The sequence below is a fragment of the Pinus tabuliformis genome, chromosome 3_2, assembly GCF_031772625.1.
Source record: "Pinus tabuliformis cultivar Carrire ecotype Pingquan chromosome 3_2, CPIR1, whole genome shotgun sequence".
NCBI classification, from domain to species: domain Eukaryota; kingdom Viridiplantae; phylum Streptophyta; class Pinopsida; order Pinales; family Pinaceae; genus Pinus; species Pinus tabuliformis.
Genome location: NC_142302.1, coordinates 928,999,010 through 929,071,098, shown reverse-complemented (window position 1 = coordinate 929,071,098; position 72,089 = coordinate 928,999,010). Strand labels below are relative to the sequence as shown.

Sequence of the window (72,089 nt, the reverse complement as noted above, 5' to 3'; positions counted from 1 at the left end):
CATGAGTTTTCTCCATGAGAAAACACATGAAACTCATAGTACATTGTCCTTGACATTAATCTCAACTGGGTCTTTCATAGAATAGAGATGCTTGAGTTTGTGATGAGGGAATCTTTAGTTAACTGGAGTATCACTAGTTGAGTGCATTAATGCATCAACTGACTGTTAACTCACTATTAGTTACTCAAATAGTTTAGAACTAATTTAATTGGACTTAACTTAGTAAACTGAGTTAACTAATTATAACTCAAATATAACTCAATATTATCTCATTAATTTAAGGGATAACGCTTGCATGACTTCAAAAAGACTTCTAACTTCAATTTCTCCAACTAATTAATTTAAAATAAATTAATTAATCATTTCCAAGTAGTTGTTAAGACTAAATTCGATTTTAATTCACAATTTAATTCAAGGACAAATTAAATTGGAATATTCTTGTTGCCATATTTCAACATATATTTTAAATTATATATTTCTAATGGATAAATAAAAACATTTGACCTCATTATAATAAAAAATTTAACTATAAAGTATAGATAATCTTTGAAAATACTATTTAATTTATTTTTCATTAATAATAAATATTAAATTATTATTTTAAGAATATTTTTTAGTACTATAATAAAATAGTATTATAAATAATAAAAGTGATTTCAAAATTATATTGAAAAGGACCATCTCAACCATTAGGTTTATAATCAATTCACAGTCACAACCATGTAACACTAACAACAAATGCTAACATTGATGGAGGATTCCATGGAACTATTTAATGTTACATGACCTATAAACTTGACTTAAGATTACACTAGTTCAAACTCCCATTGCTTATGCCAGTGTAATAATAATTTTGTATACAATATTGTAAGCACAAATATAATTCTTAAGATGCATTTTCATCAGAAGGAGGGACAAAGATATGGATAGATATGGAGTGAGAGAGCATGTTTGTTTGCGGGGGGGGGGATAGAGAGACCAAGGAGAGATGGAGGGAAATTGTTATGAAACCAGCTCAAGAAAAGATAGAAAAGATAGATCCACGCCTTAGAATTCAGCCTCTTCGAGGGGGCAACCTCCTTTACATTACATAAATGAACAATTCTTGGATGAATCAAATGAAAATACCTCCTCTCTATATATAGGAGTCTAAGTGGTCCCAATACAATCAAAGCCTACATAACAATAATATTGTAGGGCACAATAATAACAATAGTGGGCTTCTATGTGGCACAATAGTAACAATATGGGCACTACATGGGTACATCAATATAATAAGTGGGTTGTACTAATAACAATAAGGGGTTACACTAGTAGTATAGGGGCCTAACATGCCCCTCTCCTTCAAAAAGCATTGTCCTCAACGCTTGAGTAGTTCTTGATGCTTATGTATAAGATTCTTGTCCTCCCATGTGGAATCTTCAGCGGGTAAGTTCTTCCACTTGATGAGATACTCTGAAATTGATCGATTTCGTAGCTGTCGGGTTCTTGTTTCTGTGACTGCTCCTGGTTCCAATATGATTTTTCTTTCCTCTTCAATTTCTGGCAATATTGTTTGAATTGGGATCTTTTGCAACTTTTGAATAAGTGGCCATACTTCTTCTTCCTTCTTCCATTCATCCCTTGCTTCGTTTATCCAATTTGGTTGGATAATATAAATAGTACAAAACAATGCTTCCACATCCTCATCCTTGAAGAGTCTTCCCATTCGGTAAGGTCTCCATTTTTTAAGTGCATGTAGTATTGCCAACATTTCCTTCTCATAAATAGCTTGCTTGAGATGTGGCAGTAAAAATACCCAATCACCTACATCAAAACATTTTTCACTACGATGTTGATCTACCTATTGTTTCGTTTGATTTTGCACTGAAGTGGCGTTATCCTTTAAAAGTTGGAGAACTTGTTGTTGATGCTCGATGTGATCCTTCACTGCTTGAACCTTTTTCTTCTTCATATGTCCTTCTATCTCTAGAGTTTTAGGAGTGGTAATTTCTTCCAATCCTTTACAAGATGTGGTCGGATTCATTTCTTGATGCTCGATGTGATCTTTAACTTCTTGCACCTTTTTCTTCTTGATATGTCCTTCTATCTTGAGAGTTTGAGGAGTGGTAATTCTTGCCAATGCTTTACAAGATATCGTCTGATTCATTTCTTCTTTCTCTGGGGTGGGGTCCTGACGTATATCTTCTTCTTTTGTTGTTTCTTGATCCTTTTCTTCCTCCTCTTCATATTCTATGTAAAATAATTTCTTCTCAACACACTTATGACCTTTAGTGCATTTTCTATCACAATTGTAACAAAGCCCTTTTTCTCTTTTTTCTTCCAATTGTTGTGGTGTAACCCTTGTAGGTTGTGGAAGGCTAGGAGAAACAACACTTCCATCTTTATAGTTGTGAGGGGTACACTTCCTCGTTTCCATAATTTTACTTTCCACTATGTCACAAAGCCCTTTTACTCTTTCCAATTGTTGTGGTCTTACTCTAAAGAAGGTGTTGCTCTTTGTATCCTCATAATGTGCTATCATTTCCTCCATGAAAATTGACCACGTAACAAGTTGTTTACGAGAACAAAGCCCTTTGTACCATAAAAATTGATCTGGTTCTAAATATGAAGATGAAATACATACCTTTTGTAACAGTTGTACACCATGTAGATCAAAATATTGCTCCATCTGAAGTATCCAATTTACCGGATCCTTGAAATCAAACTTCCTCATCTTGCTTTTTCTTGATTTTAGGAGCTCGACATTCAAACAACTGTAACTCTGTACTTTTTAATCACCTAGTTCTAAATTTGTGACTTACAGTAGCCCTCTGTGTCCTCTTTCCAATGCCACAAGTCTGACCCAAATTGGATTCTCCAAGGAAGAGTTATGCGAAATCTCCCACAGTGACTTGATTATAGACTAGTTCAGTAGAGCGAACTTGTACGACGTGCCACGAGTCACTGTTTCAACCTTTGGATCTGCAAAACATATAAAAGAAAACTACAGTCCGTCCTCTTTTTGTACCTTCTGACGAAATTTCAATCCGATGCTCAGAAAGAAAGTTATGACTATTTTCCCCAGGTCACCTGTTTTGAGTGTAATTCAGGAGTCTGCAAAAAGACCAACTTCCTCAGATCATATCTCCGAAAATATCGCGTAAAAAGCTCTAAAATTCAGACCCACGTTTCAGCGCGATTTCTTCTCAAATGGGTTTTGTTTGCGACTTCTGAAACGTCACAGAAAAAACGTTATAGCGAAAATGGCATGATGACCTGTTTGGAGCAGCGAAACCCTAGAATCCAAAGCTCTGATACCAAATGTTATGAAACCAGCTCAAGAAAAGATAGAAAAGATAGATCCACGCCTTAGAATTCAGCCTCTTCGAGGGGGCAACCTCCTTTACATTACATAAATGAACAATTCTTGGATGAATCAAATGAAAATACCTCCTCTCTATATATAGGAGTCTAAGTGGTCCCAATACAATCAAAGCCTACATAACAATAATATTGTAGGGCACAATAATAACATTAGTGGGCTTCTATGTGGCACAATAGTAACAATATGGGCACTACATGGGTACATCAATATAATAAGTGGGTTGTACTAATAACAATAAGGGGTTACACTAGTAGTATAGGGGCCTAACAAAAATATAGATATAGATGTGGGGGGCGGAGATGGAAGAATATTTCTTGCGCTAGATGCATTGATTTTATTGTAGACATTTATTTCTAATGATACTTGATTACTTGCAATAAATGCATTGATTTTAATGTATAGGGTGACTTCTAATCCTATTTGATTACTTGCCCTAGATGCATTGATTTCAATGTAGATGTTGATTTCTAATTATGTTTGATTTCTTGCACTAGATGCATTTTTTAGTGTAGATGGTGATTTCTAATCTTATTTGATTGCTTCCACTAGATGAATTGATTTTAGTATCGATGTTGGTTTCTAATCATATTCACTTACTTGCACTAGATGCATTGATTTGAGTGTAGATGTTGATTTCTAATCCTATTTTATTAATTGCATTAGATGCATTGATTTTATTGTAGATGATGTTTTGTAATCCCATTTGATTGCTTACACTAGATGCATTAATTTCAATGTAGATGTTGATTACTAAATATATTTGATTGCTTGCACTTGATGCATTGATTTCAAAGTAGATGATTTCTAGTCCTATTTGTTTGCTTGCACTAAATGCATTTATTTTAGTGTAGATGGTGATTTACAATCCTATTTTATTGCTTGTACTAGATGCATTTGTTTTAGTGTAGATGTTGGTTTCTAATCCTTTTTGCTTACTTGCACTAGATGCACTAATTTGAGTGTAGATGTTGATTTGTAATCCTATTTTATTACTTACATTAGATGCATTGAATTAAGTGTAGATGTTGTTTTCTAATTCAATTATTAATATTCGAGTGCGAGAGAGACAATGTATGATGTTTACTATAACAACTCAAACTAAATATGTAAATGGTCTACAATTTCAATTGTCCTTTTGATATAGTCGATATGGAAATATGACCAAACTAACAAGGGAGACAATAAGAATAGTAGAAGAAAACAGTTTTGGATTGACCATGATGAAGACTATTTGTAATTGAATTGATTCTTATTATTCAAATTTTCTATCATTCAACACTATTACATTTTCACTTTGCATTCATAATTTTCATTTCATAAATTTTCATCATTAAATTTATTAATAATATTTATCATCTCAACAAACTGACGTAACTAAGAAAAATTATAATTAAAATGACTAGATAAATCTCCGACATATTTATCATACTTAAAATTATTATATTAATATTAGATGTATTTACATATTATTGATAAAATTAATCATATGTTCGATAGATTTTCCTTGGCCACACACAATTGCAACCAGCCTAGATCCATGTTAACTCTGGATCTATCAAGTTCTGAGAGGGATAAAATCTCTCGAGGTGCAAACCATTCCTCAAGTTTTGCACTCAAAAAATAGTTCTGCACCTCGAGAGATTTGATCCCTCTCAGCGCTTGATAGATCTAGAGTTAATATCGATAAATTTTTTGGGGAAATTTAATCCATCATTGTTGAGTTATGAAGTGTCATGTAAATCATGGATTTCAAGGTTTAAACTCCTGGTGGATCAAACCAACAATAAAATACCAAAAATATATTTCAAACAATTTATATTTTTTCAATTTACATAATATAGATCATTTAAAATTATATATTTCTAATGGATAAATCAAAACATTTGAACCACATTATAATAAACAATTTAATTGTAAAATATAAATAATATTTGAAAATACTATTTAATTTAATCTTAATTAATAATAAATATTAAATTATTATATTCAGAATATTTTTTAGTATTATAATAAAACAATATTATAAATAATAAAAGTGATTTTAAAAATGATTATTTAAAAGGACCATCTCAACCATTATGTTTATAATCAATCAAAAATCACAATCATGTACGACAAACAACAAATGCTTACATTGACGAAGGATCCATGCAACTATTTAGTGTTACATGAGCGAGAAAATTGACTTAAGATTACACTAGTTCGAACTCACATTGCTTAGGCCAGTGTAATAATAATTTTGTATACATTATTGTAAATATAAATATAATTCCTAAGATGCATTTTAATTAAAAGGAAGAAAAGGTTAAAACCAAAGTCTTAATTTTTTAAGACATTTTTATAAAAGAACCAGCCTAGATCCATCTTAATTCTGGATCTCTCAAGTAGTGAAAGGGATCAAATATCTCGAGGTGCAAACCTCTTTTTTGAGTGAAAAACTTGAGGAAAGGTTTGCACCACGAGAGATTTGATCCCTCCCAGTGCTTGATAGATCTGAAGTTAAGATGCATCTAAGCTAGTTTCAGTCGTGTGCGGCTAAGGAAAATCTATCGACCATATGATTAATGTTATCAATAATATATAAACACATCTAATATTAATATAATCATTTTAAATACGCTAAATATGTCGAAGATTTATGTTGTCATTTTAATTATAAATTTTCTTAGCTACGTCAGTTACTTGAGATGATAAATATTGTTGATAACTTTAATTATGAACAATGATGAAATACAATTTTTGAATGCGAAGTCACAACGTAATAGTGTTGAATGATAGAAAATGTGAATAATAAGAATGTAGTCAATTATAGATAATATTCATTGTGACCAATCTCAAACTATTTTCTTCTCGTATTCATATTGTCACCCTTGTTAGTTTTGTCATATTTCCATATCGAATATATAAAGAGGGCAGTTGATATCATAATCCATTTAAGTATTTAGCTTGAGTTGTTGTATTAAACATCATACCTTGTCTCTCTTGCTCTCCAATATTAATAGGTTGATTTAGAAAAAACATCTACACTGAAATCAATGCATCTAATGCAGTAATCAAATATGATTAAAAATGAACATCTACAATCAAATCAATTCATGTAGTGCAAGTAAGGAAATAAGATTAGGAACCAACATTTACATTGAATTCCATGCATCTAGTGCAAGCAATTAAATAAGATTAGAAATCACCATCTACAATAAAATGAATGCATTTAGTACAAGCAATCAAATAGGACTAGAAATCATATACATTGAAACCAATGCATCTAGTGCAGTTAATACAATATAATTAGAAATCAACGCCCACATTGAAATTAATGCATCAAGTGAAAGCAATCAAATAGGATTAGATTACAACATCTACACTAAAATCAATGCATCTATTGAAAATAATAAAAAACAATTAGAAATAAACATTTTTACTCAAATCAATGCATCTAGTGCAAGTAAGCAAATAGGATTAGAAACCAACACTAAAATCAATTCTTCTAGTGCAAGAAATTCAATAGGATTAGAAATTACCATCTACACTAAAATCAATGCATCTAATTCAAGCAATCAAATATAATTAGGAATCAATGTCTACATTGAGATTAATGCACTTAGTGAAGGAAATCAAATAGGATTAGAAATCACCATCTACATTGAAATCAATGAATTTAGTTCAAGCAATCAAATAGGATTAGAAATCATCTACATTGAAATCAATACATCTAGTGTAATTAATCAAATATCATTACAAATCATCATCTACACTAAAATCAATGCATCTAGTGCAAGAAATAAAAAAGGATTAGAAATCTCCATCTACACTAAATTCAATGCATATAGTGCAAGAATTGTTCTTCCCTCTATCTCCCCTCCATATATTTCTATATCTCACTCCATTTATCCTTATTTGTCTCTCTATCTCATGCCCCCAAACACACATCCTCTCTCATTCCATATCTATGAATATCTCTGTCCCTCCCACCATGTCTCCATCTCTCCCTTCTTTCTCTTCACCATCTATCTATATATCCCTATCCCTTTGTTTGTCTATATCACCCCCAAAATATATGCTCTCCTTCTCCAATATATCTATCTATCATTCCCTCTCTGTCTCTTCCCATTCTCTCCCTCTCCCCTGCTTTTATCTCTCTTCCCTTGTGTTGTCCTCTCTCCCTCAATCTCCACCTTCCTTATCACTCCCTCTCTCTCTCTCTCCACCTTTATCTCTATATCTATTTCCTCTTACATCCCTCTAATATAGGTGGATATAGACACACTCATAGGTCAAACAGGGCTTATAATAGCTCAAAATTCAAAGTGGTCAGATTGATCTCGAACCAAGACTAGGTAGTAGTGCCTGTTGCCTTGATTTCAATGGTGTTAACGACACTTAAATAATAGTTTGTATGAAGAAGATAGATTTCATTAAATTTTTGTTCAAATTTGGACAGGTGGCTAGGTTTAATGATCCTACAAATTCATGGAGACTCGATACACAAAATCCGGCCATCCGAATGGTCAACCTTTTAGAACACTTAACTTTTATAATAACTCCTATTGTCGGCCAAAAACAAACAAAATGATATATTATATATAAAAAAATAAAAATAAAAATTTATGGGGTGGCAGGCCACCAACACACTGCCCCAATGGTTTGCATACCATATATGTGGTGGCGGGTGGTTAAACCCCACCACCATTGGAACTAGATATGGTAAAACCTAACCAACAATGACATATTGTGCTTAACAAACCATTTTCCAAAAAAATAATTAAATGATCATGTATTAATATGAAACCATTACAAAAAAATATCAAACTCGCTATATAATAAGGTTGGAGGTCGACAGGATTTGAACCCCCGACCTCCCCATCTCAAGCATAATGCCTAACCAATCTGCCAAGGGTGACAGCTTTGTAAAGAGCTCCACCCATCCTCCTTATAAGCTTTGGTTTTTCCATTCGATGGGGGAGAGAGAGAATAGATGTTGGGCAGCGGATCCCTTGCGTAACGATTTGGGGGTTTAAAGCCCACAATTATGGGTATTGATATTGTAAAAGTTCCGCGAAGTGCATAGAGTGTGAATTGTAATGAGTCAAGTCAAAAGGTTGTCCGCCTGAAAATAATATAAAGTTAATATAGAATATGTCAGAATGTATAAATAGCACGAGGCTCTAAGGGTAGAAGTAGCCGGGATGAAAATCAAAAGTGTATGGGTTTGGAAATGCAAGATTTCTCTGAGTCTATAAGTTCGTGTCGTGGTCAGTAATAATTAGTGTAGGCTCTACGGCTATGTGCGCAACCCCTGCAGCTGAGTGCAAAGGGTAGAATTTGATTGTACTGGAACAAAAGATTAATAATGATAAGCGTTCCTCAATTATTGTGCATCTGGTAGCAAATATGTATCTTTATTCTTATGTTATGGTTTTATGCATATATTTAAGATTTATGGTTGTGTGCGCTAGTTATAATTATTGAGTGCTTGATTAAGACTCCAAGAATAAGATCAGATCTATAATAACTACAATAATAATAAGGAATCTATGAAGTGCCTCATCAAAGAACTACACGAAGGCCAGCCAACTGTGCAACGTAGCGCGAGTGTGCAGGTCGGTTCGTGACCCCTCCAGACCTCATCAAGACATCCCTAGGGCGCGGAAACCTGGTTCCAACACCCTCCCATACTACCTCGGGTGAGACTTCAGTCCATGCTCCATGGATTCTTGCCGAAAAGGCTGGTAGTGTGGGATTTGTTTGGTTAAAACACTTTTGAACCTGGGTCAGGCCCCAATAAGCTAACAAATGGTTCCATTGCTGGGACCGTCATTTGCCTAAGGGATGTCTAATGTCGGAACACTGAAACCCTATGAAGAAAGAGATTGAAGATTGGTTGGATCAAAACCTTCATGAGTTTGTGGTACAGGAAAACAAAACCCCACAGATATCTGAGAAGAGGTGGCTAGATTGCTATGTATATATGGAAATTCACGAGATCTTCTATGCATCTTTCTCCTCAGAGTTGTATGATTGGATTACAAGGCTAATAGACAGCTACGGAAGGTGCAAGCTTGAGAAACCCATAGTGTGGATTCCAGAGTTGGTACGTAGGCTGGAGGCATCTGAAGATAAGATCACACAGGCTGTGGATCATTAGTTGGATCACATAATAGGAGGGTTTATCACTTAATTTGTGATATACATGACTGTCAGCTACAACAAAGCAGAAAGATGTTTTCTCAAGGGACCGCGAGTTAAGTACATAAAATCGTTGAATACCTGGATTAAGATGCTATTGTGTGAAAAATGGGTGATGCGAATCCATTAATGAGTGTAACAACGTGCAGCGGAAGGGCCTACAAAGGTATCAAAGGGTTAGGAAATAGTCCTTTAGTTTCACCTCAGCAAGTGGGCGAGGAAGAGTGCACTTGGGCATCTCCAAGGAGTGTGGTCAGTTTGATAAGGCAACACATTCCACAGCTATCATCTCAGCTAACACCACCACTCGCATCACCTCCTTCACCCCCATCTTCGCCCACACCACCTTCACCAAACTAGCGGTTTAGCATGGCGAGCACAATTAAGTTGCCTGTATTCAAAGGGGTAGGGAGTGAAGATCCCGATCATTTTTGGTTCGTAGTAAGAGTAGTGTGGGAAGCACACAGAGTTACAGATGATAATGTTAAGAAGGTCACATTGGTAAGTGCACTACAGGATTGCGTGATGACTTGGTATATCAAGCACTCGAATGATCATCCGAATGCTGAAATAGCAGAAATCCAAATTGCATTAAACAAAGAATTTAGCCAGCTGAAATCGGAGATGCAGTTGATCATCGGATTCAAGGAGATCGCAATGCTTCCAGGTGAAACCCCCTGGGATCTATATTAGAGACTAAAGAGTACTATCCGCAAGGCTAATATGATGTTAACAAATGTGCAACACTGCGCGTGGTTTATGGCGTCTTTCACACCACATCTGAGGATAACACTATCTTAGCAGAAGCTTTAAACCCAAGTAGAAGCATTAGAAATAGTGATGAGGTTTCACGAAACTCTGATATAGTATCCTGGGTTGGGAGTTCAATAGATCCACATGCAACTACAAAACCTATGCTTGGAGATGCGGAGTTTGAAACAGAATAGGGCGCCCCGGACAGAAGCGCACGAAGAAGTGTGATGCATAAAATGTAAAGGCTAGGGCCACGATAAGGATCATTGCCCGGTATTCCTGAACTATTTGGCAAGGGGGGACCAATGCCATTGAGACCAGAGGCATAGGTAGGGTAAGTTGCAGTGCCCGCACTCTAGTGCGTGATCTGTTAGGTGGGAGGAAAGCACACGATGGAAAACTGTCATCTATTGCAGAAGTTTACACAGACCCCCCAGCAGCTATTTTGCAATTGTTGTAGATCAGTAGGCCACGATGAGCAAAAATGTCGAAGTTATGAATTGTTAATGGACCGAACTCCTGCCTACAGGATGCACATGAAGATGCAAGGCCTTGATCCGGCCGCAGGGATGGTACGTGCTGGATTTCAAAGACGAGGTCGAGCACAAGGGGGAATATGGCCGGGAAGGGGCTACGGATAGCTAATATGTTATAACTGCGGAGGACCAGGGCACTACGCTCGCGACTATACCAACCCAACTAGGATATCGTTTTTGTACTATGAGTAGTTTGATCATGAAATGATAGATTGTCCCACGTTGATAGCACAAATACGTGAGAAAAGGGTAGCATAGCCTATGCCGACTCAGAATATCCAAATGATGAGGTCCGAATTGTGTGAGGAAGACCCCAACGTGAACATGATGCTCAAAATTGATGCAGCCATAGGGGAAGATAAGGGAAAGAAATCCGAGGATGATACATGGGTTCACAAGGCTCCCACAAAGGAACTTGAGTTTGACTTGGAGTGCGCAAAGGAAATGTTTATGGAAACTAGGAAGAGCTTCACGGAGGCCTCTACTTCAAGTAGTAAGGATCAACCAGAGTAGGGAATGGATCCTTTTAAGCTTACTACCTTTTTAGAGACATGCATGAAGCTACTACGTGACAATAAGGCAGTTAAAGGACTACAAGAGTTGATCGCTAGGTGCGTAGGATCATGTGAACCTCACGTAGTTCGAAAGATGGGGAACATGCTTTGTGCACTGGGAGGGAAATGCGGTTGACAACACAAATTGGTGAATATGAGATGGACCAGGTAATCCTAGATCTAGGATCGGATGTGAACCTGTTAACAAAGAAGACTTGGGAACACATGGGTAGGCCCACGTTACAATGGTCTCCTATTCAATTACGCATGGCCAATCAACAAAATATTTTTCCCATGGGAAGATTGCAAGGGGTAACAGTGGATATCGAAGGTGCGAGCACGTAGATAGACTTTGAGGTCATAGAGATCGTGGATGATAGTAACATTTACCCTACATTGTTAGGGATAGACTGGACCACGAAAATGAATGGATTCATCAACCTAATGAAGTAGAAAATGATTTTCGAGAAAAATTCCCCACGCGTAGTAGTTCCGCTCGATCCAGCCAAAGGCGCACGCTACACCGAACCCATGCACAACAATGGAGGAGATGAGGAGCTGGATTTTATCTACAAAATAGTCATGCAAAACTAGGATTGGCTAAATCTGACTGCAGATGGAAGGGTCTCGTGGGAACACATAGAATCCTTCCTTTCGGATTCAGACGAAGACAAAAACCGATGGCACAATCAGTTGAGTGATGTGACGATGATAAATTGCAATATGATGACCAAATCAGTGTGTAGCATAACCGACCAGGCTTGAGATCTACCAACATATGATGGATTGACAACAGTGGATGAATTCTTGAACAAGTTTGAGAGCATATTACCAGAGCATCAAATTTTTGGTGCATTAAAGTGGGTACTGCACGCAACACCTAAGCGTTGGTGGGGAACACATGAAGGAAATTTTGAAAACTAGTGTGACTGCAGAAGGATGATGCAGCTAAGGTTTGGGAAGCCGAAACTATGAATAACCGAGAAGTATGATGGACGTGATGACCCACGCATGCACCTCACAAAATGGACCAAAGCCTATGGCGAAGAACCCCAACCTAAATGGGTACACTTATTTTATCATACCCTGGATGTCATCCCAAGAAACTGGTATACTGTGACAGAATTCCGACATGGTATGTGCGAATGGGATATCTTGCGTGAGGGATTTTTTTTAATGTTCTTATTTGAAGACCAGTGGGCGGATACTGTTGACGATGCGTAGCAAGTTGTGAAAGCTGCCATTTCCAAAATACCGCAGGAACCATGAGAAATAGTTCAACCAGTATGGTCTCATCAGTTAAGCCAGGCCCTAGAATTTTACATCATACAAGCAAAGGATGAGGATAATGATCCCCAAAATATTTCTATTCCAGAGACTAAAGGGAGTTGCGAAATTCGAGGACTGCCAATCGAGGACTCTGACATGACTGCGCGATTGAAAACGAAGCAGGTAAACATTGGTAGATATGACGAGCCAAAGTAGGCAATGCTTGGGGACTATTGGGATGATGCCACGGTGGATAAGGTCATCGAATTACTTCGCAAATATCAAGATTTATTCCCAACCAAAATCACGGAGTTAAAAGGGATCCTCGACGACCTAGGAATGATGAAGATAACTCTAAAACCATACACGAAGCCAGTTAAGCAGCATTCTTACCGTTTGAATACGAAATATAAGGAAAAGGTCCATGAAGAATTGGACAAAATGCTGACAGTGGGAATTATTGAACCATTGGAAGAGTCTGACAGGCAAGTCCTATGATAGTGTAGGAGAAAAAACAGAAGGGTGAAATTCGAATCTACTTCGACCTCCAAATCTGAATGATGCCTGTGTTCATGATCCATTCCCCACTCCATTTACAAATGAATTCCTAAGAATGTTGGTAGACAGGAAGCATACCATTCACAGATGGGTTCTCAGGGTACCATCAGATCAAGATCACGCCGGAAGATAAAAGCAAGACAACCTTCACAACCAAATGGGGATGTTTTCAATACACTGTTATGCCCATTGGGTTGAAGAATGCACCAGTGATCTTTTTGTGCCTAGTGGTGGCCGCATTCAAGGAATTCATCCATAAGTTTTTGGAGGTTTATTTTGACGATTGGACTGTATTTGGGCTAGTCAAGAAACATATAGCGAATTACGGTTGACGTTGGATACTTGTCGACGGCACCAAATTTCACTCAATCTGAAAAAGTGCACCTTCCTCGTCCCCTTTGGAAATTTTCTCAGCCATGTGGTCTGCAGACAAGGCCTGATGGTGGATCCCTGCGAAGATTGTTGTCATACTCAATCTGGAAGCGTCGTGAAGTGTCAAACATCTGCGCACCACGTTGGGAGACACTGGTTACTATTGAATGTTCATTAAGAGCTATGCATAAATTATAGCACCAATTGAACAGTTGTTGAAAAAGGATGCTACATATTGTTCGAATGAGGAATGTAAGAGAAGTCTGGAGGTTCTCAGGGAAAAAATGGCATCCGCTCCCATTCTGGTCTTTCCAAAATGGGACATTGTATTTCATGTACATGTTGATCCATCGTGTATCATGATGGGCACTGTAATTACATAGGAAGGTGCGGAAGGCGTTGATCATTCGATTACGTTCACAAGCCAGTGGCTTTCAAAAGCTGAAAATAACTATTCTACTACTGAGTGCGAAGGATTGGTGATGGTATACGCACTTCAGAAATACTGCCAATATCTATTGGGTGGGCACTTTATGATGTATACTAATCATTCTATGTCGAAATACTTAGTGAATAAGCCTGTGTTGGGGGGGCGCATATGCCAATGGTTGCTCCTATTTCAAGAGTATGACTTCAAGGTCATCGTAAAACCATGACGCTTAAATGCAGGACCAGATCACATGTCACAAATTGAGACCGGTGAGGAGCCAAAAAATTTGGAGGAAGGACTACCTGATGCACAGCTCTATGCAGTGGGAGTTGCGGATGACCACATTGAAGATATCATCCATTTCTTAACCACAGGGACCATGCCACAGGGATATTTAGTCCAGTAGAAGAAAGAATTGGTGATACGAGCAACAGATTTTTCTGTCATCGCAGGGCACCTCTATAAAATGGGAAATGATGAGATATTACAAATATATGTACCTAAATTTGAACGGGGAGATCCTTGCAGAAGCACATGGGGAGTTGCAGGAGGACACTATGGGGGACGGGCGACCACACAGAAGATTCTTCGTGCCGGCCTATGCTGGCCACCCCTACATCAAGACTCAAAAGCATATTGTTGCACCTGCAATGTATGTCAATGGACTGGGAAACCATCTCAAAGGGATGAGATGCCAATCAATCCACAAATGACATTGCAACCATTTGAAAAATGGGCAATAGACTTTGTGACGCCGATCAAGCCTCAGGGGAAAATGGGTGCGCGCTACATCATCACCGCGACTGAGTACCTAACTCGATGGGTGGAAGCACAACTGGTTAGGGACTACAAGACTGCCACGACTGCGAAATTTTTATTTGACAACATCCTGACATGGTTTGGATGTCATAAAATTCTCATAAGTTCCATGGAATGCACTTCCTAAATGAAACTATTAGCGCACTCACCGAAGAATTCTAGGTGTATAATCAGTAGAGCACACCATATCATCCACAAGCCAATGGGACAATATAAGCCTTTAACAAAATTCTGGAGCATGCGCTGACTAAGTGTGTAACATGCAGCGAAACAACTGGGAGTTGCATATACCTGCTGTATTATGGGCCTACCGAACCACTTGCAAGAAATTGACGGGTTAGACACCATTTCGATTAGTCTATGGAACGGAAGTAGTTATGCCAATAAAATACATTGTACCCATTCTATGGATTGCAATGATGATAGGCATGGAAGATTGCGAAGCTCTGGAGGATAGGCTCACACAACTGGAAGAACTTGAAGAAGAATGGTTTCTGGCAGGATTCCATCAACAGGTACAGAAACAGCGTGAGAAAGCTTGGCACGATCACCATATCAAGATGCACAAGTTCAAAATAAATGATTTAGTATTGCTATATGATAGTAAGTTTGAAAATTTTCCTAGAAAATTTAGAATGCATTGGTTAGGACCCTATGTGGTAAAAGAGGTCACAGACGAAGGTGCAGTCCAACTTGTCAAACTAAATGGGGAGCCCTTTCGAGGTAAAGTAAATGGAAGTTTCCTGAAGCCCTACACGAGGGGGTCGGCTACCTGACTAATCGACCGAAGTAAAGTCTCACCACTCTAGACAGTTGGAAGAGAGTGCGGGACGATAAAATAGCCTGTTAGGGAGTTGTGTGACAACAAGGGTGTGTGCAGGATCGGTCGGTCACGAGTGTCGCGTTTGCGCAGAAGGGGCTGCACTGCTACTTGGATAAACACAGAAGTGACCATTGATGTCACTTTTCATGACAATATGTTTGAGTTACGACAAGAAGGAGCAGGCAGCGGGCAACTAAGATATGAAGAACGAGCCAGATTCGAAACGATTTACTCTAGATCCAGCATTAATGAGACAGAAAAGGAAGGAACAGTTGAATTAGAATTTCATTAGGCCTATAAATCACACTGGAGAATACACTGAACAAACTGTGGTATCTGGAGAATTAAGCTATTCTGCCTTCCAATAGGTATGGAACTGTTGAACTTCAATGATAGGGGAGTAAGCCCGGGCTTTTCAATATTGCCAAAAGAGATACAGGACATTCCGGATAGTGTAATGTCAATGGTCACAGACACCACGCCAAGCTCAGCACCGACGGTAGCGGATGTACCAAAAATTCTCAGACAAGTAGTAAGACCGGTCTGGATGCCACTGCCTAAACCACGGCCTGGCAGGAAGTCCATGAAAAATAAGTGAAAGATGGTGAATCTTGAGAAAAACAACGGAATTATGTTAACAGTTCATCTCTGATGCACCTTGAAGATTGGGACCTCGCAGACAACAATATCTCTCTTGAAAAAAATGCAACACAAGCTTCAGCAGAAAATCCGTATACTGGACCAAAGATCGGAAACTTGTTGCTCTGGCACAAAGAATTCCCACCTTTGACATCTCTACTAGAGCTAAAATCCTATGAGTGGTCGCTTTGTGTTAACCGAGCAGAGCAGAATGAGCATCATCGGTTGAGCAAATTAGTGGAGGCAATGGAGCACGAGCTTGAAGAAGTTTTGCAGGAGGCAAGGATGGAGCAACACAACGTAGTGTGTCACTCGCAGGGATGGTGGACCGCGACATCTTAGCATTGCATCTCGCCGCACCAACGAGTGACTCGGGATGAATCATGATGATTGTGTTGGGGGCTTGTTGGGTAGCGGATCCCTCGCATAATGGTTTTGGGTCTTAAAGCCCACAATTTTGGGTATTGATATTGTAAAAGTTCTGCGAAGTGCACGCAGAGCGTGAACTGTAATGAGTCAGGACAAAGGGTTGTCCACCTAAAAATAATGTAATGTTAATATAGAATATGTCAGCCTACCCATGGTCTGCGGACCATGGGAATGTATAAATAAAGCGAGGCTCTAAGGGTAGAAGTAGCTGGGATGAAAATCAAAAGTGTATGGGTTTGGAAAGGCAAGATTGCTCTAAGTCTGTAAGTCTATGTCATGGTCGGTAGTAGTTAGTGTAGGCTCGGCGGCTGTGTACACAGAGGCCTAATAGAGTCGTAGCTGTGTGCACAGACCCCTGTAGCTAAGTATGCAGGGCGGAATTGGATTGTACTGAAACAGAAGATTAATAAAGAAAAGCATTCCTGAATTATTGTGCATCTGGTCGCAAATATTTATGTTCATTCTTATGTTATGGTTTATGCATATCTTTAAGATTTATGGTTGCGCGCGCTAATTATAACTATTGAATGCTTAATTAAGACTCTAAGAATTAGATCAAATCTATAATAACCACAATAATAATAATAAAGAATCTAGGAAGTGCCTCGTCACAAAACTACGCGAGGGTCAGCCAGCTGTGCAGCATAGCGCAAGTGCATAGATCTATTCGTGACCCCTCCAGACCTCATTAACACATCCCTAGGGTGTAGAAACGTGGTTCCAACACCCTCCCATACTACTACCTCAAGTGAGACTATCGTCTGCGCTCTGCGGATTTTTTCCAAAAGGACCGGTAGTGCGAGATTTGTTTGGCTAAAACACTTCCGAACCTAGGTCAGGCCCCAATAAGCCAACAATAGACATTGAAGGCCAATCCAATAGTGGTATAAATATGATCTGGGTAAACCATGAGTGGGAAAGAGAATGGAACCATGATTTGCAGTGCCAAGGCGGAAATATGTTGGCACACCTTTCGAGACATAATTTTTGCAGAGAATCTTGAGATGTTGAAAAGATTCCCTTGAAGGTAAATTTCACATTGTCATAATGTTATCAATTTTAGAGTCATTTTTCTCATATTTTTGCAGGGAGCATGATGGTGAATTCAAATTTTCTATCTGAGAAACAAAATTGTAGATGCTCTGCAACAGAGAATCTCTCAAGAATCTTGAGGAATCTTTAGATTCCGTTGGAGGCTGAAATTTGCCAGAGTCAGAATGCAGCCAAATCTATACTCAAAAATCTCAGAATTCCTCAAGGATCACAATGGTGAGATCAAATTTTCCATTTTAAGAGAATATCTCTAGTTTTCACATGGAGCAGAATCTTTGGAGAATCATGGGGCATCTAAAAGATTCCCGAAGGCCAAATTTTAATGGTGTCATAATTGCACGAATGGATGGTCAATTTTACATTACGCGACGCCAAAAATTCAGTGGTGCGGTTAGTTTTTGTAGTCGAGCCTTTCATTTTTCAGCCAATTTCAGAAGTGAAGGTATATGAAGGAGTCATGTTATGTTTCCTTTCATTATTTCTGAGATGATGTATTAGTTTTCAGATCCCTATTTGATACTATGTGGAGGGATCATTATTTCCACATTATGTGAGATTTCATTAGCTTTTCATGCTACATATTGTTGTTGAGATCCCTATGTAACTATGTCGAGGGGATACTCATTGCCACATTATGTGGGACCTTGTTAGTTTTTCATGTTGAAGGAAGCCCATTTTGAGTGAGGGTTCTTGTAGGGAGAATGTCTCGTGGAGTGACCAGCCACTCTTGTTGAGGGTATATGATGTTTTTATGACAAAGATTCTTCCATTTACATCATCATATTTTCTGGCATTATATGAAGCGGCCTACACTATCTTGACACCGGCGCTGGAGACGTAGCCCACACTAGGTGAACTCTATTATCAAATGTATCATGTCCTTGATTTTCTAATTGTTTTCATTTTTCCTCCTGTTTAAGCATGAACATGTGGTGTTTTTGTGGTCTTTTAAATGCAATTCTAATAACATCACATAAGTCAAAGATCTTGGATAATTCTGGTAGTTGAAGAAGTCCCTGATGAAGTTTTGTATCAGGGTGGTCTTATCAATAATGTGAATTGCGAGTGTGAACAATTGAACATGCAAAAATTGAGGACGACAATGAAATGTATGAGGCCTTACTCTGGATGTCAAAAATGGTGGAAATAATGCATGAAGCTTATAAGGAATGGGATAAAGAGAGAGTAGAGAATGATGTTCCATCCACACCTTCCAATGAACAATCATCGCCTTCATCATATTCTCATCATTCAAATGAGGAGATCAACAAGAGACTTCAAGTAGATAACGCTAAATTGAAGATGCTTCTATGAGAAGAGAAAGAGTAAAAGAAATGATTGTGGAAGGATTGAAGTGAAATGACTAGAGTCTTCAAGCATATCATACTGAATTAAGGAGACTTCTACAATAAGAGAAAGAGGAGAAGCAGAGCCTATAAGTTCAGCTACAAGCCACTACAGAGGCCTTGGAGAAGTTGAAGAGAAACGAAGTCTTAGAGAATCGCTCATCACTTATTTCAAAATTGACAAATAAGGTAAACATTGTTAATTGTTCTTTAGTTTCATCTGCACATGATTTTATTTTTGTTGGAAATGTGGAGGTGCCGATTATAGGAACTAACATGAGACTCCTTACCAAGATGATGTAAAAAGGAGAAGGACTTAGTGTTAATGTCCAAGGCATGACTCAACCATTGGAGGTCATGAAAAGACATTGATTTTCTAGTTTGCGATACACCAAAGGAGAAAGCTCAAAGGTGTCAGAAGCTTCCAAGACATTGATGAAACCATCAAGGAAAGAGAATGATGAGAACACATCAACATCATCCCGTGGTAGTACACATTGTAGAGAAAGAGCTGAGGCAAGTTGTCATCACCATAATTCCACCAGAGATAGCCAGGAAAGGTATAACAAGTCTTAGTATTCTAAAGTTAATTTTCATTACAAGATTGTTAATGATGAACATAAATCATGGGATAGAAAAAACTTCATCTTTTATGGTTTACATGACCATGTGTTTGTTGACTGCTGGAAGAGAATGGTAGCAGGAAAGAGTATGTGGCATGAAAGGCCTTCTCCACAGTATGGAAGGAAGTAGATCTAGAGGAAGAAGATTTTCTGTAGTCATTGCAACACATGTGGTCACCAAAGAGCCACATGTTGGAGGCTCCATCCAGAGAAACCTCAAAAGGACAAAATGGCCATGCAGAAACCAGACAGTGAAAATGTTCATGAAGAAAATCTACCACATTCATTGTGGTTCACTTTGTTGAGTAAGAAATGGTTTTTCTAGATTAGGTAGCTTATCATGGCCTCACTTTGTAAATCATGTGTTGTATTTTAAACTGTAAAAACGATGATGTGTTTTCCATCATTTGTTGAAGAAACAATGATGTTTTGGCCTCGTATTTATAGTTGGGCCATTGTTTCCATTTTGATGTAAACTTGACCAGAAAGTATGTGTTATAAACACATGACAAGTATGGAATGATTGGGTAATAATTGTTCATGTAGTTAAGCATGTAATTTGAAAAATAGTGTACTACAAGTTTGTAGAGGATGCACGTGTCGTCTCGTTTCTTATGGATCCAAAAGTCAAAGGAGAAGGAGAAAAAAGGGTGACCTATCAGGACACTTGCGATGTAGAAAATGTACACAAAAGTTGTTGATTATGTTCATGATTTTAGAGGACCAAAAGATCGTCAGTGGGGAGGAATGATATAGGTGTCCCTAGACACACTTAGAGGTCAAAAAGGGCTTATAATAGCTCAAAATTAAAAGTGGTCAGATTTCTATCGAACTAGGATCAGGTTGTAGCATTCATTGCCTTAATTCCAACAGTGTGAATGAAACTAAAATTTGAATTCGTATGAAGAAGATAAATATGGTCAAAGTTGGACAAGTGGCAAGTTTAATGATCCTACAAATTCACGGAGAATCTATGCACGAAATCTGGCCATTGTAATGGTAGAATTTTCTGAACCATTAATTTGTCTAATAAACCTTATTGTCACTGGAAAACAAGCAAAATGATATATTATATAAAATCAAAAACAAAAAAAGTTGTGGGGTGGTGGGCCACAAACATTACCACCCCAATGGTCCTCATACCATATATATGGTGGCAAGTGGTCAAACCCCGCCACCACCAGAACGAGATACAGTGAAACGTAACCAACGACGACATATTGTATTTAACCGACCATTTTCCAAAAAAAACATTAAACGATCATGTATTAATATGAAACAAAAAGATATCAAACCCAAACTATATACTAAGGTTGGTGTTAGGCAGGATTTGAACCCTCGCCCTCCCTACATAAAACAAAATTCCTAATCTATCCACTAAGGGTAGGTGCTTTGTAAGGTTTTCCACCCAACCCCTTTATAAGCTTTGGTTTTGCCATTCGATGAGGGAGAGAGAGAAAAGATGGAGGCCAAGCCAAGGGTGGAGGAATTCTGATCTGTCGGAACCATGAGTGCGACAGAGAATGGAACCATGATTTTCCAAGGTCAGGTGGAACTATTTTGGCATGCTTTTCAAGACATATTTTTTGTAGATAACCTTGAGATGCTAAAAATATTCCTTAGGAGGTGAAATTTCACATTGTTAGAATGTTATCAAGTTTACAGTCATTTTTCTCAAATTTTCACAAGGAGCATGATGGTGAATTCATATTTTCTATCTAAGCAACACAATTGTAGGTTCCCCTTAGCAGGGAATCCCTGAAGAATCCTTAGGAATCTTTAGATTCCCTTGGAGGTTGAAATTCGCCATAGTAATAATGTAGCCAACCTTATACTCAAAAGTCTTAGAATTCCACAAGGAATTCAATGTTGAGATCAGATTTTACATTTCAAGGGAATATCTCTAGTCAATGCATGGAGATAAATCTTTAGAGAATGATGGGGAATTTAAAAGATTCTCGAAGGCCTAGATTTTACAGTGTCAAAATTTGACGAATGGATAGTCGATTTTACACTACTCGACATCAGAAATTTAGACGTGTAATCAGTGTTTGTAACTAAATTTTTCATTTGTTGGCCAACTTTAGAAGTGAAGGTACATGAAGGAGTCATGTTATGTTTCCTTTCATTATTGTTGACATGATGTATTATTCTTGAGATCCTTGTTTGATACTATGTCAAGGGATCATTATTGCCACATTATGTGAGATGTCATTAGCTTGTCATGCTATGTATTGTTGTTGATATCCCTCTATAACTATGTTTAGGGGAAACTCATTTCCACATTATATGACATCTTTTTAGTTTGTCATGTTGAAGGAAGCCCATTGTGAGTGAGAGTTCCTATAGGGAGAACATCTCGTGGAGAGATAAACCATTATTGTTGAAGGCATATGACATTGTTATGAAAAAGAAACTTCCATGTACATCATCACCTTTTCCAACATTATATGAAGAGGTCTCCACTATCTTGACACCGCACCTCGAGATGTAGCCCATGCTAGGTGAACTCCGTTATCAAATGTATCGTGTTCTTGATTTGGTTATTGTTGTCATGTTTCATCTTGTTTAAGCATGCACATGTAATTATTTTGTTCTCTTTTAAATGCAATTATAACAACATCATAGAAATAAAAGATCTTTAATAATTCTGGTAGATGAAGAAATCCTGGATCACCATCTCTCTCCCCCTCCATCTCCATCTCTCTTTACCTACCTCTCTTCACTCTCTCACATCCTCTCTCTCTTCCTTCCTCTCTCTCCTCTCTCTCTCTCTCTCTCTCTCTCTCTCTCCCTCCCTCCCTTTCCACCTTCCAACTCCGTTACTATATGCCTATCTCTCTCTCTTTGACCCCATTCTATCCATCTGTCCTTCTTTTACTCTTTATCTCACCCCCAAAAATGCACATTCTCTCTCCATATCTCCCTTTTCACTCCATCTCTCTCTCCACTTCTCACTCACTATGTATTTTTTCTAACATCCCTCTCTCCCCATCCAACTCCATCTCTCTATCCCTCCCTCTTTCCTCCTCTCTCTCAATTCCTCTCTCTCATCCTTCCTCTCTCTCTCTTTCTCTCCTACCTCCCTCTATCTTCCCCCATCTCTCTCTCTCTCTCTCTCTCTCTCTCTCTCCCTACAATCCTCCCTCTTGCCCCATTACTCTCTCCCTCTCTCTCAAGTCCTCTATCTCGTCTTTCCTCTCTCTCCCTTTCTCTCTTGCCTTCATCAATATGGCCCCTGCTCTCTCTCTCTCTCTCCAAATTTCTTTCTCCTTCTCTCTCGCCTTGTATCCATCTCTCCTTCTATTTCTCTTTATCTCAAGCCTAAACATAAAAATTCTCTCTCCATCTCTCCTTTATCACTCTTTCTCTCTCCACCTATCACTCCTTATGTATTTCTTCTACCCTCCTTCTCTCCTCCTCTCTCTGAAGTTCTGTCTCTCATCCTTCATCTCTCTTCCTTTCTCTACTACCTCCCTCTCTCTTCCCCCATATCCCTCTTCCCTCTAATCCTCTCACTATCTCCCTCCCTCTCTCCTTCTCCCTCCCTCCTTCTCTCTCTCCCACCTCCATCTATAAGTCTCCCTCTCCCTCTCTTACCCTTCTCTACCTCTCTCACTCCTCTTCCCCTCTCTTCATTCCTTTTCTTCCATCTCCTTCAATTTATCTCCATCTCTCCCTTGTGAGTCCCCCTATTTCTCCACCTCTATCACAATATGTCTTTGTTCTTATCTCCCATATATATCTAGAGTTACTATATATATATATATATATATATATATATATATATATATATATATATATATATATATATGTTTCCAGGAAACGTGGGTGCGGGGACGGGGACGGGGACGACATTTTTGGAAATAGGGTGCGTGGGTTCATCGGGTAATATAATAATATTAAATTTTAATAATTATATTTTACAAATTATAAATTTATAATTAATAATATATATGAAATTTGAATTTGTATATTTTTTCAACTTTAAACAAGAAAACTTTAATGATAATCATTTAAACATGCACCTCATTGAACATTCAACATTGGCATTGAAATTTCAAAATCTATCACCAAAAAACTGTTCTTTTGAATCCTTTCCGTGTAACCATGACACTGTGACAGCTATGTGAGAGAGCTCAAGGCTACTACTAAAACTGAAAATTCAAAATACATACTAGGATAAATGCTAGACTCAACTATTTTGGTGAAACTTGGGACAGATTTTGTCACACACAGACTTTAAAATAACTATGTAGCTTAGGTTCATTTGCAAGGATGCCTATCAATGAATCAGGCTGTGGTCGTACAGACCCTTCCTCCTACACAGCCAAGGAGTGTTAGCATTTCTTCCTCCTGCTCTAATTTCAAGATAACTTCTCTCCTTATTGAAATTGTTCATTCTGGCTGGAGTTTGAGCTTGTAACTTTGCTTTGATTGTTTAGTCTCTCCCATATAAAAACACAATTTTTTCATAGGAGATTCTTCTCAACCTGATAGTGGTCTAGAATTTTCTTGATGTCTAATCATCCACCTGCCCCATGCATGGTGTGCTCTATGGTAAAGCAATCCCAAAAATAGTGGCAGCCTTACCCTTCCACAAAACACACTTATCAGTCTTTGTTTCCCAATAAAATGCACAGCAGCCATCTGATGGCTTGAGGGATAGTTTGTCTTTGAGTGCGAAGCTCTGCCTGAATATTAATCATCTAAACATAAAACATCTTCGCAGTTTTTAGAGATTACTTGGTGTACAAGTCTGTAGAGACCATATATGATTTAGGCATATTTTCCTAGTTTTAATCTTAACATGATCTTATCAGAATGCTGTGAGAAATTGGAAGATTTTGATACTTAATTTAGCCATTCTCCAAAATAGCCCTTCGCCATTTAACAGCATCAACTGATTACAGCTTATGGCTGGTCTCAATCCTACTTTCTATTTGACCGAAAATGTCTAAACCTGTATGTGTGCATTTACAGTTTATAATTTGATGGTTATTTGCCTCGGGAATGAATGTTTCATTCCAAATTGATTTACAAGAATTCTTAAAAAACAAGACTTGTAAAAAACTTTAAAAACTGGGTGCGGGTACCCGTGCAACACAGGTTTTGATGGTAAGGACCGTGGAAGAATGTTTCATTCCAAATTGATTTACAAGAATTGATTTAGGGTTTTTTAGGTTTTGTTATAAGTTTTACCTTTGTCATAAGTTATTTTTTAAATTTCAATAAAAAAAATTATTTGAAAATTAAATTTTTAATATAGTTTTTTTAATGAAGAACCCAAAGAACCCAACCTGAGAACCCAAGAACCCGAAGAACCCAAGAACCCATTAAAGGAAAAGAACCCAATTTTTTTTCTTGAAGAACCCGGTTCTTCATGGAAGAACCGGGTTCTTCAGGGTTCGTCTGGGAAGAACCCGTACCCGAATCCGGTACTTGGATGCGGGAACCCGGTACGGGTTCGAGAACCCCAACCCCGGGTGCGGGTACCCGTGCAACACAGATATATATATATATATATATATATATATATATATATATATATATATATATAGATATAGATATAGATATAGATATAGATATAGATATAGATATAGATATAGATATAGATATAGATATAGATATAGATATAGATATAGATATAGATATAGATATAACAAATTTAATATTGTATTAATGCAAAGTTATTAAATTTAATAATAATAATATTAGGGTTAATAATGTTTTTTTGCATGGTATTAATAATAATTTGGTCCATGGTATTTGGCCCATAGGCTTGTTATATAGCAAGCAACGAAAGGAATCAAATCTCTTAAGGTGCAAAACTCTTTTTTGAGTGAAAAACTTGAGAAAGGGTTTTCACCTCGAGAGATTTTATCCCTCTTGGAGCTTCATAGATTCAGAGTTAACATGGATCCAGGCTGGTTTCAATTGTGTGAGGCCAAAGAAGATATAACAAATAGATGATTGATTTTATCAATAATATGTAAAATCATCTAATATTAATATAATATTTTAAATATGCTAAATATGTCTCAGATTAATATGGTCATTTTAATTTTAACTTTTCTTAGTTACTTTAGTTTGCTGAGATGATAAATATTGTGAATAACTTTAATGATGAAAAATGATGAAATTAAAATTTTGAATGAAAGTGACAATGTAATAGTGTTGAATAATAGAAAACGTGAATAATAAGAATATAGTAAATTAAAAATAGGTGATTAATCTCAAACTATTTTCTTCTACTATTTTTATTGTCACCCTTGTTACTTTTGTCGTCTTTTGATATCAATTATATGAAAAGGACATGTTAAATCATAAACCATTTAAATGTTTAGCTCAAGATATTATAGTAAACATCATACCTTGTCTCTTTTTCTCTCAAATATTAATAGGTTATATTACTATAACACAAAAATTAATGTACATTGTCAATAATATTTTATGCTTACACTGAAATCAATGCACAATATTAATCAAATCAGTTTAAAATTAATATACCGTCATACATCCAATTACATCAAATCATAAATCAACATATACATTGAAATCAATGCATCTAATGCAAAAATAAATAAGATTAGAAAACAACATTTACACTGAAGTCAATGCATGTAATACAAGCAATCAAATATGATTAGAAATCAACATTTACACTCAAATTAATGCATCTTGTGCAAGTCGGAAAATGGGTTTATAAACCAACATCTTCATTGAAATAAATGCATCTAGTGCAAGTAACGAAATAGGATTATAAATCAACATCTAGACTAAAATAAATGCATATAGTGAAAGCAATGAAATAGGTTTAAAAATCACCATCTACATTAAAGTCAATGAATTTAGAGGAAGAAATAAAATAGGAATAGAAATCGTCTAAATTGAAACCAATGTATCTAGTGCAAGCAATCAAATATTATTAGAAATCAACATCTACATTGAAATGAATGCATCGAGTGTAAGCTATCAAATAGGATTAGAAATCACCATCTACACTGAAATCAATGCATTTAGTCAAAGCAATCAAATAGGATTAGAAATCATCTACATTGAAATCAATGCATATAGTGCAAGCAATCAAATATCATTAGAAATTAACATCTACACTAAAATCAATACATCTAGTGCAAGCAATGAAATAGGATTAGAAATCACCATATAAACTAAAACCAATGCATGTAGTGAAATAAATATTCTTCCCTCTCTTCCCCCTTCGTATACATATATATATATCTTCCTCCATCTCTCCTTCTTTGTCTCTCTATATTAACCCCCCCAACACACGTGGTCTCTCACTCGATATCTATCAATCACTTTGTCCCTCCCTCTCTCTCTCCATCTCTCTCTGCTTCCCTCTCTTCACTTTCCATATATATCTCTATATCCCTTTGTCTCCCTATATCACCCCCAAAACAGACATGCTCTTTCTCCAATCTATCTATCTCTCCCTCCCTCCTCCTCTCCCTCCCTCCCTCTCTCTCTCTTCCCCTTCTCTCCCTCTCCCCCGCTTCTACCTCTCTTCCCTCGTGTTGTCCTCTCTCACTTTCTATGAATTTTTCTTATCACTCCCTCTCCCTCTCTCTCTCCACCTTTATATTTGTATTTATTTATTCTTACCTCCCTCTCTCCCCCTCCAAATCCATCTCTCTCTTTCCCTCCCTCTCTCCACTCTCTCACATCCTCTCTCTCTTCACCCTTCAACTCTGTTACTATATCCTTCCTTCTCTCCCCCATTCGCTCCACCTCTTCTTCTTTGTCTCTTTCTCTCACCTCCAAACATACACACTATTTCTCCACCTCTACCTTGTCACTCCCTCTCTCTCTTCACTTTTCGTATTTATTCTTCCCTCCCTCTCTCCTCTTCTCTCTCAAGTCTGCTCTCTCATACATCCTCTATCTCCCTTTCTCTCCTACCTCCCTCTCTCTTCCCCCATCACTCTCTCATAATTAGTTTGTCTGGAAAAATATAAGCACAAGTTCCATTTCCAATATATTATCCCTTGTAAAGAATTATCTATAGACCTTTGTTTAACAGTTTCGATCTCAAAATAGCGGCTTACTTCTCCTCCAAAGCCTGACATAACTCAATTTTGAACCACTTTACCTAATGAATGAAAATCACATGATAAACAACATTGGGATCAGACATGTAATTCTTCCATTATTAATTACTGTGTGCCATTTTATTAAAAGAAGATTGAGATTTTATGTATCTTTCCTTTCACACAATACATGTATATGAAAATAAAATATTCCATAAAAAGGACTACAAATTCAAATAGTTACTTAGACTTATCATCAATGTTACACAAACCATGGGTGTGACCAAAACGAACAGAAGATTCTGGTGCGGTTGTGGCACTCATTCCCAAACTTACGAATCAAGGAATCAGAACCCTCACCCTAACCTTTTTTTTAAAAGTATGTCTTGCAAATATCTTTGAGATCTCCCAAGTTTTTCAGGGTGCCAAATTTGTCCAATATTTCCAGAACTCTTGAGGTCTAAGTTTATTTTGCTGATATTTTCAATATTTTCGATAGTATTTCTAATAAGCTTCTTTTCAGAACTTCAGCAATATATTCCCTAAAATTATGTTTTCAACAATTATATATATTGAAGAAAAAAAAGAAAAAAATAAAATATGAACTAAAGTATATCAATTGTTTAGCTTTCATACACATATTGGTAAATGAGATAAGAAATAAATTAGAAACACTAAACTAGTAAATATCAAATATCATACGTATCATTTTCTGATATGAAATCAAATTGAATTTTAAAATTTATTATGTAAATCGAATTTAAAATTTCGTAATTTAAAATGAAATTTCAGATTTTCATCTCAAGGTATTCGTAAATGCTATATCTATCAACCAAGGCCCACATAATAATATCAAATTGAAATGCAAATATCATAATATCCCAACATGTTAATGATAAAGTTGAAAACTTCAAAGAACAAAAAAAGATATTGTCTGGAAAGCTCCATGAGTCTAGGAAAAAAGACTTGAGAACATAATCTAGATAGTGAGACTAATTAGACAAAAGTCATTGCCTTCTAGATACTCCAATGGAACTGTTACCCCTCATTTCAGCAAGGGTACCTATAGCTAACTTTTCCTTTTGGGAAGCATCATTGTAGTCCTAGAAAATCCAAATCGTAGACTTGTAGGTCATGTGATGCTATATATTGTGGTGTCCTATGCCTATCACTCTCTGCCATACCCAATCGACTTACATTCCACTTTTAGGTTCTTTCATCCTGCATAGGATTGGAGGGATTAGGAAGGGCATACTTGGACACATACTTTAGAGGAACCTTTCGTATTGTAGCAATGATCACTATTTGTAGTATAGCCCATGTCTTAAGCGCACCTATGTCCTATGCACATGGTCATGTGTCATAGACTCTGTATGAAATCCATGGCTATAGTATATCATTCATGTTACAGTTCTCAACATGGCAGACTCACATTTTACAACATTTCTGTTGGCATTATGATTCAGGTGTTGTCCTTGATGGCAAACCCATTCAGGTGATAAATCAAGAAGGACGCAGGAAATATGTTCAGCAAGTGCGTCCCCGCAGGTATACCATACAGAACCCGCGTCCAGGGACGCAGGCCAGCCGTTCAGGAGGTGCGTCCGCCCAGTGCACACATTTCAAGGCAGAGAAAAGCACGTGGGGGTTTCTTGTGTGGTATCTAGCCGACGGTTTTGTGTTTCTATGGTGTCGGCTCGTGGTTTTGTTCCATGTTTTGGGGAGAAGCTTGCCTATATAAAGCAAAGGAGTTCATTTGGATTATGCATCATCTTGGTTGAATATCTTTTGGTGAGATCTAGTCCAGATCTATGAAGGCGAATCTTCTAATGGACTGTGATCTCTATGGCGCATGATCAGATCTGTGGATCTGAGTGTTTGGGTTGGTTCTGAAGTCCTCATATCTTTTATATCTGAAGGGACGCAGGTTCAGTGAAGGGAAAGTGCGCCGGGACGCAGTACAGTAAAGGCTCAGGTGCGTCTCTGAGGCAAAGGACGCGGTGCGACTGTGTTATTGGGTGCGTCTCTGAAGCAAAAGACGCGGCGCGATAGTGTTTCTGGGTGCGCCGGTCGCAGCAAAGCATAGAGGAACAGTGCGTCGGCACGCAGAACAGTGGAAGGTAGACTGCGTCCAGTCGCAGGTCACAGAAAGAAAATATGCGTCCCTGTCTTAAGATGATCTGTTGACTGTATATTTCTATTCATAAGGTGTTCTGGGTTATTTCTGTAATTACTGATCTGATATCTGTAGTGGACTGTATCTGTTGTATACTTGTTGATCATTTGATTCTTCATGAAAAGAAGTAGGGGGTTGTAGCTCCCTTCCAGGAGAGACTGGAAAACAAGAGAGAGTTGTAGCTCTCTGCAGGTTGCAGCCTGCGTGCTGGTAAAGGACTGCACCAGTACAAAATCATTGTAAAAAGAATTTCTTGAAAGAAGATAGAGACATATTGCAGCAGGTGGTTTTCTCCCGCATTGGGTTTCCACCTTACATCTTGTGTTCTTTGGTGTGACTGTCTATTTTCTTTATTCATGCTCATTATTTTATGGTACTGATATGCAAGAATAATTCAAAAGATCAAATAAGGAAGATTTGGTAAATTGCTTGATAATACTGATTCACCCCCCCTCTCAGTATTATTTACAACAATTGGTATCAGAGCAGGTCCTTCAGAAAAGCTTGATCGCTTGAAGGTAGATCGTTCATCATGAGCAACTACGAGAGAGAAGCATCAATCAGGCCACCAGTTTTTGATGGGACAAACTTCAATTATTGGAAGGTAAGAGTTACTGCATATCTTCAATCTCTTGGTACTGAAGTTTGGGACATTGTAGAAACAGGCTATGCTTTTCCTTCAGCTACTCCTACAGATCCAGCTGAGAAAAAGAAGTATGAAACAAATGCAAAAGCAGTCAGTACTCTATTAGGAAGTATATCCCAAACAGAATTCATGAAGGTAATGCACTTCAAATCAGCAAAAGAAATATGGGACAAAATGATCACAAGCTATGAAGGAGATGAACAGGTAAAACAAGCCAAACTTCAAACTCTCAGAATTCAATATGAGACTCTCAAGATGTATAATGATGAAAGTGTGGCTAATTATTTTCTTCGGGTAGATGAGATTGTAAATTGTATGAAAAATTTGGGTGAAGAAGTAAAGGAGTCTCTAGTAGTTCAAAAGATTCTAAGATCATTATCCCCCAAGTTTGAATCCAAAGTATCTGCAATAGAAGAAAAAGAAAATCTCCGTGTTCTTACTATGTCTCAGCTACATGGAATTCTAACTGCTTATGAAATGAGAAAGGGAGGACCATCAGACAGAAGGGAGGCTGCTTTTAAAGCATCAGGCAAAGAAGATTACTATGAAGCAAGCCATGATCCAGAAGAAGAGGAAGAAGAATCAAATTTTGTCAGAAATCTTCAAAGAGGTTCTGGAAGGTTCAGAGGTAAGCTACCTTTCAAATGCTTTGCTTGTGGAAGAGTAGGTCATTATGCTGCAAAATGCTCTTATAAGGATAAAGGAAAGGAACCAGTTAGATGGAACAAGAAACAAAGCGCAAATAAGAAAAGCTACTACACCCATGAAGATAGTGATGGCTTATCAAACAGTGATGAAGATGAACAAGGTAATAAATATAGGTTGTTAATGGCATTTGAAGATGATGATTATGAGGATGCTGTAGATGTGGATAACCTTTATGATGAAATTACTAGACTCAAGAGATGCATAGAAGAAAAGAACATGATTATTGATACTCTACAATTCCAAATTGATGAAAAGGAAAAACATCTTGAAAAATTAGAAGGTGAAATTGTTGGTCTTAGAAAAGAAATTGAGAAAACAAAAACTATTAATCTCAAGTTTGTCAAAGGATCTGAAACTTTGGATGAGATTATCAGTGTGCAGCGGTCTCCACTAAATAAGACAGGTTTGGGCTATAATGGAGAAACTTCTCAAGCATCCACTTCAAAAAGTTATCTTGATGCAGCAAGAAGAAATGAGCAAGAGCACAAGGAAGATCATCAGGTAAAGCAGGGACAAATGTCAAGCAGAAACTATCAGGGGCAATCCAGCTTAAGGGTGAACAAAAGCCACAACCAGCCACAGGTAAAATCTTCTCAATTTGGTTCAAGAATAGATGAAAATAGAAATTACAATCAGTTGGCTGGTAGATCCAATAATCGCAGAAGCTTCTTCAATGGACAATGCTTTTCTTGCCATAACTTTGGTCACAAAGCAGCTCAATGTGTTGCGTATAAAACAATCATGACTAGGGAAGCTCAAAAACAAAGAAGTATGACAGGGATTACAAAAAGGACCTATAACAACTTTTCAGCTCTTGAAAATGAAGTTGAATGTTCTATTTGCAATAATTTTGGACATAAAGACTTTGAATGCAGAAGCAGGTTTCCGGAAAGAAAGGTACAAGAGCAGAAAAAGGAACAAGCCTCAGGCGCCAAAACATGGAGAATAAAGGAACCTCAAACAGAAAGATGTGGGATAGCATTTTATGCAGAAGGACAAGAAAATCTATGGTACATTGACAGTGGATGTTCGAAGCATATGACAGGTGATAAAGAAAAACTTGAGTCTTATTCTAATTTAGAAAAGGGAAAGAAAGTCTCTTTTGGAAATGATACTCCTGCAACTATAAAAGGAAAAGGTATTGCTCCTTTAAAAGAAGATGTTAAGGCTGGAAATGTTTTGTTTGTTGATGGATTGAAGCATAATCTACTAAGTGTCAGCCAGATGTGTGATCAAAGAACCGAGGTTATATTCAGATCAAATGGATGCCTTGTTCGTGATCTTGATACAGGTAAAACAGTTCTCAAAGGAAAGAGAACTCCAAATAATCTATACATATTTGATGAAGGACAACAACAATGCTATCTAAGCAAGAATGAAGAGCACTGGTTATGGCATCGAAGGTTGGGACATCTAAGCTTCTCACAAATAAGGAAAGCTTGCAAATATCAGGCAGTTCGCGATCTTCCAGATATCAAAATTCCTGACAACACCATATGCAGATCATGTCAGTTTGGAAAACAAACCAGAACTAACTTTCCAGAGAAAGAAGGATCAGCCAGCATGCCTCTTGAGCTAGTACATACAGATGTATGTGGACCATTCAGAAAAAGAACACCTAGAGGAGAGGAATACTTGATATTATTTATTGACGATTTCTCCAGGTTTGTTTGGTTAGGACTTATGAAGCACAAAGATGAAGCATTCGAAAAATTCAAAACCTTCAAAGCCTTGGCTGAAAATGAATCAGGTCACAAAATTAAGTGCCTCAGATCTGACAGAGGTGGGGAATTTACTTCAAATGAATTTTTCGATTTCTGTGATGAACATGGGATAAGGAGAGAATTCTCTACAACTAGAACGCCTCAGCAAAATGGAGTTGTTGAAAGAATGAACAGAACAATCCAACAAATGGCTCGTGCTATGCTTGATGAATCAGGAACCCCCGCAACCTTCTGGGGTGAGGCTGCACATACTGCGGTTATTATTCTCAACAAGACAAATGTCCGGGTGAACAGCACTCAAACCCCTCATGAGCTCTGGAGTGGTAAAACTCCTTCGGTAAAGCACTTCAAAATATTTGGGAGCAAATGCTATATCAAGAATACTGAGGAGCAGCTTGGCAAACTTGATCCTAGAGCAGATGAAGGCATTCTTCTTGGCTATTCTCCACATAGCAAAGCATACAAATGCTACAATAAAAGACTTGGCAGAATTGTTGACAGCATTGATGTAGTGGTTGATGAAAAGGGATATATTCCTAGGCAAATACATCGTGAAGACATCGAAGAAGATGAGAGCTACCCTCAAAGACAGAATGATGAAGAAGAAGAACCTCAAGAAGAATCTCAAGAAGAACCTCACGAAGAAGCAGAAGAACGGACAAGAATAGAAGAAAAGACTCCATCCAGATATGTTCAGAAGAACCATCCAGAATCTCAGATCATGGGACAAAAAGAAGCAGGTATACAAACTAGAAGAACAGTTGCAGAAGCTTCAAGCTATTTGGCATTACTTTCCTCCACCGAACCACAAAATGTGAAAGAGGCATGCAAAGATGAATGTTGGGTGAAAGCAATGGATGAAGAACTTGAGCAAATCGAAAAGAACAACACTTGGGAGCTGGTTCCTAGACCAAAAGATAAGAATGTTATTGGAACAAAATGGGTCTTCAAAAATAAATTGAATGAAAATGGAGAAGTAATTAGAAACAAAGCCAGACTCGTTTGTAAAGGGTATGCGCAGCAAGAAGGAATAGACTTTGAAGAAACTTTTGCTCCTGTTGCAAGACTTGAGGCCATCCGAATGTTCCTTGCTCTCTCAAGTTTTCAGAACTTCAAAGTATTTCAAATGGATGTGAAATCAGCCTTTTTGAATGGAGACTTGGAAGAAGAAGTGTACATTGAACAGCCAGATGGGTTCATTCTTGGAAATGATCCAAATCTTGTATGCCGATTGAAAAAGGCTCTCTATGGTCTCAAACAAGCTCCAAGGGCTTGGTACTACCGGTTGGACAAATATCTTCATCAACAAGGTTTCTTAAAAGGTTCAGCAGATAGCAATCTGTATATAAAAGTTGAAAATGACAAATTGCTAATACTTGTTGTGTATGTTGATGACATTATTTTTGGCAGTAATGAAGAAGCTATGAGTCAAAGCTTTGCCTCAGTCATGCAGAAAGAATTTGAAATGTCCTTGCTAGGAGAACTGACATATTTCCTTGGTTTGCAAATCCAACAGAAGGAAGGAGGAATCTTTTTATCTCAAACCAAGTATCTCAAGCAGATTTTAAAGAAATATGGCATGGAAGATGCAAAACCAGTATGTACACCCATGGTCACAGGATGTAGTCTCAGTGCAAATGATGAATCTGCAGCAGTACATCAACCAACCTACAGATCTATGATTGGAAGTTTACTATATTTGACAGGTACCCGACCAGACATCATGCATGCAGTTGGAATAGTTGGAAGATTTCAGGCAAATCCGAAGGAGACTCATCTTCAAGCAGTAAAGAGAATTTTCAAATATCTTCAAGGGACTCAAAATTATGGCTTATGGTATCCTAGAGATACAGATCTTACTCTTCATGCCTATACAGATGCAGATTGGGCCGGAAGCGTGGATGACAGGAAAAGCACAAGTGGTGGTGCGTTCTTTATGGGTCCCAGACTGGTCTCTTGGTTCAGCAAGAAACAGAGTTCAATTGCCTTGTCTACAGCTGAAGCGGAATATGTTGCTGCTGCATCTTGTTGCACCCAACTTCTTTGGATGATGCAGACTTTGCAGGATTATCACATCACTTGTACACCTCCTATTCCTATCTTATGTGACAACACAAGTGCAATCAGCATCTCAAAGAATCCGGTTATGCATTCAAAAACCAAGCACATACCAATCAAGTACCATTTTCTCCGGGAACAAGTACTTGAACAGAAGGTCAAGTTGGAGTATGTTCCTTCTAAGGAACAAGTTGCTGATATTTTCACCAAACTGTTGCCCAGGGACACTTTTGAATACCTCAGGCAAAAGCTGGGGGTTGTTGATGCATCATCTTACTGTTGATCATCTTCCTATTGGTGGTATAGGCTCAGGGGGAGCACATAATGCATTGTTGGCATTATGGAAAAGGAGATCTTGGAAATAGCTGCAATATGTCTCTATCTCCTTCATGATGGATTTCTGGTTACAGATCTGGAGATGCATGAGCATAGGGGGAGCATACCCTTTGCCCTTGATGTCAAAGGGGGAGAATGAAGCTGAAGATTATGTGGTTGCCATCAAGTCCAAAGGGGGAGATTGTTGGCATTATGATTCAGGTGTTGTCCTTGATGGCAAACCCATTCAGGTGATAAATCAAGAAGGACGCAGGAAATATGTTCAGCAAGTGCGTCCCCGCAGGTATACCATACAGAACCCGCGTCCAGGGACGCAGGCCAGCCGTTCAGGAGGTGCGTCCGCCCAGTGCACACATTTCAAGGCAGAGAAAAGCACGTGGGGGTTTCTTGTGTGGTATCTAGCCGACGGTTTTGTGTTTCTATGGTGTCGGCTCGTGGTTTTGTTCCATGTTTTGGGGAGAAGCTTGCCTATATAAAGCAAAGGAGTTCATTTGGATTATGCATCATCTTGGTTGAATATCTTTTGGTGAGATCTAGTCCAGATCTATGAAGGCGAATCTTCTAATGGACTGTGATCTCTATGGCGCATGATCAGATCTGTGGATCTGAGTGTTTGGGTTGGTTCTGAAGTCCTCATATCTTTTATATCTGAAGGGACGCAGGTTCAGTGAAGGGAAAGTGCGCCGGGACGCAGTACAGTAAAGGCTCAGGTGCGTCTCTGAGGCAAAGGACGCGGTGCGACTGTGTTATTGGGTGCGTCTCTGAAGCAAAAGACGCGGCGCGATAGTGTTTCTGGGTGCGCCGGTCGCAGCAAAGCATAGAGGAACAGTGCGTCGGCACGCAGAACAGTGGAAGGTAGACTGCGTCCAGTCGCAGGTCACAGAAAGAAAATATGCGTCCCTGTCTTAAGATGATCTGTTGACTGTATATTTCTATTCATAAGGTGTTCTGGGTTATTTCTGTAATTACTGATCTGATATCTGTAGTGGACTGTATCTGTTGTATACTTGTTGATCATTTGATTCTTCATGAAAAGAAGTAGGGGGTTGTAGCTCCCTTCCAGGAGAGACTGGAAAACAAGAGAGAGTTGTAGCTCTCTGCAGGTTGCAGCCTGCGTGCTGGTAAAGGACTGCACCAGTACAAAATCATTGTAAAAAGAATTTCTTGAAAGAAGATAGAGACATATTGCAGCAGGTGGTTTTCTCCCGCATTGGGTTTCCACCTTACATCTTGTGTTCTTTGGTGTGACTGTCTATTTTCTTTATTCATGCTCATTATTTTATGGTACTGATATGCAAGAATAATTCAAAAGATCAAATAAGGAAGATTTGGTAAATTGCTTGATAATACTGATTCACCCCCCCTCTCAGTATTATTTCCAACAATTTCACCTTTCCCAAGGTAGTTTACAGATCCCAACACATATGATCCCAAGGATCAAGAGTCAACAAAGACTCAAATTGTTCAACATAATTTTTACTTACCATGCCACATGGAAATTTTATTAAAATGTCAAGACACCAAGGAGATATGCCCAATCAAAGGTGGTTGTACTCCTTTTGTGACACAGGTGGGCTTGAATAAGGCATATTGAGGTCAATCCTTGGTCAAATGAGGCAAGTGATATGTTAAAAGTCATCGACCATTTTTTGTCCAAGCAAACCCATGTGCCAAAATTGGCAAAATCAACCTTAAAATACAAGTCCTAGCACATCTCAAGAGATATGTTATGCAAGGAAGGCAAGTCATTGGGCCTCCTAAGGAATCTAAAAATTATTTCAAGTCACTTCAAGCCAATTCCAAATGGAACGTTGGATCTCTAAGGAAAACCATCCTCCTCCTATGTTTGGGTCACTTTATTTACTGGTTGTTTTATGACCCATTTTTTAGCTTACACTATAAGTAGCAGATTATAGAGACATTAGAGAAAGCCATAGTTTTCTCCCAGTGGACGAGTATGCCATATTTGCTTCAGGTTCCTATAAAAAAAATCATGCATACAACATAGAAGGTTGGATGGAAGTTGGAACTATGTCTATAATAGCACAGGATAAAGTTGTGAATGATTTCATGACAATCCCTAAGGTAACTGTTACGGAAATGTCGCTGAAAGTTGTGAGTCTTGGTCTCAACATGGTTGCTTCATGTTATGTTCTTATACTTGATATTTGATGGAATCCAACAAATTAAAACCAACCTATTGATAGATCACATCAAATTGTACAAATGCGTCCTCTGATGGTTTCCCTATTTACAGTTAAATATATTGTGGAATATCATATTTTAGCACTCCATTAATGGAAGTTAGAAATGCTTGCATCACCATTTAGGGAGGATGGAGTTGGTGGCCATCAAATATTCCCTATAGAGGAGTACTTGATACATCTATTTATGGTTTGAGAACATTGGTCTTATTTCATGAAAGGAAAAGTGACAGAGGAATTACAGAAAAATGAAGCAAAGCTACAAGTTTTGAGATAATTTTAGGATTTCATGGGAGCAAGTTATACATGAAAGTGAATTTCCATTGGGTTGCTAAGACTATACCTTTCAAAGACCACTAGACATGTATGGATTTTTCCCACAATTTTTTTGAGCCGCCAAGAAGGAGCCACCCTTCAAGTAGCTTCCTACATGTTCTAACAGTGTTGGATTCCATTTTCTAGATCCAGTTGTAGATTCTGAGATAAGTTTGGCTCTATTTCAGCATTTTGTGAGCCTCAAGTTTTAGCTTTCCTTCCCTCCTTTTACAAACATCTTGTGCTCATTCAAGTTCACTCTTCCCTTGACACTTTATATTCCTAACCTCAATTAAACCTAAGCGCAGGAGTATCCATCCTACCGAAGCAATCGAAGCAACCGAAGCATGAATAGTTTATGTCTTCACTTTCCTAGATCTAGGCCCTGCAAGAGAAGTAGTCCCCATCCCCCCTCGGGACATTGGGTTGCTCCTCTGGAAGGTTGCTCGAAGGTGCTTAACACAAGACTTTTAGTAATGATAGCAATTTGTTCCTCATCCAACAGACAACCTCCTAGATAAGAACTTGGAAATAACATCATGGATTGTGACAATATCATATAATGGCCTTTAACTATCAAAATTGATTTTTCTTTTTCTTTAGGAAGTCGGTGAGCCTCACAATGTGTGAGAAGAGTGAGCAGATCAGTATTTGGTTTTTGCGAGTACAGATCCTAATTGTGATGTTCTATATTGAGATGTTTGTTTGTTTCTTTTCAAAATGTGCTCCATTTTTTAATAGTTGTTAATCTCTCTGGGATAGCCTTTTAAATATTGAATTGAGAAACAATTTTATTTCTAGTTTGTAATTGCTTTGGGTGCTTTAGAACTTTTGGCTATCTGTTATGCACTATTAGCTGAGCTAAGAAAACTTTGTGAATTTAGCTGCTGGATAGGAAATGTTCCAACAAATATAGTTAGTTTTTCTGAAGAGTCAGAGAAACCATGAGTATTGCTAGATTTATTAAGTGTGTGGCTGTGGGGGATGGTGATGTGGGAAAAACTTGCATGCATATTTCCTACAGAAGCAACACATTTTGAACGGACTATGTACCAAGAATGTTTGATAACTTCAGTGCAAATGTAGTGGTGGATGGAAGTACAACGAATCTTGGCCTCTGGGACACGAAGGGACAATAGGATTACAACAGGATCAGGTCCTTGAGTTATAGAGGTGTAGATGTCTTCCTCCTGGCTTTCTCCTTAATCAACAAGGCCAATTATAAAAACATTTCCAAGAGGTGGATTCCAGAATTGAGACACTATGCACCATTTGTGTCTATCATTTTGGCGGGGACAAAATTAGATTTACAAAAAGACAAACAGTTTTTTGTTGATCATCCCAAAGCAACCCCAATCTCAACAACGCAAGGTGAAGATTTGAAGAGGAAAATCAGGGCTGTAGCATACATTGAATGCAATTATAAAACATAACAGAAAGTTAAGGTTGTTTTTGATGTCGTAATAAAAGTGGTTCTTCAACCACCAAAGCAAAAGAAACGCAGAAACAAGCAAAGAACATGATTTATTATTTAAGGGATTTATCTATCTTTGGCATCTATAGAACTTTAAAGTGAATTATTTAATCAAACGCTGGCATAATATTTCCCAAGTATTTATGATTTGTTACTATATGTTCAGTATGTTGAATTTATTGTAAAGCTATATGCTCTGGAAAAAGGTCCTTCTTTTTTCATTTTATATCATTGCCTGTGTCGTTATGGAGGACTATTTTGAAATGTAAATGAAAGGTCCCGATTTTTTTCATTTTATATCATTTCCTATTGTGGTTATGGAGGACTATTTTGAAATGTAAATGAAAGTTGGGCGTACATGCATAGGATACTATGATGAGAGTGGTCAAATATGTTTTTTTACCATGTGAGGTCTCAATTGTAGTTGAAGTCATACTGCTAAGAATCATGTTCAAGGCATGGAGGTGCTCTGTGCTTTGCCCTGTCAGAAAGCCATGTAATTTTGTATTACTTTGTTTGGCTATATTTTCTCAATGTGAAAGATTTAATTTAGTATATAAAAGATCATAGAGTATTTGGTTATTCAACTCCTTGTAAAAATCTAATGATTTTTTTTTATGTAATTTCTACTTATAATTCATAGCTTTTTTAAGTACAGTCTACTTATTTTCATAACTTAATGGGTTTCACCAATCCAAAAATAGACAACGATTAAACAGAACAGGAGCTTACTAAGGGTGACATCACTATTGGGGCTCTGGAGCATGGGGTAGAGTGAGGTGCAAAGGATTCTCGCGATGACCCTAACAGCTGCAATGTTGGCCTTCTGAGCATCTAAGTTTCTCATTCAGATTTTATGCACTTACTCCTTCAATATGATAACTAGCCTCTCAAACTCATCAAATGCCAACACCATGCCTGCAAATAGTGACAAAATGAAGCATAAAGATTAAAGCCTAAACATACAAGTGATTAAAGCCTAAACATAAAAGTTTGGATGCAAAAAAACAGTGGATGTTGAACCTGAGACCTAAGATGTGTGTACTCCTCTCTGCGTCGAAGACTGAAAATGGGGGAAATGAAAATGAGGGAAATGCAGTGAAGTTAAATATGAAACATACCTTGGCATGATCAATGGACTGAAGATCGGATGGGATTCCATACTGGGTTTGCTACTGGTAAAACCCTCATTTGTAAATCTCTTCATTCTGGTTTTCGCTCCCGCCTGTGATCTCTTCAATCTAGTTTTCCCTCCCGCCTGTTCAAATGTGAACAAACACTACTGTTAAGTGTGAAGCCAAACTGACTCACATTGTGCTAATGTCAGCACTGACTCCTTGACACTCTGCCATCCCAGTCGTCACTGCCAGAATCGCACCAAACCTACCACACCACCATTTGTTTCTAGATCTTCATTTGAATCACATGCATGATTCTAGATCCTCCTTCAGCCTCTATAAATTTGTATTTTCTCGGCCTGAACATCACCCTCTATAAATTTGTATTTTCTCAGCTTGAGCAAGGCAAGGCAAGGCCTAGGCCTATTGTGTAATATGAAGTGATTTATGTTCTCTAGTTATTTTTTTCTTTTCTACTATCAATTTATCTCTTCTGTTGTATGTGATTGAGTATAGAATATGATTGAGTAATGTTGTTATTGGTCCATTTCCTGTGATGTTTGTCTGTTGCCAGAAAAGTTTTATTTTTGTTGTGTTTCTCCAAACTAACATCAATTTTTTTTTTTTGATATGAACATTACAATTGAGTTCCAAATTCTGAATCTAGAATCTTTCATAGACATGACTATGCACCTTCACAGAAAAACAAGAACCATAAAACATGGCAGAAACTATGACACCCTTCATTTTGCATTTGATATGGCCATGATAATTGAGTTCCAAATTTTGAAACTATAGAATCTTACAGAGACACGACTATGCAGGTTCATAGGAAAGCAAGAGCATCACACCTATCTGAAGGTCATATACATTATTATTGAGAGAGAAAGCTAAATTCAAATTAGACTGACTTGACAAGACCATCAGGAACTGAATATGTTCCCCCACACAAGAGAACCATTTGTAGGAACTAACAACCTATAAACATGGTGGATTCTTTAAAGGAGAGACAACGGCTTTAATCTGTAAGTAGTTATTGAGACTGTAGATACCCTTCTCTCTTCTAGTGCCACTCATTTTATGCTACCAAAAGGTATACCAACATCAAAAATGTCAAAGCAATTAACCCAAACTGTTCCAACACATAATGCCTAAGTAAGAGTGTTTGCGGTCTCTATATTCTTTGTAAACACTCTTGCTACCAACCCATAACAAGTAGCATTCGGCTGCTTTATTACTTCGTCTATAGTTCTGTTCAAGATAGCAGCAAATAGTATCCACCAAAAATACAGTTCTTAAATCAAAACTCAAATAGACATTATGAAATCAATATCTTCAGAATCAATTCAGCCATCATCTATACTTGAATTTTATAATTGACTGTACTGGACCAAATATTTCGTCAGTAGCTATGGCCATGTCATCCTGTTTTTTTCACATAAACAGAGGTAAGATAAGTACTACAACCCCATTCATGTTAAGCAGTAAAGGAAAATTTGTGCTTGAACTGACAATACACTCACTCCTATTACTTGTGTCTAGTTCCACCAGTTAAAGGTAGTAGCAAACAAATCCATAATAATGTCATCTCGAATATGTGTGGATTTCAGTCATCTTTGAGAGTAGCAAACAAATCCATAATAATGTCATCTCGAATATGTGTGGATTTCCATCATCTTTGAGAGTTAAAATCCAGTTTAGAGTGGAAAAGAAAAACCAAACTAGTAAAACCTAAGCATTTTCATAACTAATTGGGGAAAGATTTGCGGAATTGCAATTATCCCCAAAATGTTATTCCCATACCTTAACTTCTAAGAAAATGGTAGGCATAATGTAGAAGCCCTTGGTACCAATTTGGTCACCCCCTATTACAAGTTTTGCACCGCTCTCCCTCCCAGCCTTGATATAACTCATAACCTTGTTAAACTGATCCTGGTCAATCAGCGGCATTTCAAAAGAAATTCTCAACAATATCAAAATAAGGCCACCGAGAACATGATGACACTTCAGATTTCAAAAAGAATACTTTCTACAAGAAAAACATCCTTTGAATAGCTCAATACTTCCCAACATGCTAGTAGTAAAGTAGTCATGCTTTTGTCATTTATGGAAGGACTTCACAAATCGAACTTTGTCAATTACCAACTGAAGAACATAGTAAAGAATGACAAAATGGTTCTGATGGGTATTAACATTGTGCAAGTGCAATGCAAATTCAAGGACAAAGGACCAGCCAAGGTCTCAATTTAAGAGTTAATCTACCGGTCCCGCAACAGTCAACTTATAAATAGACCAAAAAACTTGTGTGACAAGGACCACCAGCAATTATACATCAAAGTGCTCAACATTTTCTTCACAAGATAACATTTCGTAGAACATTTTCAGACAACAAGCTCCCTTCTCAAATGTAGTGACCTATATTTCTCTTTTTGTAGTGAACCATGATACCCCTCAAAGCACAAATAAGAAGCTGACTTTCTTATTCAAAAGGACCCATTTATGCATCAGGCTTTTGGTTATCACGTTTTCAGTTACCTATTAGTTACATGCAGACGATCAACTTTTCTTTGTTTTCTCTACTTTTGCATTTATATAGGTATTCAATGCTCAAGTAATGACCAAGAAACAACACACCTGAGGACCTTGCTCAACAACTTTTCTAAACGGATCACTGAAAACCCGACTTAAACACTGAGCTTTTGCTTTTTCTACAAACTCATCATGGATACTCTCATGTACAAAGGTTTGTGACCCGGAACAACAACATTGACCCTGCAGAAAGAGCAGCGGCTTGATTAACATTTTACAATATTGAGTGCCATGCAGATTAAATACTTGAGAGATTCAACTCCTTACCTGATTGAAAAATAATGCAAAGTGAGCGAGCTCCACGACTTGATCGACATCAGCATCTTCGCATACAATAAAAGGGGACTTTCCTCCATGTTCCAATGTCACGGGCTTAAGGTTGCTCTTGGAAGCTAACTCTACCACTACTTGACCAGTAGCAGTTGAACCTGTAAAAGCAACCTTATCAATATCCATGTGCCTTGCAACTGCACCTCCCGCAGTTGGACCATATCCCGAAATGACAGTCAGAACTCCTGGAGGCAGTCTAGCCTCGTGGAAAAGTTTTGTTGCATAAAGATAAGGTCCATCAACTGGAACTGTAAGACCATGTATTTTATCTGCCCACCCTGCATAGTAACAAAATAGCTGCACTGCCATTGGCACTTCAACCAAGGCTGCTTCCTCATAAGGCTGCAATCTCATCATTATGCTTTTCAAGCAAGTCAGCAAATCGGAGCATAATACACGATCTCTCATAACCAGTCATTTTTGGCCCTCGTCAAAGGCTTTTTGTGCAGCCCTTACAACCCTGTCCACGTCTTCTGCATAACCTTCAGCCACATTGACAATCAAATCCCCTGTTTTGGGATCGAATCTTGGAAATATTTTTCCAGAAGCCGCATTAACAAATTTTCCATCGATAAGAAGGTGTGTATACTTTACTGGGACAGGTGGTACTATAGGTTCTTCCAAAGCACTTGCAGTTGCTCTTAAACTTGGAATCCGAGTATTATTTATGGATGCTTCTTGTGATGAAGCTGCCAATCCAACCGCGGGTGACCTTGTACCAACCAACAGGACTACTCGAGCTAGAAGTGAAGATAGGGGCTCTGGAGCATGGAGCCGAGTGAGGTGCAGAGGATTCTCGCGATGGCCCTGACCACTGCAATGTTGGCCTTCTAAGCATCTAAGTCTCTCATTCGGATTTTCTGCACTTGCTCCTTCAATATGATAGATGGCCTCTCAATATGATAGATGGCCTCTCAAACTCATCAAATTCCAATGCCATGCCTACAAACAGTAAAAAAAATGCAGCACAGAGATTAAAGCCTAAACATACAAGTGTGAATGCCAAAAAATAGTGGATGTTGAACCAGAGACCTAAGATGTGTGTACTCCTCTCTACGTTGAACACTGAAAATGGGGGAAATGAAAATGAGGGAAATGGAGTGAAGTTAAATATGAAACATACCTTGGCACCCTCAACGAACAGAAGATCGTATGGGGTTCGATACTGGGTTTGCTACTGGTAAAACCCTCATTCGTAAATCTCTTCAATCTAGTTTTCGCTCCAACCTTTGATCTCTTCAATCTAGTTTTCACTCCTGGTTGTTGAAAAGTGAACAGACACTACTTGCTCTAAAATATTAAAAGAAGATTGGGGTTGGGAGGGGTTTCATAAAGAAAAATTAACGCTTAATTTTTTTTCAATGTTCCAAAAATTTCCTCCATAACTCAAACTTAGGTAAGAGCATAATGAAGGGGAGGTTTTTAGTTTCATTTGATAAACTAGTGCTAAGTTTTTAGTTTCATTTGATAAACTAGTGCTAAGTTTTTAGTTTCATTTGATAAAGTAGTGCCGATTTTCACTTTTGTGCTAAGCTTTTAGATTTTAGTTTCATTTGATAAACTAGAGTCCATTTTCACTTGATAAACTTGAGTCCATTTTCACTTTCATACTAAGTATTTTAGTTTCATTTGATAAACTATCTCGCTCATATATGTTTTTGGTTGGGTTTGAAAGATCATCCTAACAATAATTTAATTTTAAGATTATCTTTTTTACGTAACCATCTTGTTGTTAAATTTTATGGAGATAGATGTATTGTATTTTTGGAAAATTTGAATGTTATTTGGTTATTAAAATTTATGGAGGTACATTTAGTATATTATTGGAATTTGAATGTTATTAGAATGAAACAAGTTTTTTGTATTGAAAATATTTAAGAGTAAGAAAGAAACATGTGCTCTTAATTTGTTTGTATTGAAAATATTTAAATGTTCTTGCATATTAGGTGGGTGTAAACAAAAGAGAGTCTATAGTAAAGATTTAATAATTAATAATGTGTGTTAGTTTCTTAAAAATTATATGACAAATTTGGAAGGAGTAGGGTATGTACCCTTATTTAGGTTAAATATATTCAAATTGTTGTGTGAATGGGTTTGTAAGACCCAATGTTTTTATCTTGAGGAAATGGAGTCCTCTCCATGTCACTCGCATAGTTTAGGTTGTCATAAGAAAAATAGATTTTTGCCTTAAGATGTAAACATTTCATTTTAAGCAGTGCGATAATGTGTTTTCAACAAGGCAATAAAAGATGCAACGAGAATGTAGGTTTGGGATGCTAGTGTTATGTTCTACTTGAGGCATGGGTGCACGTCCAAAAAGACTCTAACAAGGGTTGAAGAGGTGGAATAGTTAGAGGGGTTGGGGGTTGTGATCTCACTTAGAGGTGTAGACATGCACGTTATGCACCATGAGAAGTTGTGAAGCTAACTTAAGACATTTGACAAGTTGTGGGAAGGCAACTTGGTAGTGGTACTAAGTGAACATTCCTTGATTGAATTTGATACCCTCTCCTTGCACTACCACTTTTCAAGGTGAAGAAGAAATGTGAAATATATGTGCAACCCACTAAAGAAGTTAGCAAGGTTGTTGCAACATATATAGGTGGTTTTTTTTTGTGTTGCAAAAGGAAGTGTTGGAACTTGGAAGGTGGTCATTCAAGTAGATTTATCATGGAGTTTTAAGGAGGTGCAAGGATTTGATAGGGAATGAATTACACAAATCTAAAAAAATATGCCATATTGGGTTAGGATATTATTGTTTTTCGACATCCAAAGTTGAAGGTGCATTTTATGAAGGTGTAGTCTAAGCGCTTGGGTGTGGGTCACATCTTACGAGTATCTTGGACTTTTGGTGTGCGTTAGTGGTGTTAGTGTATTATTTTTTATGGGCACCAGCTAGAATGTGTTCCATGAAGGCAAAAAGCCCATACGTTTGAGATGGCTTGAGCTTTTTGCATTGTAAGTTTTAGTATGCCCTAGTTTTGAGGAGACAATTAGAACCATCTTAGAGTGTGATGGGTTGTACCATGGACTTAGGTCCACTTGCATGGGTTGAGGTTTAAAGGTACCCCTTGAGTTGAGGAAAATGATTCCAATGCTTATCTATATAGAGTGTTTATGATATAAGATTAATGATTTTTTTGTTTGGGAATGGAAGAGGAAGATAAGAAAGAAGAGGCATTGAAGTTTGTTGTAAATTAATCAAAAGAAAGGAAAAATGTCTCCTTTTAGTAGGATTATTCAAGTTGCCTCTTCAATAGGACTAAATTTTAGATGGAGCTTGGGAGTTGGCCTCTCAAAGGCATTGATTGGGTACTCTAGAATTCCAAGACCTAACATATCTAAAATAGTCAATTAGATAAATTTGTCTTGGGAAAAGGTTGCAAAGGCTAAGGTGAAAATCTCCCCTTTTTAATGTGAGTTTTAAACCTTCCTTTTGAAAATGCTAAAAGCAAGGTCATGATCTTGAAAGGAGGTCCTTGGTTTTACCAAAACAAAGTGCCAATTCTTAATCCATGGTGTGATTCTTTCTATTTGAGTTTGGCCTTGAATGTTGAGATCTATCTTTGGGTCCAGTTATCACTATGTTGTTTCACTTATGCATTGAGAAGGTCTTAAGGGTTATAGAGGATAAGACGGTTATTTTCCAATACCCTTCCCTTGAAACCCTATAAAGGGATGATGTGCTCCATTTTTTTATCATAATATTTCAACCACAAGCTCTTCCTATGAGGATGCCTTTGAAAGGAGGGTTTAGAAAGGAAGTGGAATCATGTTGAGTCAAGGGAGGGGTAGAGATTGTAAGTGTCTCTATAGATATTTACAAAGGTGAAGGGGAATGGAGTTTACCTCCTATTCCAATGCCTTTTATTCTACCATTTAAGGTGCTAAAGGGAATTGACTTTAAGTTTCATAGGTGAAAGCTCACGAAGATCTTAAAAATGAAAAGGTAGGTGTGATTTAACATAGGATTGATTCTTCAATGGTTGAGTTTTTGGGTGAGATTTCCTAGTAAGTGGAAAAAATTGAAGCCCTACCACTTATAGATTAAGTAGATTATGAGAAAATTTTTACTATGTAATCAAGAGGTTGGTGATCTCCTTAGTGCACCCACATCATTCCCACGGCCTACCTCTGTTTGTTTGAATGTGTGGAACCAATAGTCACAGAAGAAGGCTAAACAAATGGCATGTGCCCAGTAAATTTGTATTTTTTCTGGGTTCTTTTAAATGCCTAAAATTTAGGGCTTTGTTTCAATAATAATATAGAAAATTCTCACTTCAATCTTAAAAAATATAAAAATATAAAAGTTAGAGAAAATTCTCACATATCAAATTTTTTATGTGTTCAATTTGACAAGATTAATGGTGCAAGCCGAAAAAAATAGTCTCTGTCATAGGTAGGGACTAAAAATAGATCTACTAAATGGGTCTTAAACATTTTATAGACAAGAAACAAAGGAATCTCTCTTCATAATCAAATATCAATTTTGGAGTTCCCAAAACAAAATAACAAAATCGATATATTTTATTTCTTAATAGTCAAACATATTCCTTCACAATCTGAATGGACATAATCCACCTTCACGTGAATGTTGACATCAACATCATTGATATGTTCTTTACTTACACATTTTGTTTCTTGAAAGTCTACAACCTATGACAAATCTGCATACTCGGGTTCATATGATGTATTATTTCTCAATCCTTTTGGAGGACATGTTAACACTACATACTAGTCAGTCTCAATTGGATCTTGTACATAGAATACTTGTTTAGCTTGCGATTCTAGAATGAATGGATCATCTTTCCAATGATTTTGACTTAAGAATTTCTTCATATTCACCATTATAAAACCCAAATCATCAGTTTTGATCCCTCTCTTATTTTATACATCAATCCAATTACATTTGAAAAATGTGTACTCCATAAAAAAATAGTCCAATGTAATTATTTCTTCTACCACTCCATAAATTGTTGTGTTTTAAAGTAAAGGGATTGCATCTTTGGAACTTGACCTCATCATTTTTTGAGCTTCCATACACACGCCACTATTTTGGGTGGTTCTCTCATTCTTTATGCTTTTTGTATGGATTATATAACCATTGATTAGGAATCCCTTTTACTTATTCACAAATTTCCTAGGGCCACATGCTAGCCATTTAGGTGTATTAGACACCTTTCCATCTCCTTCCACCTGTATAGTTTTATATTTTTAAATGTAGTTAGAATTCATACATTTAACCTCTGAAAAAATATTTAATTTCCTACATGAAAATATTCCCATATATTGATTTTTAAGTACACTTATAATATAAATAATATAGTTACATGTTGTTTTAACCAACTAGTAAAATTATGGGTGTGGAGTTTCTGTAATAGAGCTTCATCTTTTTTCATTTGGGTAATTGAGTTGGCAATCTCGATTCTATGCATCCTAATTCAACAATTATGGACAATAGATATGGTGGTTAATGTGTTATGATAAAATATAAATAAAATATTTTTAAAGGTAAAATATGTTAATCTATCCATGGAGATGAATTTTGGAAAACAAAAGGAGGTTTTAGTTAAACATGGAACCAATCAAATTAACCTCCTTTAGTTTTTGCACAGGTGTTATGGTTAAAGAGATATGAGTTTGTCTTCCTTGATCCTCTTTTTGTTGCGATTCTAGACAATCAGTTTTGGAATCAAGTTTGAAGAGGCTAAAATGATGTTTTTGCATGGTTTAAAGGCTCTAGGGTATAGTGGGCATCTCCAAGTTTCCTCACAGGTCTTCAACAACACTCAAAACATCTTTCAAGTCTTCGAAATTTCAAGTCAACTATTTGTTGCACCTTTGCAAAGATTTGTTGCGTTTATGTGTGACCAACTTCAATCTTGGATTCTGAACAAATGGGAAAGTATTTTTGAAAATGGGAGGAGGTTTGTGTTCATAACATACCGAAAAAGAAAATCCTCTCTCATTGCTTACACGACACTTACTATCTTAGAGTTACAGGTGGCACTTTGAGACCCATTTTTCACAATTTCGCTAGGCTAGAATTGCTCGCAAGGTTCTAGAAGTTTTTGGAATTCGACTTGGTGGACCTCCAACATGGCATGGTGGACCTCAAGTTGGAGAAAGGGATACTTTGGGTTGGGCATAGTATTGTTTTGCTAATGAATTTTTTGATTTCCCAAGTCGCAAAAAAAATAAGGTTATTTGTGAGGGTGTTAGTGTCAGTTAGTTCAGCCTGCCACTAGTGATCAAATAAGCTCTCACAAGGTGTTGTTAAGGTATCAAGTCATTTTTTTGTCATTTCAGTGAGTCTTCAAATAAAAATTTGGTCATTGGCTAGTGTGTTAAGGGCTATTTCCACTCCCTCAAGAATTTCATATGCCGATCACTTTCATCACTGAGTTGACTCGACCATCATGAAAACATCATTAATATCACTTCAGTCACATCATCATGGTCTCCATTTAGCTCAGTGTCACCATTACGTCATTAGGATTAAGGTCACAAAATCAGTCATTTCATGTATAAATCTAGCAAATGAGGAGTAACAATAGGTAAATTTGTTCAATAACACTTGATTTCAAATGTAATCTATGTTTTTAGATGTAATGATGTTCCTAAGGTTCTAAAGTTACAAGAAGAGGTCCTAAGCCTACAAAACTAAAACATAAAGTGAATTGGTGAGATGGGCCATCCTACCTCATTAATAACTTAAACAACAAAATGAAATTATAAAATCACATGGAGGAGCTCATTCAGACTCATTTTCACTCATATACAATCCTAGCATCGATCTCCCCCCTCCTTTGATAAAAATTGTGATTCCATATCCCTCACTGGAAAAAATTGACTCTTGTTGTGCACAGAGAGCCTTCACTGTGCACCTAGATAGCATGCTACGCACATGAATCCTTCACTGCACATGGGGAAGAGTTGTCCAAAATTGTTGTTTGACCACCAAACTTCATTTTTCAAATCTCCTCGTCAGTCATTTCATCCTCCAGGGTCTATAACAAGTAATTTTAATCATTTTCATGCCTTCCTTTGCCTAATATGTCAAGAAGATGATCAAATACTTCTTCTTCTAGGGTTTACATGATTTTCATGGTTTTGATCCTCAAATGATGAGTTGGTGCCCTAAACCCTAAATTCCTTGTCCCTACACCTTTGTTTACAGCTAATACACCATTTCCATCGATCACAAACCCTTATCCCCTCATTTTCCATCATTTTCCTCTAAACCCTAATCTACCATATCTCTTTCTAGGATAGGCCTGTGTTTTGGCCTTTTCCACCCCCTCCCCTCACTCATTTCCCAAAATTCCCTTTTCCCCTACTCACTGATATCACCCCCTAGCCTCCTAAATTTCCTTACAAATTTAGGCAACTCCTAAGTCCATAATACCACCTCATTCCCTCATAGCAACAAATTTCATTGTTTTTGCTTGCCTTTCACCTAGGGTTTGAAGCATGGAGCCTGACTCATCACCATCAAAGAAGAGGAAGTACAACAAGGGGGAAATATACTGAGGTTTGAGCCCTCTAATGGAAATGAAGTCACCTCCTCCCTGTTTGTCATGAAATTCTTTAAAGATGTCAATTGTTTAGGGTTTTGTCAAAGAGTGCAAGAAGTAGGTTACCATGAGAATCTCATAAGTATATTTGCCCTCACCTTGAAGGAAGACAAGATCACCATTGCAAGGAATGCTTTCATGTTTTCAGTGGATGTCATCTCTCAAGCTATAGGCATACCAAACTATGGTGAAAACTGGTTCAAAGGCATGAACCTAGACCTAGAAGAGTACAAACCCTACTTGAAATCACAATACAAAGGGGCTCACTCACATGTTTTCCCATTCAGATACTTGTTGGAGACATATGACCATTGATGAAGGTTGTCATGAAGTTCTTCACATGTGAGGGTATATTTTCTAGGCTATATCAATACCACATAAGACTGCTCATGCACTTTACAGTTGCCAAGTCTCAAAATTTGTCTAGCTACTTGTGTAAGAGCCTAACCAAAATGTCTGAAAGGGTGAAATTGAAAGGAAAAATGCATTATCCTAGCCTCTTTCACCATAGCCTGATAAAGGTTATAGTACTCCATCAGTTGACAAAGAAGATCATGACATGGGACACCTTCATTGAGGTAGCCTTGAAAATGCATAGAACCACTTCACCAAGCCAACACCGAACCATGTCAGTACATCCCATGGAGGTGGGGTCATCAAGCAAAAATTATGAGGTTTCCAAAGCACCTAGACCTGAGGTGACCAAGACATATCAGAGATGTAGAAGGCTTGTGTTTGCTCCTCAAATTAAGGAAGGGGCCAAACCTACTACATGAACAGAACAAGGATCACCATCACATCATGAGGCTTCTTTGCATGATGAGGAGCCCATTGAGCATGACTTTGACCTAGTTATTTTGGAGGCACATGATGAGAATAAAACCCTACAAAAAGTGATCAAAGAGAAGGATTCCTAGATCATGAAACTCAAGGAAAATTTGGAAAGGGCCAAATTCATCATTTCATTCCTTGAGCAAGAAAACAATCAACTTCAGGTAAAACAACTAGTCATGGAGAAAGAGAAATTCAAAGCCAAGAAACAAGAGATGAAAGGAAAAGAAATGGTGGACCATGAGGACACTGAGAAGCATGAAAGACATGTGGCATGGAAGAGAGCAAGGACAATGGGTCTTAGGAATGTTCTTCAAAAGGAAAGAGAACAAAAGCCACCAATGGAAGAATTGACCTTTGAAGATAGGATTTCCATGGAAACAAATGAGGACAGGGATTTTGGCTTGAAAAAGTCAATTGCCACCTTGAGAATCTCCTTGAAAATGCCAACGGGGATAACAAGTTGCAAAATAAAATTACCATCCATTATTACACAAGGAATTAGGTTGCCAAGGTCAAAATCAAGTAGTTGAAGGAAAAACTCAAGAAAACCCTAATCAGCCAAGAGGAGAAGGGTAAGTTATATTTTCTTGCTGATGCATCCATGATTGTATAAGATACCTCATTAGGCATATTTGGACAAATTTTTGGAGTATTTGGAGAAAATTTTGTGTTTTGGTGCAGACTTGCAATTTTTAGCAATTTTCTGTCTAGGAGCATAGCAAGCTCACGTTGTGCTTCTTCCTCGGGGCTCCAGATGATGGAAAATCAAAATTTGTGGAAATATCATGACCCCTTCTCAAAACCAATTTTCCCAGTTTCCTGGTTTGGGGCTCAGGTCTTGAGAAATTTGCAAAAAAGAGGCCAAAAATCTCCTTTTTTCCCCTCTTTTTCCATTTCATTGCGCACCTGGAGACACCTTGGGAGAATGGCCATATATCAGCCAACAATGGGTCCTTTTGAGTGAAAAAATACTCTATATACATATAAACTCTCCCAGATTTCCAAAACAAGCTTCAGATCTGGATTTGGACTTTAGAAAGGCACTCAAAAATGGCCTCCAATAGCTCACTGCGCACTTGGAAATTTCTGAGTTTTTTTTAAATTTCCACTCTGTAATTTTTTGTAATTCCTGGTTTGACTTTCGTAAAAGTAAAAAGGGTGAAGTATATGAATGTGAGGGGTAAACGTAAATGTAAATAATGGGTGGTTAGTCTTTGTAATCCGTTTTGATGTAAATTATACCTCATTTATGAAAGAGGTTGGAGTCAAAGTTAATTGTAGAAGTTGTTTTTAACTTCTCTAGACATTAGGGTTTGGTTAGAACACCTCATAGAACAGTTCCTAGAGTCATGGATTCAATCCCTGAGAGTGGGGAGATGTTCTTTTGGTATTTATGTATCAGTTTTTCAGTGATAGAATGGGTTGGATTTCAGAGGAGAGAACTATTGTAGCTTGTACTTGGACATTTTCTGGAAATCAAAAGACATAATTTGCAACCATTATCTAAGAATCATGTGCAGTAAGTTTGTGATGTTTTGTTTTCTCTGTTATAAATTTATATGAAAGATATTAATCTTATATTTTCATTCATAAATTCTTCAATGGTTTTCCTTACATTTTATAAGAAGAATTCTTGGCATAAAGATCTGTTTTGATGGAAAAATCATTATGTGCTACTTCCTTTCTTGCTTAATGAATTAATGTTTCATGCTCATTAAGAGCTTTTTCTTCTTCTAAACACCACACTAAATTGAAAAACCCTAAGATGCATCAAAAAAGTAAGGCTACATTGTTCCTTTATATATTTGTTGATGTGACTCTTTGATCCTCTGATCTAGCTACCTGGTTTTTCTCCCTTATCCAGCAACAAAACCCTAAATTTTCCAAAACCCACCCGATCCTAGCTATCTTGCCTAAAATACTTTACGTTCCAGTCATCTCTTGTCTATTATTTCATATAGAGATCCCTCTCTGGTTTGGTAGGGCTAGATACCAAAATAAAATCTTGGTGTGTGGTTACCTCCGTCGACCTCCTCATCGACCTGGGACATTGTAGAAGATAACTAAGGGCATGACAACTAGGGAGTGCCAAGGTGTTCTAGTGAATGTAAGGTTCCCAATTCATGGAAAAATGTAATTCTAGTTGTGAGGTCATGACTACCAAGGTGTGTTAGTGAATGCTAGGGCATGCTAACACATTCCAGATAGTACGAAGACATGTCAAACAAGATAAGATGTGCTAAGCGCTTAGGCATGCCAAGATGTACAAGGGTGTGACAATGCATGCCAGGGTCTGTCAATGCAACAAAAGGGTGGAACAAGTTAAGCTACAAGGAAATGAGCACATAATAGGGTTAATGAGTCATTAATATACCTTTTCCATGAGGGACATGCTAAGCACACCAATGCTAGCTAGGTGCCAATAGGTGCCAAGTGCCAAGTGTCAATGCATTCTAAGTACCAAATCATCCTCTGTTTCTTCTCATTTAGTTTCCAATAATTGATCTAATATAACTTTAATATTAAGCCATGCCAAAGCATACCAAGCCATCTCAACACATGCCAAACATGCTATAAAGACTTTCCAAGTGTGAACACGTGCCAAGTGCCAATGTGCGTCAGGGAGTGTGATGCATGCTATGAAGTGGAAGAGCATATCAAAGAGTGCTAAGGTGTTCTATAGAGTGTTAATGCATGTTGAGGAGTGTTAGGGAGTACTAGGAAAACCCAAGTGAGAACTAGGTAAAAATGCATGGAAGTGAATGAATATGAGGGTGTGTCGGGGAGTGTCAATGAGTGCTAGTTGTCATGCCAAGGAGGGAGTGACAAGGTATGCTAAGCATGGGTAAGGCATGCTAGGGAGTATCATGACATGTCAAGAAGTGCTAGAGTGTGCTAGGTAGTTATGAGGTGTGCTAACATGTGCCAAATATTGCCAAGGCATAATAGGTGTTAAGACATGCTATGATGTGCAGGGTGCCAGAGTATGCCAATTTAAAAGCAATAAAAAGAATAACCAAGCTAAAACATAAGGAAATGAACACATAATAGGGTTAATAAGTCATGCCTTTATATTTTTCAAAGGGGGCATGCTAGGCACACTAATAATATGTTCCAGTACATGCCAAGTTCCAATGTGTTCCAAGTGCTAATGTTCATCAATGCAATATTATGCCAAGGTGTTCCAAGGCATGCTAGGGACTACAAGGCATGCCAAGACATGATAGGGGAGTGCTATGCTATGATAGCACATGCCAAGATGTGCTTCGGCATCCTACTCATATCAAGATGTTCTAGGTACAAAGATGTTCGAAGACATGAGAGGTGCTATGGAATGTTAGTCTATTATTCCAAAGTATGTTAAGCTATTCCATGAGTGTTGAGGAGTGCTAGGTCTCTCTCATTAATAGAATTGACAAAGCTTGATTATGTGTTAAATAATACAGTTCCTTCACACACTAGTGGAACTTTAATTAAAGGAAATTTGCTAGATAATAAACTTAATAGAGATGAATCATGTGTTGACTAATACAAAAACTATATTCTTATGACTTGAGAGAAATGATACACACTAATTACTTCTTAACAAATTGACTGATTATAACCACTATGACCTTGCATAGATAATGAAAAATACACCACAACAATAGCCTTAAACCATTATATTTTGATAAAAAATATATTAGTAGGTACATAGCGTCATCAAAAACTCATTGGAATGATCAATGATGACGAAAATTTTTTACCGTCACCAAAAGTAACGAAAAAGAAAATTGGTGAAGGTCAATAAAATATCGTCACTAGAAGTGTCACCAAAGAGAGAATTAGTGATAGGCCTTTAACGACACTCACAAAATGTATCACCAAAGAGAGAATTAGTGACGGTCCTTTAATGACCCTCTCCAAAAGTGTCATTGAAAATGGATTTTGTGACAAACCTTAAAGGACCATCATTATATACACTTACAACAATGCTTTTTAAAGACCGTCACCATATGTGACATTGGTGACGAACCTTAAAGGTCCATCACAGGCATGAAGCATCATAAAAAGCTCATTGGAATGATCAATGGTGATGAACGTTTTTTGACCATCACCAAAAGTAACCAAAAAGAGCATTGGTGAGGGTCAATTAAATATTGTCACTAGAAGTGTCACCAAAGAGAGAATTAATGATGGGCCTTTAACTACCCTCACCAAAAGTGTCACCAAAGAGAGAATTAGTGACGGGCCTTTAACAACCCTCAACAAAAGTGTCATTGAAAATAGCTTTGGTGACAAACCTTAAAGGACCCTCACTATATACACTTACAACAACACTTTTTTAAAGACTGTCACCATATGCGACATTGGTGATGAACCTTAAAGGTCTGTCACAAGCATGACCCTCATCAATGACCTTTTTTCTTGTAGTGTTCATTGCTCATGACATCTTGAGGGGTCCTCAATGTTGGGTTGTGTTATATTCTTTCCACGACTAACCTACGTAGTGAACCGGGGGGTTATAGGGGGGGCGGAGCCCCCCTTCGCTGCATCGACTGCGCAGCGGGGGGCTCACAGGGGGGCCGAGAGCACCCCCTATCTGGGGGATTTGAGGGGGGCGGGTAGCTCCCCACTACGAGGTCCGGGGCAGCGCCTCGGGAGAATTTTTTTTTGGACCCTATATTAGGTTGGGCGAACCTACCTATGGTTTTCGGTCCATGGTTTTGGATGCGATGGTTTTTCGGTACATGGCATTGGATGCTTCGGCATGTATAAATATGTATTGTAACATTTAAAGGAATATAATGAAAAATCAAGCTAGTAGTCTTGCTTTTGGGATCTAGGGGAAAATCTCCGTGCATATGTGTTTTATGTGTTATGCTCTCGCATTGTTTATTTTCTTTGTTTAAGAATTCGTATGCAGGTAATTTTTGTACAGGGTTAAAGCCTACATTTGGTATCAGAGCTGTTTTGGCTTCAAGGGGATGCTTTTGTTGCTGAGGGGTTTGTTACCTAGGCCTGTGGTAGACCCTGTTCAGTGGGAGATCTGCAAGGTTGATTCTGGTGGTGAAAGAAGATGGTGAGCAGTGGAAAGATAGAGATTGAGAAGTTCAATGGTCAGAGTTTTGAGTTGTGGAAACTAAATATGGAGGATCTATTGGTGGATAAAGATTAGTGGATCGCGGTAGATCCGGGTACTAAACCAACGGGAGTGACCAATGAAGAATGGAAGAAGTTGGATCGGAAGGCAAAGAGCACAATATGATTATGTGTCTCAGATTCAGTATTGCTAAATGTATCAAGGGAAGCTACGGTGAAGGATTTGTGGGACAAGTTAGGGACTTTGTACCAATCTAAGTCTCTCATGAATAAACTGTTCATGCAGAAAAAGCTGTATAACCTGAGGATGAAAGATGGAGACTCGGTGACAGAGCATATGAATGAGTTTAATACTGTGGTAAGTCAGTTATCATCTATTGAGATTAAAATTTCAGATGAAGATAAGTGCATCAGTTTGTTGTGTTCTCTACCAGATTTGTGGGATAGTCTAGTTATTGGAATAGGTAGCAATGCAACTGCTTTGTAGTTTGATGAAATAGTCTCAGCCTGGTTGACGGAGGATATGAGACAGAAAATATGGAGAGCCAGAATGGTGATGCCTTGTCTGTACGAGGATGGTCCCTAAGCAAAAAAAAAAATAAGTCATCGAGTGGGAGATATAAATCTAGAGGGAGATCTAAATCTCCAGGAAAACCTACAAAGGTAGTGTGCTGGAAATGCGGGAAGGAAGGGCACTTCAGAAGGGACTGTAAATCTAAAGCTCCTGATAAAGGAAAGGGATCTGATGCTGCTCCTTCTGCAGAGGTGAAAACCACCTCAAATGAAGGTGGGGATGTGTACATGGCTTCTTCAAGTACACATGTACATCATGAGGCATGGTTGATTGACTCAGGTTCATCCTTTCATTTCACTCCCCATAGAGAGTGGTTCTACGAGTATGAGAAATACGATGGTGGTGATGTCTTCTTAGGAGATGATAGGAAGGCTAGAATCATTAGTCGCGGAAAAGTAAAGTTGAAGTTGCAAGGTGGAAGGGTTAGAACACTTCCGGGTGTTCTGCATATTCTTTCATTGGCCAGAAATCTGATTTCTGTAAGCAAGTTGGATGATGTAGGTGTAAAGACAGTGTTCGAGAAAGATACCTGCAAGATGGTTCGAGGAGCACTAATATTGATGCGGGGATTTCGGATTGGAACTCTATAAAAGCTGCAAGGTAGCATTGTTGTTCATGGGTGCAATAGTTCTATGGTTCCTGAAAATGGAGTAGAAAATGTAGTGGTCTCTGGAGAGAAGACCATGTTGTGGCATCAAAGGCTTGGACATATTGGATAGAAGGGCCTTCGAATACTTCATGGTAAAGGTATGGTAGAAGGTACGAATAATAGCTCTCTGGATTTTGATTTCTGTGAAAATTGTGTATATGGGAAGCAGAATCGGGTGAGTTTCCCCTCTGGTGGTAAGAGGACAAAACAAATATTAGAGCTTGTGCACAGTGATGTGTTTGGACCTATGAAGGTTCCATCACTGGGCAAGTCTGTGTACTATGTATCATTTATAGATGACTTCTCAAGGAATACATGGATATATTTCCTTAAGAAGAAATCTGAAGTCTTTGAAAAGTTTAAAGAATTTAAGGCTTTGGTGGAAAATCAGACAGAGAAGAAGATAAAGGTGTTGAGGACAGATAATGGTGGAGAGTTTTGTAGCAAGGAATTTGAATAATTCTGTAAGAAGTGTGGTATAGCACGACAAAAGACTACTCCATATACACCTCAGCAAAATGGAGTCGCAGAAAGAATGAACAAGACGTTGATGGAAAGGGCAAGAAGCATGCTCAGTGGTGTCGGGTTAGGACAGGAATTCTGGGCAAAGGCGGTGGATACTACATGTTACCTGGTCAACAGGTCACCTTCATCAGCGTTGGAGGATAAGACTCCATAAGAAGTATGGACTGGTAAGAAACTCTCTCTTTCACATCTGAGGGTATTTGGATGTGATGCATATGTACATGTTCCAAAGGAGAAACGAACCAAGTTGGATAGTAAATTTGAAAAGTGCATCTTTATTGGGTATAAGGATGGTATAAAGGGTTATAAGCTTTGGAACCCAGTCACATGAAAGGTTGTGTACAACTGAGATGTGGTGTTCAGAGAGGTAAAAGATATTATTAAACATGAAGTCCAACCAAAGGAACCTGAGAAGATAGAGTTTGAGCTAAAGGAGGAAGAATCAGAGTCTGCAGCAGAGGAGGAATCAGAAGATGAAGAGCCACAAACTCCGGCTGTGAGAAGATTAGTTCGAGAAAGAAGGCAGCCAGAAAGGTATAGTCCATCTACTTTCTGTTCAAATTTTGCTTTGTCTGTTACTAATGATGATCCCAGAACTACGAAGGAAGCAGTTGATTCAGAGGATGGAAAACTCTGGAAAGAGGCCATGGTTGATGAAATGGCATCTTTGCACAAAAATGAGGCTTGGGATCTGGTGGAGTTGCCGGCTAGAAGGAAACCCATTAGCAGCAAATGGGTGTTCAAGAAGAAGACAAATGCAGAAGGAAAGGTGGAGAAATACAAAGCTCGGTTGGTAGCAAAAGGTTATTCCCAGGTGTCGGGAATTGATTTTGGTGGTATTTTTTCTCCTATTGCCAAGGTAACTTCTATTAGATTACTTTTATCTGTTGTTATTTCTTTTGATTTTGAGGTAGAACAGATGGATGTGAAGACAATATTTCTTCATGGGGATTTGGAAGAGGAAATCTACATGAAGCAACCTGAAGGCTTTGTGTTGAAGGGTAAGAAAGAAATGGTATGCAAGTTAAAGAAGTCTCTTTATGGGTTAAAACAGTCACCAAGGATGTGGTATCAGAAATTTGATACATTTATACGGGGACTTGGCTTCACCAGAAGTAAAGCATATCATTGTGTGTATTTTAAATTAATTGGTGACCGTGCTATTTATCTAGTCTTGTATGTGGATGATATGTTGCTGGTTGGAAATGACAAAGAAATTATCCAGGATTTGAAGACCTAATTGTCCTCCAAATTCGACATGAAAGATCTTGGTACTACAAACTATATTTTGGGCATGGGTATTAAAAGAGATCGGGCAAAGAGGAAGCTCTGGTTAAACCAAAGGAAGTATGTCGAGACAATACTACAGAGGTTTAGTATGCAGGATAGTAAACCGGTGAAGGTTCCTATTCCTGTAGGTGTGAGGTTATCTGCTGAACAGTGTCCCAAGACACAAGAAGAGGAAGAGGACATGTCCCGTGTTCCATATGCAAGTGCAGTCGGTAGCCTGATGTATGCAATGGTTTGTACTAGACCATACATTTCACATGCAGTGGGAGTATTGAGCAGGTTTATGTCAAAACCTGGGAAGGAGCACTGGACAACAGTGAAGCGGGTTTTCAGGTATTTACGTGACACCAGTGATTAAAGGAAGACCAGGATTGGATAGAGTGTTGGATATTTGTGGCTTTGTTGATGCAGACTGGGCTAGAGATCTGGATCAGAGAAGATATACAAGTGGGTATGTGATTAACCTATTTGGAGGTGCAATCAGTTGGATGAGTAAGAAACAATCTGTAGTGGCACTATCAACTACAGAGGCAGAATACATGGCAGCCACTCATGCAAGCAAGGAAGAAGTTTGGTTGCAGAGATTGTGTTCAAGTATGGGGTTAGTACAGGGAGCTATAAAAATAGACTATGACAACCAAAGTGTAATTTTCTTGGCAAAGAACCCTGCTTATCATTCAAAGACAAAGCACATTGATGTTCAGTATCACTTTGTGAGGGATATGATAGACGACAAAAAGGTGTTGCTGGTAAAGGTGGACACTTTGAAGAATAATGTAGATGCATTGACAAAATCTGTGATGTCTGAGAAGTTCTCTTGGTGTAGAGAAATAATGGGCATCTCAGGGTTGGAAAAATGACTAAGCTCTCTTGTGGTCCCCTGTGGAAAGAAAACAACAAGTGGGAGATTGTTGGGTTGTGTTATATTCTTTCCACGACTAACCTACATAGTGAACCAGGGGTTAGAGGGGGGCGGAGCCCCCCCTTCGTTGTGTCGATTGCGCAACGGGGGTGGCAGCCCCCCTTGTCTAGGGGGTTTGAGGGGGGTGGGTAGGCCCCCTCTACGGGGTCCGGGGCAGCGCCCCAGGAATTTTTTTTTTTGGACTGTATATTAGGTTGGGCGAGCCTACCTGTGGTTTTCAGTCCACGGTTTTAGACGCGATGGTTTTTTGGTCCATGGTATTGGATGCTTCGGCATGTATAAATATGTATTGTAACATTGAAAGGAATATAATGAAAAATCAAGCTGGTAGTCCCGGTTTCGGGATCCAGGGGAAAATCTCTATGCATATGTGTTTTATGTGTTATGCTCTCGCATTGTTTATTTTCTTTGTTTAAGAATTCGTATGTAGGTAATTTCTATACAGGGTTAAAACCTACACTCAAATTCCTCCACCAGTGTCTCAAGAAGTAGGGGTACCTTCTAGCAGTGATCAAGTGAAAACGGATGAGGAAGCCAAAGAGACTAGAGCTACAAAGGTGCCTGGGACCTTCATGACATATCAGAGGGGCACAAGGAGATTATTTGCAATTGACAGGCAAGTGTTTGCTCCATGAGATGTGAAAGGGACCTTGCCTTATTCATCAACCCATAGGCAAATGCTTGCTCCACAAGATGTGGAAGGGGATTTGCTTTCTTCATCAACACAGTAGGTACAGGTGAAGTAGCTACACAAAGGAAAAGAAAATATGTTGGAGGAAAGTTTTGATGATGAGGAGGAAGAAAGAGACTTTGATTTGACAGAGCACGATGAGACGGAGCAACATTATACTGATCATGGAATGGAAAAAATTGAATTAGAGGCTCAGGATGAAGAAACCATAAAGGACATCATCATATGTGAAAAGGAGGATCAAGTCCAAGAATTGAAGGACAATTTCGGGAGAGCCAAGTATGTCATCACACAATTGGAACAAGAAAAAGAATTGAGTGACAAACAAGTCCTCACAGATATAGAACTTCCCAAGGAAAAACGACAAAGTGAAAAAGAGGCACAAGTCACTTTGACTCCCATTGAGAAAGAGATTGAAGATGATAGAGAGACTTGGCTTGAGAGAGTCAATTTTCACCTTGAGAAGATGTTGTAGAAGGCCAATAGAGACAATCATATGATAAGGTACATGGCCTACCATTACAGGACCTGAAACAAGATTTGCAACATGAGGGTCAAAAAGATGAAAGCTAGGCTAAGGTGGGCTCTGAAAGATAAAAAGGAGGATGATAGGATTAGGTTGCTTGCTGAAGATTCCTTGGCTCATCAAGATGCTTGATGGTGGTGTTGCTCACCAATTTTGGGCAAGTTTGAAGGAATTTTTGTCATTTGAAAATTTTGAAATTATACTTCCTAGGGGCACCCAATGGAGAAATGGTTTGAATTTTTGGATTCAGAGCGATGAGTACATGCACCCTATATATTTTCTAAGTTTTTGGGGTAAAACTGGTCCACCCAAAGGTCAAAAAACACCCTAAAAATGACCTTTCTGCCACATTTTGGACACACATAAGCAGTCTTGGGAGAATCACGTTTTGAGGGCTCAAATGAGCTTCAAGTGCAGAAATGCTAGGTGTTTTGGAAATTAGACTTGAATACCTTTCTAATGAGCTATCCTAGGCTCAATGTGGATGCCAAGAAGGCCTCCAAAAGGGACCTGAAATTGGCATTGCATGTTGGGCCAGTGGCGCTGCACGTAGGGGAAGTTTTGCACAGGATGGATATTTTTCCATTTTTTTGACTTTGTTCATGGATTTTACCTCATGGAGGACGTTTTACCATTGTAAATGATGAATTGGCATGTAGATATGATAGATAAATAGTAATAGAGGGTAGATTCATTACATTAGAAGTCAATTTGAGCTCAAATGAATCCGTTTTTCACTTTTAGAGGCAAGTTGTTGAGATGCCTATATTCTTGTTTCTTGTTCAGTGTTGGTTAGATTAGCTGCTCATCTTAGGGACTCGACCCCTAAGGATGGGAGGAGGTTGAAACAATACCTATATCTTCTTCTTCTTTCTCATTGTAGAGGGTTGGACTCAGCTGGATGCTTAGACCTTGATTATACACCATTTTGTAGCAGTTTAGCAGGATATTAATAAGAATTGCAATTGTTTTTATGGGATCCATGTGGTATGGAGTTTTAGTACAGTTTATTCTTTTGTGATCATATGTTAATGTGTTTTGTATACTTTCATTAACCATTTCATTGCTTCTAAGTGAATTTTTTCAAGTGGATAGGCATAATTCATTACATCAGTGCTCTGCTTTGGGAAAGCATTCACCATTTCATGTTTTCTGCAGTCTACGAAGGATCCATGGTTTTCACACACTCTTATTAGCTTCTCACCAGTCTTAAAAATCTCATCCCATCAATCCCTAGAGTGCTAAACCTGATGCCTACCTTACCCCATAGAACATCCTGCAATTTTGACCTAATTCCCTAGACCTAAACTGTCCAACTCCTCCTGATCCGACAAAAACTCTTTCAAAATCCAATCAAAACTTCATGCTACTATACCTAGCCTAAAATCCTTTTCCTAATCTAGTCATCTTGGCTGAGATCTTTATAGAGAGAGCCCTCTCCTGGCCTAGTAGCACTAGCTACTTGGCTAAGCATGGTTTGCGGTTACCCTGGCATTGCCTTCCTTGAGCTTGAGGTTCAATCCGTGTGATAACATAGTGGTGATCATACTAGGGAACGAAAGACTAATCACCTCGGTAATATCTTTCACTTAAATTCTTAAGCTTATGGATGATGAGTTTTAGAATTTACTAGGATGAATTGGAAAGTTGTAAAGCAATATATAAAACTTTGAAATTTAAGCACTCTAGATTTGAGAAAGTACACTAGGGCCAATCCAGATCCAAACCCTGCCCCAGTAGTGGATAATCCTAACGTGATTTTGAGAAGACTTAAAAGACAAGAAAGTCCAGTTAGTCCAACACCTTCAATAAAAGTATATTCTTGACCTTATGAGTGGTTGGTTTTAGAAGACCTCCCATTTGATCTGTCATTTGACCTTTCCCTATTTAGAACGAGGTCTGAAAGTGCACTTGATGACATAGTCCTAGATCCAGATTTTATTGCGGATCTGGAAGTCCAAAAGGTGAACCGTTCAATTGATGAGTATATTCTAAATTCCCCTCAATCATCCCTTACTACTACTAAGATCCCTGAGCTTTCTGAACCGGTGTCCACTACCTTAGTTCATCATTATTCCCTTCAACCTCTGAAGTTCATTCCCCACCTTCATTTATACCCTGTCAACCTATCATTCCCCATTAATCACCTATTACTCTAGTTCTCCATCAACTATTGCATCAACTCCTAGTACCATGATCCTTGCTTTAAATCCACCTCGAGTTATGGCTGCTCAGTATGCACCCCTTGTTTTCCCTTAGAATCTTGGTGCCATGCCCACTGATTATCAAAGCAAAATACCTTTCTTTGATGCCACTCAAACCATTACGGCTCAACAACATGTTGATAAAATGAATGATTTATTTGACCTTTATGAAGTGGAGATTGAAGATGTGACAATGAGATTGTTTGTCCAAATCTTTGGAGGTGAAGTTAAAAAATGGTTCAGAGCTTTACCAACAGCTTCTATCACCAGTTTACCAATCCTCCATAGGAAATTCCTAGATTGATGGGAGGTGAAGAAGAATCCACTTTAGATTTTGTTTGAGTATGAGAACATTAAAAGGAATGTTGGCGAGAGTGTGCAACCCTATTGCGTGAGGTTTAATGCAGTATACAGTGCTATTCCTGCAAACATTAAACCGCCAAAGGGATTAGCTTTGCTCAAGTTTCCAGACAGTTTCGATGCTGATATGGCATATCAATTGTGGGAACGTGATCCTACCACACTAGAAGACATGCAAAAGGATGTTGTGAGTGTAGAATCAAACTTGCTGGCCAAAAGAGATATGAAAAAAGAGTGACCATAAAAGAAGAAGCATCTACTTTAGATGTAAAGATGGATACATTGATTCGAACGGTGGATAGGATGGTTAACCTATTAACCATCATAGATAGACCTAAATGACCAATCCAGAATCCAAATTTTAGAGGACAACAGCAGCCCCAATTCTAAATCAAGAAGAGAGAGCAAAAAGCACCAGAGAAGCCAGCACAACAACAATAGATCAGAACTCCCTTACAATAGAATTATGTTTAGGGAATAGAAGAATAAGATGAGGATGTTCTGGTAATTGAAGCAAATCACTTTTTCACTGCTGATGGTATGCCCATATTTCCGACCGAAGATGAAGAATACGCAGAAGTTCCAGAAATTCAAAGGGATGAGGATTACATCTTAGCAAATGATGTGGTTTTGGAGGCTGAATCTGATGATTATCAGCGTGGTTATATGAATGCTTTGACTACACAACAGAGCCAATATTCTTTAAGGAGCAGAGATGTACTGGTCAATCCCATTCAGAAAAGAAAAGATGTGCAATCCAAGAATGATTCCTCAAACATTCAAAAGAAAGGGAAAGAGCTATCTGATCTGAATACCAACAAGGTACCATCAACAAGTATCATTGCAAACGAGAAGCACAATCAGCAAAAAGATAGTGCAGTGAAAGAGAAAGTAGATAAGAAGGACATTGGTGTCAAAGAGATAGAAAAGGTTTCATCCTTTAATTTAGAAAGTGAAATTGCTAAACTAAAAGTGTCCATTCCTTTGACTGAGCTTGTTGAGAACATCAATTATAAACATCATGTATCTAGAATTTTGCAAATAGATACTTTATCAGACATGGTGAATGTCAAGGATGATCATCCTAAACTCATTTTTGGTCCAACCATAGAAGGTCAGCCTGAAGATAGTGAAGTCCCTCCCTTTTATCTGAGTCTTAGAATGCATGAGTATATTCTCCATAATGTTATGTTAGATACCGAAGCTTCCCACAATTTGATGCCTAAAGCCATTATGCAAAATTTAGGCCCGGATATCACCGAGAAATATCATGATTTGTACTCCTTTGACTCCGACAGAGTTCATTGCATTGGTGTCATCAAAGATTTGGTGGTTTCTTTAGATCAAATCGCACCCAAAAATGTCTTGATGGATGTGGTAGTTGTTGTCATACTGCCTCAATTTGGTATGCTCTTATCTAGATCGTGGGGTGCTAAACTCAAAGGAACTTTACAACTTGACTTCTCTTATGCTACCATTCTTGTTTTTAGATAATTGAGGAAGTTGTACCGGGAAAAGAAAATGAAATACATGATCACTAGTAAAGAGAAGCCTGTGAATCATTCGATAAATGATGTACATACTGATTTAGATTCATTTCTTTTGTACTCTGATAGTGGATTGGATGATGTAGATTTTCAACTTGTAGAAGTAGATGATGTACCAGAAATTTCTGAGAATTTTAGAGCAGTTCTTAATCAAGAAAAAGAAAAAATAGCAAGTTCCTCTGAGCCACCTACATAGTGGCCTACACGGTAACGAAGGGTCAGTGAAGAGCAGAAAAATGAAGTAATCAACAAAGGTAAGGTAGAGAAGGAAACAAAATTTCAGTGTCTAGAAGATGAAGCCGACCTCTGGAGCATGGACTTCGATGGCACTGTGGGTAAGGATGGTGCTGGTATTGGAATTTAGATTCGAAGCCATTCTTTCTAGCCTGCCAAAGTCCCAAGTAATGTTAGAGTATGTTCCTACAAGTTAGCTTTTGATTGCTCTAATAATGAGGCAGAGTATGAGGCTTTGATTACAGGTCTTAAAATTTTGAAGAAACTGGATGCAAAAAGGATTTCTATTTATGGTGATTCAGAGATGGTGATTAAACAAGTAAAAGGAGAATATGAAGCAAAGCATCCGTGGATGAGAGCCTACAGAAATGCAGTTTTCGATATGTTGAGGATGTTTCCAGAATATACAATGACAATAGTACCTCGGACTCAAAACATCATTGCAAATTCACTCGCCACTGCGGCTAGCAATTTGAAGATTCCAATGAATTCTAGCAACAAATTTGAAATTCATGTCAAACATAGGCCTATTGTTCCTGATAATTTGAGGTATTGACATGTTTTTTGGGATGATAATGAAATTAATGCCTTTTTGCAAAATGAAGGAAAGTTTAAAAATGCTTCCATTGATGATGTTTGTGATTCGAATGAACAAGAGATTGAGGTAAATTAGATGGAGGTTTTATAGCTGAAGGATAATATTATTCCTAGAGGTCTTATACCTTTAGAGGAGATTTTTTATTAGGATTATGTGGCAAGAAAACTAACTTTAGTTTCTATGGACAAAGGAGTCGAAGATGTAAATCTTGGAACAACTAACAAGACCAAGCTTGTAAAGTTATAAAAACATTGTCTCCCAAAGTAAAGGCTATAAAGTTTGAATGATTAATGTCATGTTTGGGTGATTTGGTTTATAGTCAAGTTTAGAGTCAGTTGTGAGTCAATTTTTAGATTGTATTGAGTCATTTTTCACTTTTTTTTTGTTTGACCGTATTTCCCAATGGATGAGCCACTTGGTCTATGGTGTTCTTAACATCTCCAAGGAGCTTCCATCCCCAATAAGGCCAATGTTAGTGTCAGTATCTACATACTTCCATTAGGGATCAAACTTTCTCTTTCAATTTTCATTTTAGGGGTCCCATATTGAAATTTTTACATCATTTCATTAGGTCATGTCAAACCAATCCACTGATGGTTGTCTTCTCTTCATCAAATCTAATTTTTTCCTCATAGAGTTTACTTGCTGACCCTTCTTCAGGTTGTCTTCAATTATGGTTTCATGGTCAATTTACAATCATGCTTTCATTAGGTCATATGGTTTCATTTCCAAGGTCAAGAGCATGATTTAAAAGTGTAAATAAAGGTCAGAAAGGGTACGAGGATGATAAATAAGTCAAGCGTGATGGCTTGTGAGTCATAGTCATTATATCATTATCTTTTAACCTAATGTAATTTTCACCTCAAAAAGATGTTTTTGAGGTGAAAATAGAGTATTTTGTGTTAATTTGTATTTCTTATGTAATTTTAAGTCACTCTATGTAATAAATTATCCCAGCTGCACCAAAGAATCTCTCCTTGCTGCAAGACAAAGAAAAACTGCAAAATCAGTTCAAATTGAGCATTATCCACCTGAAAGAAACCAAGAAGAAAAGGCATTAAAAACAAAGTTTTGAAGAAGGTCAAAAAAAATTAGAAAGTGGGTTTTTCAAGTGAAAAATCAAAATTTACTCCTATATAAGGCCTCATATTTCATTTTCAAGTTCATCATTCTCATTTGGCAAGAAAGAAGTCAAAAAGTGAGGAGAGGAGGAAGGTTGAGTGAGTTTTTGGTGAAGGAGAGTTGGCGCTGTGCTTCTGGAGGGTGGCGCTGGACGTTGAGAACTTTGCTCTGCATGTTCAGGAGTGACGTTGCGCGTCTAGAGTTTTCCATAGTGTAAAAATACACTGCGTTGTGCATTGAAGGGTGGTGTTGCGTGTCTGGGCACTGGCACTACGCGTTGAGCAGAAGGGCCAGAAAGCCCTCAAAACTTCAAGAAAATTCAAGATTGATATCTCTTACCTTCCTTGCAAGTACATTGACCTCCCTCATTATAGTTTTGGTTTGCATTTCAAACTTTTAAACATCATCCCCCATGGTGAATATGAAACCCTAAATTTTCCCCTAGTTATGCCTAAAACCCTGAACCCCCATTGTTCCTCCTACCACCTATCACTACAACTCTAAACTCTTTCCCTATCCCTTTATCCCTTTATCCCTCTTCCCCAAGGACATTATCACAAAAAAACCAAGCCCTCCCTCTCATTTTTATCATTCCTACTCCCTCATTCATTTTCTACCACATAAGCTCATCTCCCATCCCCTCACTCCTAAAACCCTTTCACTCATTCCCTCCATACAACCTCAAGCCTTGCAAACATGGAAAAAGAGGACCGAGACTATGAGGAGAAGGGAAACACAAGCAGTGACACTTTAGCAGATAAAGCTAGGCATCAGAGAAAACCACACAAGGGAGGTAGAATTATCAGAGAGGAGCCATCAAACCTTAGAGAATTGCAGGCCTCTTAGTTGGCTGTCACTTGTTTCAGATATCTTGGCTGCTATGAGTTCTGTGAGTAGGTAGAGAGAGTTCGACACCACCCTGAGCTCACCAGACTTTTTGTAGCTCATATTCAGGATAACAAGGTGACTCTTGTTGGGGTAAAATTCAATGTCTCACCCTCCATTATTGCAAATTCCACCAGGATTCCGAATGTAGGGGAGAAGAGGTACAGGGCACAAGACCTAGATGAACACTACTATGAGCCTTATATCAAACCCCAACAGAAAAGAGGTGAAAAGACTTTTTCCTTTTAGATTTCTTGAAAACAAGTATGTCCCCATGATGAAAATCATCATGAAATATTTCACTTATGAGGGAAAATTTTCCAGGTTGTACACCTATCACATCAGGCTCCTCATGCATTTCACCAGGGTGAATATGTTAAACCTCCCTTATTTCTTGCTTAGGAATATTGAAAAGATGGCTCATTTTGTGCAAAAGAAGCCATACCCTCTGCAAATGAGCAGTCTCTATATTACTCCCTGATCAAGATGATTGTGCTTCATCATCTTAGTCTTCTCAACATCTCGTGGGAGACATTTATTGCTCATGACATCTTTAGGGGTCATAAAATTCCTCCACCAATGTCTCAAGAAGCAGGGGGGACCTTCTAGCAGTGCTCAAGTGAAAACAGATGAGGAAGTCGAAGAGACTAGAGCTACTAAGGTGCCTGAGACATTCATGACATATCATAGGGGCACAAGGAGATTATTTGCAGCTGATAGGCAAGTGTTTTCTCCACGGGATGTGGAAGGGACCTTGCCTTCTTCATCAACCCATAGGCAAATACTTTCTCCATAAGATGTGGAAGGGGCTTTCCTTTCTTCATCAACACAACATGTACAGGTGCACCAACTGCACAAAGGGAAAAAAAAGATGTTGGAGGAAGGTTTTGATGATGAGGAGGAAGAAAGAGACTTTGATTTGGCAGAGCATGATGAGCCAGAGCAGCATTGTACTAATCATGGCATGGAAACAATTAACTTAGAGGCTCAGGATGAAGAAACAATAAAGGACATCATTGTACAGGAAAAGGAGGCTCATTGATGAACAATTTGGAGAGAGCCAAGTATTTCATCACATATTTGGAACAAGAAAACAAGCAATTGAGTGACAAACAAGTCCTCATGGAGCTAGAACTTCTCAAGGCAAAACGACAAAGTGACAAAGAGGCACAAGTCACTTTGACTCCTATTGAGAAGGAGATTGAAGATGATAGAGAGAATTAGCTTGAGAGGATCAATTTTCACCTTGAGAAGCTGTTGCAGAAGGCCAATAGAGAAAATCAAAAGATCAGGCACATGGCTTACCATTACAGGACCCGAAACAGGATTTGCAACATGAGGGTCAAAAAGATGAAAGCTAGGCTAAGGCGGGCTCTGAAAGGCAAAAGGAGGATGATAGGCTTAGGTTTCTGGCTGAAGCTTCCTTGGATCATAAAGATGCTTAATGGTGCTCACAAATTTTAGGCAAGTTTGGAGGAATATTTGTCATTTGCAATTTTGAAATTCTACACATAGGAAAACTGCCTAAACGCGTAGTGCCACTGGTGTTGCGCTTTTCCTAGGGGTACCTAATGGAGAAATGGTTTGCATTTTTGGATTCATAGTGATCAGGACATGCATCCTATGGATTTTATAAGTTTTTGGGGTAGAATAGGTCCACCAAAAGGTCAAAACACACCCTAAAAATGACCTTTTTACCACTTTTTGGACACACAGAATCAATCTTGGGAGAATCACGTTCTTAGGGATCAAATGAGCGTCAAATTCAGAAATTACAAGTTTTTGGGAAAGTAGACTTGAATACCTTTCCAATGAGATATCATGGGCTCAATTTAGATGCCGTGAAGGCCTCCAAAAGGGAGCTGAAAGTGGAGTTGCACAATGTGCCAATGGCACTGCGCATAGGGCAAGTTTTGCACAAGATGGCTATTTTTCCATTTTTTTGGACGTGTTCATGGATATTACCTCATGGAGGATGTTTTACCATTGTAAATGATGATTTGGCATTTATATATGATAGATAAATAGCAATAAAGGGTAGATTCATTACATTAGAAGCCAATTTAAGCTCAAATGAATCAATTTTTCACTTTTAGAGGCAAGTTGTTGAGATGTCTATACTCCAGTTTCTTGTTCAGTGTTGGTTAGATTAGCTCCTCATCCTAGGGATTCAACCCCTGAGGATTGGAGGAGGTTGAAACAATGGCTATATCTTCTTATTCTTTCTTAGTGTAGAGGTTGGACTCAATTGGATGCTCAGACCTTGATTGTACACCATTTTGTAGCAGTTTAGTATGAGATTAATAAGAATTGCAGCTATTTTTATGGGATCCATATGGTATGGAGTTTTTGTACTATTTCTTCTTTTTTGATCATATGTTAATGTGTTTTGTATAATTTCATTAATCATTTCATTGCTTCTAAGTGAATGCTTTCAAGTTGATAGGCAGAATTCATTACATCAGTGCTTTGCTTTGGGACAACATTCACCATTTCATGTTTTCTGTAGTCTAGGAAGGATCCATGGTTTTCACATGCTTTTCTTAGCTTCTCACCAATCTTAAACATCTCACCCCATCAAGCCCTAGAGTGCTAAACCTTATTCATACCTTGTCCCATTGAACACCCTGCAATTTTGACCTAATTCCCTAGACCTAAACTGTCAAGCTCCTCCTGATCCGGCAAAACCTCTTTCAAAATCCAATCAAAACTTCGTGCTACTATACCTAGCCTAAAATACTTTTCTTTATCTAGTCATCTTGGTTGAGATATTTAGGGCGAGAGCCCTCTCAAGGCTTAGCGGGGCTAGCTACTTGGCTAAGCATCGTTTTTTGTTACCTTCGCATTGCCTTCCTTCAGCCTGAGGTTCAATCCAGGTGATAACAATAGTGTCCCTCAGCTCATGTTTACCTGTGCAAACTAGTTAGAGTGGGTAAATGTGGTAGGATGTGGGTTACAATCAAAATGCAACAAATAACTTTTT

General features: G+C 38.1%; 2 pseudogenes; one reads left to right on the top strand and one right to left on the bottom strand.

Moving 5' to 3' along the window:
* The first annotated feature begins 38,919 nt into the window (after positions 1-38,919).
* Positions 38,920-39,498, top strand: LOC149183685 (rac-like GTP-binding protein RAC2 pseudogene; annotated as a pseudogene).
* A 2,047-nt stretch (positions 39,499-41,545) lies between these two features.
* Positions 41,546-44,426, bottom strand: LOC149183684 (benzaldehyde dehydrogenase, mitochondrial-like; annotated as a pseudogene).
* Positions 44,427-72,089: the final 27,663 nt, after the last annotated feature.